This window comes from Hibiscus syriacus, unplaced genomic scaffold (genome assembly GCF_006381635.1).
Source record: "Hibiscus syriacus cultivar Baekdansim isolate YM2019G1 unplaced genomic scaffold, ASM638163v2 tig00110597_pilon, whole genome shotgun sequence".
Classification (NCBI taxonomy): domain Eukaryota; kingdom Viridiplantae; phylum Streptophyta; class Magnoliopsida; order Malvales; family Malvaceae; genus Hibiscus; species Hibiscus syriacus.
In genome coordinates this window covers 129,469-201,557 of record NW_024062795.1, presented here as the reverse complement: position 1 = coordinate 201,557, position 72,089 = coordinate 129,469, and the positions used below count along the sequence as shown (strand labels likewise).

The 72,089-nt window shown below is 34.7% G+C and overlaps 4 protein-coding genes, 1 long non-coding RNA gene and 5 pseudogenes across 5 annotated transcripts in view; 4 read left to right on the top strand and 6 right to left on the bottom strand.

Annotated features, from left to right (window-relative positions):
* LOC120134035 overlaps window positions 1-4,102 on the top strand; it is a 4,333-nt pseudogene extending 231 nt beyond the window's left edge.
* Window positions 1,227-8,930, bottom strand: LOC120134036. The gene is made up of 3 exons (XR_005517145.1): window positions 8,919-8,930; window positions 2,940-2,945; window positions 1,227-1,338 (listed from the first exon to the last, which is right to left on the bottom strand). It is a non-coding gene; the product is annotated as an uncharacterized LOC120134036 (long non-coding RNA).
* A 6,599-nt stretch (window positions 8,931-15,529) lies between these two features.
* On the top strand, window positions 15,530-22,734 carry LOC120134599 (AUGMIN subunit 8-like). The gene is given in 10 exon segments (XM_039151037.1): window positions 15,530-15,711; window positions 17,464-18,170; window positions 18,172-18,952; window positions 19,270-19,372; window positions 19,375-19,388; window positions 20,746-20,862; window positions 20,941-21,030; window positions 21,524-21,631; window positions 22,492-22,525; window positions 22,528-22,734. Coding segments are annotated over 9 exon segments (1,875 nt in total). The 5' UTR covers window positions 15,530-15,711; window positions 17,464-17,610; the 3' UTR covers window positions 22,596-22,734.
* Window positions 22,735-25,076: 2,342 nt separating this feature from the next.
* LOC120134073 lies at window positions 25,077-26,739 on the bottom strand (annotated as a pseudogene).
* A 3,958-nt stretch (window positions 26,740-30,697) lies between these two features.
* Window positions 30,698-32,970, bottom strand: LOC120133932 (annotated as a pseudogene).
* A 1,319-nt stretch (window positions 32,971-34,289) lies between these two features.
* On the top strand, window positions 34,290-37,479 carry LOC120134647. The gene is made up of 3 exons (XM_039151086.1): window positions 34,290-34,453; window positions 36,154-36,385; window positions 37,019-37,479. Exons 1-3 carry the CDS (start codon window positions 34,338-34,340, stop codon window positions 37,313-37,315), a joined length of 645 nt encoding a protein of 214 aa, XP_039007017.1. The 5' UTR covers window positions 34,290-34,337; the 3' UTR covers window positions 37,316-37,479.
* Window positions 37,480-38,416: 937 nt separating this feature from the next.
* LOC120134477 (tRNA (cytosine(38)-C(5))-methyltransferase 2-like) lies at window positions 38,417-41,596 on the top strand. Its single transcript, XM_039150910.1, is given in 12 exon segments — window positions 38,417-38,665; window positions 38,774-38,884; window positions 39,126-39,219; window positions 39,324-39,445; window positions 39,554-39,676; window positions 40,169-40,520; window positions 40,626-40,658; window positions 40,661-40,719; window positions 40,850-40,915; window positions 41,014-41,078; window positions 41,192-41,229; window positions 41,232-41,596. Coding segments are annotated over 12 exon segments (1,176 nt in total). The 5' UTR covers window positions 38,417-38,590; the 3' UTR covers window positions 41,270-41,596.
* Window positions 41,597-44,064: 2,468 nt separating this feature from the next.
* LOC120134475 lies at window positions 44,065-47,595 on the bottom strand (annotated as a pseudogene).
* Window positions 47,596-61,320: 13,725 nt separating this feature from the next.
* LOC120134476 lies at window positions 61,321-64,216 on the bottom strand (annotated as a pseudogene).
* A 5,794-nt stretch (window positions 64,217-70,010) lies between these two features.
* The window catches only part of LOC120134693, a 3,841-nt gene continuing 1,762 nt past the window's right edge, over window positions 70,011-72,089 (bottom strand). The window contains exons 2-3 of the mRNA XM_039151132.1: window positions 71,931-72,089; window positions 70,011-70,508 (exon numbers count right to left, since the gene is read on the bottom strand). The exon at window positions 71,931-72,089 is cut by the window's right edge and continues 36 nt beyond it. Coding sequence (XP_039007063.1) covers window positions 70,092-70,508; window positions 71,931-72,089 — 576 coding nt within the window. The 3' untranslated portion in view covers window positions 70,011-70,091. The remainder of the gene's footprint in view (window positions 70,509-71,930) is intronic.

Sequence of the window (72,089 nt, the reverse complement as noted above, 5' to 3'; positions counted from 1 at the left end):
TTTTTCTTGCCATCTTCTTCTATAAATGGCAATAAATGAAGTTACTGGATTTTTTACTATTTATTTTTGTTAGTTTACATTTGAAAATAACCATTTTCGCAGCTTACTGTTAAATAATCGGAAGCAGGGAATTGACTTCAAAAATAATAACAAAATAAAATGGTACGCCGATGATATCCTTTTCTTTAATTACTTCATTTCTTATTGCATTTGTTAATATATAGTTGTTCCTTTTTTAAATGCATTTGTTAATTACTGTCTTAGTAATTTAATCTGATTGAACATAAGGAAAATGAGATATAAGTTGCAGTTGAACTGTGGAGGATTTGATAGCATATAGTTACCATAAATGATTACTAGAAGGATGGAATTGCTATTAGAAAAAGAAAATAATTTGTAGATCTAAAGTAGCTCTAGGTGTAGTATTTGATTATTGATGACTTGAAGGTTGAGTGGGAGGATATTGAAATAGGGGAAAGGTTCAAAGGGTGGGCTATTTGGTTGTGGGGATCGGGAGATGGCACAGGTGAAGTGGTGAATAATCCAGCACGAGTGTGTTCTATATTTTTTCTAAGTTTTCCTATGTATTTGAAGAATTTTTAGAAGGATATACATCCTTAACTATGTCAAACATGGGTGACAGATACAGGTATGTGTCTATGTTCAATTTTTTGAAAGTTTTTCCAGTGTATTTGGAGGTTTCTGGAGGGTCGTACCCTATATTCACTGGTGTCGGACATGGGTATTTAAAAGAAAAATAAAGAGTGGAACAACATGGTAAAAACTGTTTTTGTTACTCCTTGTTGGGACAATGACAGTTACTGGACTATGTAGAGCCCATCCCAATGTTCTGTCATTTGTTCAGGCATTCGTTTTAAAGAAAGATCTAGTTCCAAGCTGGCTGGTTATTTATGTGAAAGTTCTTTGTGTCATTAGTCTTTGATTTACTAAATTGGATTCTTAGAGGTTTATATCTCCATATCTATTGTCAAGACACGGGTATCAGATACGGGAATGTGTCTAACACCGGTATATTCAACTTTTTAAAAGTTTTTGCAATGTATTTGGTGGATTCTTGGAGGGTCATAACTCATATCCCTATATTCACAAGTGTCAAACACGAGTAATTAAAAGAACAATGAAGAGTCGGAACAACATAGTAAAAAGTAAAACTGGTTTTATTGCTCCTTGTTGGGATAAGGACCATTACTGGACAATGTAGATTCCATCCCAGTGTTCCATCACTTGTTCAGTTGTTCATTTTAAAGAAAGATCTATTTCCAAGCTGGCTGGTTTTGTTATGTGAAAGTTCTTTGTCTAATTGGAGTGTGGGATTTACTAAATTGAGCACTGCTCGGATTCATCTGGTGGTTTGTTCAAATAGCAATTCATCTGTATCTTCTTGTCAAGCAGAGAATATGTCCAAAAGCAAATTTCTTTGGTTGGTGACTACAGATAAGTTTTGTGAGTTTGATCACCTTGCAAACGTAATGATCAGATTATTAGATAATGAGTTCTATTTATGCTGTTGAAAATATAACTCTTATCTACAGTTGAGATTTGAAAAATAGCTTTGTTTAAAAACTTCCATACCTGCATTTTATATATGACAACCAATTCCATCATTTATATTAAGAATCAGGAGTGAGGATCTCTAACAGTTCTACCATGTAAGCATAGGAGCAAATGTAATACAATCAAATGAGATGTAAAACCAAAATAATCAACTATAATTTGTTTTCTCGGGCCAATGTTTTATGTAAGGAATACAGTAATATCGTCAATAGTTTTCTATTTAACTTTTTTTTTCTATTAATAAGCAACTTGAAGCATGTTTCTGGCATATTCATTTATTGCCTGTGAAATTTGGATTGATTGCCACAACTTTTATAGGCTATGTACATCCGTGTGAAGCGTAGCAAGACAACATACTTTATCCAATGTGATCCTACTGAGACTACCCTAGACATTAAGCAAAAGTTGCATACCCTCATTGATCAACCTGTTAATGATCAGCGTTTGATCCTAATGAATACTGGGGAAATATTAGAGGATTCAAAATCTTTGGCAGATCAGAAGGTATAAGTTACATCCTCTCTTTCCTCCTTACATTATGCTGGAAAATCTATCTGGAAGCTGTTTGATTGATATCTTACTCCTGACATTTTTGTATGATTATTTGAATTATTTTTGACATTTAATGTGCTCTGTGCTTTCAGGTTGAAAATGATGCTGTTGTGGCACTGACCTTGAGAAAAGGTTGTTTCTTAGTTTTCTTCTTTTTCAGCTTTCATTTCTTTTAGAAGTTTCTTATTGCACGTCATCCATGTATTAAAATTCTCATTTCTAGGCTTAAGTGATTTGCATCAAAGTAGAGGAATTTTTGCTGGTACAGGATAAGCCATAATATATACACTTTTCAATTTGAGTCTTAGATGATAGGTTAACTTGTGTTTTTATAACGAAATACTAATTCTTTATTTCATTTGGTAGGTTAAAAATGACTGTTTGCGTTAACTATGTTATAAAACAAGTGAAGATGCGTTTACTCTTAGTGTAACCTTGCATATGACAGTCCTCTTGTTGGCTATAAGACATGGAGATTTTCTGCCTTAATATGTATTTCGTGCTGAAAGTTTAAAGGTTAAGATACTAAAAAAACCCCTGAACTATTTCACTGATCTTAATAAGCCCCTCTAATATTGTACCCAAATAAACCTTTTTTCTTTTGATTTGTGCCTAAATTCCTTTATTTCAAATGAGATATTGATTTAAGAATTCATTTAGACATAAACTAAAGGTTATCGGCTTATTAAATGCATGTTGGCTTGTTTGAGTACGAAGTGAAGGTTAACTGCTTATTTGGGTGTCGTAAAAATATAGGCTCTTATCTGAATGAAGTGATAAAGTTTAGCCATTTCAGTATTACTTTCGCCGACTTTAAACTATTGCCTCTCTTGGTATGGGACAAACCTTAAGTTGTGATGCCTTTTTCTCCATTTAAATTGTCAAAATCTAAATAAAGTGGAATTTATTTTATCTAGCCGTAGGAGTTGTACAAACTTTTTAGAAACTTGGTTAAGTACCTTCTTTTACCCCTTTAGATGCATGTTTGTGCATGCATTTATAGGCATCCACATTTATGCGTGCATGGGAATACTCGGGGGCAGTATCTTGTTAAAAATGTGTCAAAACACTTTTCCCCAAGGCCCAAGTGATAGGTGATCATTCACTTTAGCAACTTTGTTATACTTAATTTTATCTTCTCTCTCTCTAACTTCTCCGTCTTAATGTGTTTTATATCTTTTAGTCCGCATCCTCTTGTCTCTGTGTGTTTGTTTTCCTGAAACTGAGAATTTAGCTTATGCATTATGATTTCAACCGCTGCTTACTCCTACATCTATATTTAAAGTGGCTAGTGCTAACTCCGGATGACCATGGCTGCAGTAGTTGAACATTTTCTTTCCTTCATCAGTCTTAACTAGTCATGTTGCAATGTATTTCAAATTATCAAGTGTCGAGATTTGGCAACTCTCACTTCAAAGATGGATTCTGTTATTGTAGTCTTGACTTGAAATGAGTGTATGACCAGCACTGGCCATTGTTTACATGTTCTTTTTCAATATCGAATATCGATTAGTCAAAAATGGATAGTAATGCCTCTCCGGCATTGTTATTATGCAAAGAGAATGAGAACGAGAAGCATCCTACACTGTATCATCCTGTCTTTACCATATGCTTTGTGTCATCCACCCCAACCCAACCAGCGTTTTGACAAGCTTTCATATTTTCTGCATGCAGATGACAACGAGTTTGAGGATGTCAACATTGTAAGCCGAACGATTTCTACCCATCTCGTGACGCAGACAACGGAAATTGGTGAAACCACGAATGAATGTGAAAAGAAGTTGAAGCTGATACACAGAAATGAGATTCAGCAATGGAGACAGTAATTTCTACCCATATCGTAAGCCTTGATGTTTTCATCGTTCCATGGAACAGGTTTAACACAGTAATTTCATGCATTGACTTTCAAAATTAACTATAAAGATGGCAAGTTTTCTGGTAAATAATGTTGTATTGCATTCTTGTTGGTGAAATCCCTGATATCTTACAACTCTCAAAATCTTTATTTTTCGAGGTATAAATTAATGGTGGTAAAAGAAAACAAAAAAAAAACTACCATAACTTGAATAAATTACAACGCCTTTAAATATTGCAGAATTTGAGAGTATGAAACAAAGATGAACCCACATGAAATATCCAATTGTCATATTCATTCATACGTGAAGTTTTCTTCATTATTTATCTCCTATAATATTAAATTCACAGTTTTTTTATTAATATGGGTTAAATACAATGTAATATATGTTTAAAGAATAAATATAACTTTTAACCTCATGACATTGAATATTCACACCCTTAACATCTATGGTGTTCGAACCCAGTCATTAAGAAATAACAACAATTATTTTATCACGAAGGCTACTTGGTTCGTGCCACATTTCAAACTTATAATGATAATCACTTCATGAGGAAAAAAGTATTACCTATTTAGAATTTTTTTTAATCAATTGAAAGATCACATATCTTATAGGTACAGCTGTTCGAACTCATGATTTTTCGAGGAAAACAATATTCTTTTTTACTGCTGAATCCATTTGGATTCTCGTATTTTTAAAATTTGTATAAATTATTCTCAAGAATTTATTATGTACACCGACTATGGTGAGTTTATTAATTGGTAAAGGAAATACCCCATCACATTTCAAGATTTATTGTTGTATTGCGACTTCAATTCATAATTAATATAAATAAAAATATAATATATTTGGAGTGTTTGAAATGATTCAGATTTGAAAAATAAAAGGTATTTTATATTGCATGGAGTGGACCACCGCAATTACAATTGTAACTAAATAAAGTATTATAGCATATGAAAAATAATAATGGAAGTAAAAGAAAACATAAAATGGGACTGAATTAACACGTGTATTTAGTTTACATGGGCCTAAAGTAAATTAAAAAGGCTAGTCTTAATGGAAATTGGAATAATAATAATAATAATAATAATAAAGCAAGGCCCAGGCTAAAGGACATTAGCTGTAAAATTAAAATAATGGGCCGAAAGCAGGGGTCACAAATTACAATGTAATTATGGTGTGATTTTAAACAAAGCCTCTAATTGAGTTTAGGGTTGCATCAATTAATGTAAAATCGAACATGTTTAAATATTTAATATTTTCATTTTAAAAATCTTATATTCGAACGGTTGTTTTTTGTTCGAATTACAATCTCGAATGATCGATTATATTTCAAACTTTAAATTTTATAACCTATATTATAGGGGTAGATTATTGATAATTGATCATCATGACTCATAGTTGGCAAGAGAGTTTTATTTAGATTTTTCTAATTTTTAATTGCACCGTATCTTGATCGTCACTAGTAGTAATACTTACCAAATCATAAATTTAATTTATTCCAAATCTAATCTACACGTATTCATATATAATAAAGTGTGAAATCACTTTTCCTTTGATTCAAAGGCAAAACAAACAATAAATGGAGGAAAAGTGAAACGGCAAATTTATGCACTTCTTTTCCCATCAATATTTTCATAAAGTCTCTCGACGAGTGACCTTCGTAATTAAAGTAATATTATTTATTTTAATATTTTAAATTTAAATAATTATATCTATAAGGTATATATTATTAATAATCAAGTAAAATTATAAACGGATACCACTCTATAATTGCACAAGACTATTTACATATTTAATGTCAACAGTTTATTTACATATTTGAACCCCCCGCCCCGCCCCCAATACAATTAGAGGTATGCTAGTTTTAAAGGTACTCAAAACTTTATGGACTACGGCAGAAAACTTCTTAAGATGAAGTGTAAATTACATCATAAGTCACTCTATTGCTAGAAAGCTTACTGTTGGTTCACTATATCTTCAAACGTTATAAATTAAATCCCTTAATTAATTGATTATGACAATCAGGTCACTCTGCTATTAAATCTCAAAATGTTGTTCGACGTATAATATTTTATTCGTAAAAATTCTCATTCTGTATATAATTTTTAAGATAAATTACATCACATGCTACTATGTTATTTATAAGTTTAAGTTAGGTCATCGTATTACAAAAAGTTATAATTTGAGTATCAATGCCATTGTTAGAGTCGTTTTGGAGACAATGAACTCTAAATTTTTCTATAAGATTCACATTGATCTCCTCATTCAATTCATTGAATTATATTTCGAGAATCTATATCAAGAGTGTTAAAAACAAGAATTAATCAAAAAAATTACTGAAATTCCATTTATTATCAGTGCTGATGTACATGACTTATATAGATTTTTTGTTGCTGAACTAAGAAGCAATCTTCTTAACAAACTTTGACAAATGAAACCGTGTAACAATATCCTAACAGCCTATGGCTCTGATTGCCTGCAACACACCATACATCATCAACAATGAGCTTAACTTCAAGCTTCTTGAATCTTCTCCATGCACACCATGCAGTATGTTACGCACATGAAACTGCAGCTCGATCATTCTTCCAACATTCCTCCTGCTTCTTCTCCTTCTACTCCCTTTTAAGACAAACGTTCACTTGCTCTCGAAACGCTGTAAAGGCTATTTTTGACAAAGGCTTTGTGAATCCGTCCGCAAGTTGATGTGCACCAGGAACATAACTAACATATAATTTGTTTCATGCAAATTTTTTCCTGACAAAATACACATCTAAATCGACATGTTTAGATTGTGCATGTTGGACAGGATTTGCACTTAGCGATATGACACTCGTGTTATCACACCAAACGATTGGCTTTTCCTGCTGTGTTACTCCAATATCATTCAACAATGCATCTATCCAAGTAACCTCTGCAACTGCATCTGCAAGACTGCGATATTCAGCTTCCATGGTGGATCTGGATACAACTTTCTGTTTCTTTGTGCTCCATTACACCAAGTTACCACCAATCAAAACACAATGACCTGACATCGACCTTCGATCATCTACACAACCTCCCCAATCAGCATCCGTGAATGCCACAATTCTTAGTGCTTCCTTTGATGGCTTGAAGAGCATACCATACTAAATTGTGTCAGCTAGGTATCTTAGAATATATTTGGCAACCTGCAGATGACTCCCACGTGGTTCATGCATAAAATGAGCAACCTGGCTCACGCTATACACTATGTCCGGTCTTGTGTGACATGCATAGAGCAATGCACCAACCATACTTCGAAACTCTCGAGCATCTTCAATCGGTTTTCCAACATCTCTTTGAAGTTTATTGGATATGACCATAGGTGTACTGGTAGGGGTTGCCCTTGTCATACATATCATCTCTAGTAAATCAGAAATAAACTTCTTTTGAGATAACATAAGACCACTAGTACTGCACTGAACTTCAATCCCCAATAAGTAATTTAACTCGCCAAGATCCTTCAACGAGAAATTAAGTTTGAGTGACTGAACCACTCGTTCAATTGTAGTAACTGACTAACTAGTGATCACAATATCATCGACATAGACAATTATATAGGTAACTTCCCCTTGAGCAAGTGAAATGAACAAATATGCATCTGCCTTTGACACTTGAAATCCAATCTGTAGCATGCTATCTTTCAGTTTGTTGTTCTAGTTCCTGGGAGCTTGACGCATCCCATACGAAGCCTTATGAAGCTTACATACAAGCTTGGTTCCATCCTCAGCCAACTGTTCAAATCCAGGCGGTTGTTCCATGAAGACTTCCTCATTCAAATCACCATGGAGAAAAGCGTTATTAACATCCACATGTCGTAGTGGCCACTTATTTGTTATAACTATAGATAGAATAACATTTAGGGTTGGAAATTTGACCACGGGACTAAAAGTTTCCTTAAAGTCATGTCCTGGTACTTGCAGAAATCCTTTTGCCACTAACCTGGCTTTGTATCGTTGAACTAAACCATCGGGATTTTTTTCAGTTTAAATAGTCATTTACAGCCAACTGTTGTTCGTCCAATTGGCAATGGAATCAATGTCCAAGTTCTATTTCGTTGTAAAGCAGCAAGTTCATCATGCACAACAGAGGTCCATTGACTCGATTTCATAGCTTGATGAATATCAATAGGTATAATAGTATCTTCCATAACAAGGAACACCTTAGGCTTGAAAATGCCATGCTTACTTCTAGAACCATAGGGTGAGTGTTAGTTAGTGGTACCTGATCAGGAACACTCGCATGCTCGACTGAATTTTAAACTTACTCATTTACTCCTTCAGCACTGACCAAAGGAGGACTACTCATGAGTGAATTTTCAGCCGAGTGATCTGAAAATTCAAGTATATTATCTAGCTCATCATCATGACCTGCTTCATTCTCAACATGGCTTGCTTGAGATGATGCACCAGAATGTTCCAAAATTGGTTCCACTGCAATAGAACATACATTATGTCTTCGAGGAATGACCTCTAACGATGCTGATCGTGGAAATGATACCACATGAGGAACATTATCCTTTTTAATAGCTGCAAATGGAAACACAAGTTCATCAAATTTAACATGTCTGCTAATAAAGATACGACCATTGGCTCCAAGACATTGAAAACCTTGATGTTGAGAGCTATAACCCAGAAATGTACACTCTTGGGATCGAGGCATCAATTTATGAGGTTGAAATTCTCGCAGATGAGGAAAACATCTACAACCAAAGACTCGCATGGTTGTGTAATCGGGTTTCTGTTTAAGTAATTTCTCAAAGGGAGAGATGTTATTCAACTCCTTAGTTGGCAGTCAATTTATCAAGTATGTTGTTGTGGTTACTGCATAGGACCAGAATTTGATTGGAAGAGACGTCTGTGTCAGCAACACAAGTGCCAACTCTATTAGGTGTCTATGCTTACGCTCAACAACTTCATTTTGCTCAGACGAGTGAGGACAAGTGACTCTATGCAAAACTCCTGCATGAGCTAACTCTTCTGTCCAGTTTCTATATTCACCACCCTAATCGATTTGTATAGCTTTGATTGACAGTGAAAATTGAGTCTCACCCATGCATTTGAACAATCTAAAGGCAACTATAGCCTGTGACTTATTCTTCAACAGATATACCACGTATGCCTAATACATGCATCTACAAAATATATGTAATACCGAAAACCAGCTGAGGGCTCAAGCGAGGGTCCCCAAAGATATGTGAAAACAAGTTGAAATGGCTCATCATACACCGTGGTTGAGTCAACAAACGGGAGCTTATGGCTTTTACCCAAACAACAAGCAACACACAACTGATTTGCTTTATTTGAAATATCAATAGCAATGGAATTACAAACCAGTTTTAAAGTTGAAAATGTTAGATGACCTAATCTCCTATGCCAAAGCTCAAACGAGTTACAACGATTATGAACGGCATAAGCTTTAGCATTATTACAAGCACTCAGCTGACTATCCAAGGTAAAATAATAAAGTCCCCCTTTTGCAATCCTCGAAGAAGTACATGGCATGTTACTTCATCTCGCACACAACAGGTATCAGCATGAAACTCGAAGAATAAGTGATTGTCCTTAGCAAGCTTTGACACAAAGAGAAGGTGTTTAGTTATTTCAGTAACATGCAACAAATCAGTAAGTAGTAATGTTTGAGAAGACGATCGTAATACATATCGACCTACTGATTGAACATTAAAAGATGAACCATTTCCAACCACGAGATTACCTGGTCCATCAAGATCAGTGAGATGGTTGATGTGAGCAGCATCTGCATGATGCGTCGCGCCTGAATCTACGATCCACTGTAGAAGGAGCTGCAGCGCCCCGTGTAGCTTCTGAACTGGTTCCTGACTTATTAGCACAATACGTACAAGCAACACTATCAAGATTAACATAGTTAGCACTGCTCGAATCCTCCTTAAATTGTGTTCGAGCATTAGTGGCAAGAACTCCAGCAAAGTCACGGTCAAACCTGTACCAGCATCGATCAACCGAATTACCAACCTTACCATATAACTGACATTGCAGCCGTGCTCGACCTCTACCACCAGCTCGATCATCACGCACTGTTAAGGACTGTTTCTTGAATTCATGAGAGGTTTCAGATCCAGTAGAGCTACCAGGAATTTGTCCATGAGCGACATTAACACTTATAGGGAAATTCTCAGGCTGCGAATCAAAGCCAGCTAATTGTGTCTCTGTATCAACCAGCATAGAGTAACTCGATCAAGGGATAGTGTGTCAGGGCTCGATGTAATGACAGCCATAAACGATATTGGTATTCTCTCAGCAAGCCTTTCAGAATACTAACCACATGCTCCACCTGCAAAACCGGGCTTCCACATGATGTAAGTGCATCACATACTTCTTTGATTCGAGTGAGATACACACACATGGAATCATTGCCATTCCTCAGTGATTGCAGCTTATAGTGCAAGTTCATCACTGTAGTTGTGGATTTGTTAGCAAAAAACTGAACAACGGTATTCCATACAGCTGCTGCAGTTTCAGCTCCAACAAACTGTGGTTGGAGGGGAGCACTAATCGTCGATAAAAGCCATGAGGCGATAGCACTATCTTGTGCCATGTAATCCTCGAACGCCTCATTAACAACCGACGTACCTTCAACACTGACAGTAAACTCAGGTGGAATAGGCATTGTGCCATTGAGGAGCCGCTCCAAACGATGGATGCGCAACGTAAGCAGGACCTGCTGCCTCCACAGCAAGTAGTTCGTCTCGTCTAGCACCACATTAACCTTTTATTGGTAAACATGCGCTCAGCATGAACTAAGAGATTAAGCAGCAACAAACATAGGAGCCCCAGGATCCTTAGCGAAAGATACCATGTTAAAAACAAGAATTAATGAAAAACAATTACTGAAATTCCATTTATTATCAGTGCTGATGTACATGACTTATATAACATTTTTTTGGTTGTTGAACTAAGAATCAATCCTCTTAACAAACTTTGACAAATGAAACTGTGTAACATATTCTAACAGCCTATGGCTCTGATTGCCTACAACACACCATACATCAACAATGAGCTTAACTTCAAGCTTCTTGAATCTTCTCCATGCACACCATGCAGTATGTTACGCACATGAAACTGCAACTCGATCATTCTTCCAACAAAGAGCAAAAAAAAAATCACTCTAAAACTTTGGAAATTCTTATACCCTGATCTATGTTGTTCATCATTAGATGACTAAGATATATTATTCATCTCATTGACAACCTCTTCACCATTTGGATTGTTTAATGGAGTCCCCGGTCTTTAAGAAACACAAATGGCTCCAACAACCATCACGTGTACCAAAAAAATAATTAAATATATATATATATATATATATATATAATGATATCTTTTTATGTTTGTTTGGGATTTAACGACATAATAATATGATTGTTGCAATTGATTGAATGAATGACAAGATAATAACTTTTTGAAATAAAATAACTCAAGGGTAAACTTGTTAATAGCAGAGTGAATTGTGATGTAATTTACCCTAAGGTAAATATATAAATTTTTTGTTAAATTTAGAAAAATATAATTTCATTTTAATTTTTTAATTTTTGATAAAAAAAAAAGAGTTGTTCGATCAATATCTTATTTCAACGAAAGTGTTTCGCTATTTCAATATGAATTTGGTTGACAATTTTGCTTCTTTTCTTTTATACATAAACTTATTTTATGTGTGTCCGTGTTTTGCTTGTTTATGACTTTCTTTTTTGCTTTTCTTGGACATGAACGTCATGCGTGGGCCAATAAAAAATGGCCACGTCACAATGTTGGGCTTGGGAGTTTTTGATTTTTACGTGTTGACTAATTTACACAGTGGTCAGTCCCTGACCATGTAATTAAGTGGGACAATAAAATAAGTTTAAGTGATTAAAATAGAAATGATTAGAAAGTTCAATGACTAAATTAAAATTTTAAAATTTTAATGATTAAAATAGGAGTGAGAAAATAATTTAATGATGAATGATATAATTTACCCTAATTATTTTCATCTTTTTTATTTTACGAATGTATTATAGTCTTTAATTTTTTTAAAAAATAATTTATATTTTTTAATAATCTAGAGTGATTATAAAAGGTTATACATTAAGAATTTTTTTTATTGACAATCCACACACTTTTATACACAATTGCTCGAATTAAGACTTTTAACAAAATTTCTTTAACAATAAGTAGTAGATGGTTCTTAAATTAAATTAGTTATATTAATTAGTAGAATTAATATGAAACTTCTTAAAAGCCTTAATTTTTGTAATTTTAATTATTCAAATAAGATTGAAGAGATAAATAAATACTATTGTATTAACCATGTGGGATAATAATATTAAAACTTTAACCAAAAGCATTTGAAAAGTTTGACTAATAATCATGTTCAACTGTATGGTTATCATTTGGTGACCTTGGAGGCTAACCAACTTTTACTGTACATCTCACCTCCATAAACTAATAATTCAAATGATTTTTTTATCAAATTCAATAGTCCAAAATATATAAACTTGTCGTATATATAAAATATATGATTTCAATTTTAAAAATAACTTTTGGATTCATTTTCGGACAACTTTCTTCTTCTTGTTTTGTCTTGTAATTTAATTTAAACTAATTAAATGACATTACACATGAGAAAAGGAAAAGATGTGTGGGATTTTAATTATAGTTTGAGTTGATTTAATTATATAATTAATATTTATAATGAATTTCTATGATTGTAAATTACACTTAATTGTTGAAAACTATAATATAAAAATAATATATAATGAGGATTGAGATCAATTTGATTTGGATATATATTTTTAATCATTATGATAATACGATTCTCATTCTTTTTTAAAAAATTGAAACCTAATACATTTTTACAAACTTACAAATATAGACCATTCAACGTTATATTTCAGTCAATTATTTTCCAACCCTACATGCAGGATCGAGATAACAGGTGGAGGCAGTCGTCTCTTGAAATTTCAGATTCTTCTATATTTTAAAACTTTATGTGTATTTTTTTATTGATATTCTGTTTTCGTCCCTCTAAGTTGTATAAGTTTACTTTTCCTAAATGTTATAAGTTTGTCTATTCTATTATAAAATCCTGAAACCCATCAAATAATTTAATGATAAAGGGAATATTATTCTCCCTGGAGATATTGCATTCAAGCAAGTACGTCTGTAAAATATATGCATTGTAAATAGGTTAGAAAATTTGAATAGATATTATCTTTTAATTATTCCATACTATTTAAAAAATCATGTGATTCGTCCTTAAAAACATGAGTTAGCCTAAGTGGTTAGATTTGAAACGAGGATGCTTAGCTGCTTATTTTTTGTTTAGTACAAGCTATAAATTAAGTAAACATTTTTGGTAGACTAGTTCAGGGTTACACATATAGGAACCTACCAAGTGTGACATGCTATACTTCATTATTATATTTATCCATGCATAATTAAATTGTAAAATAAATATTAAAGCTCGAGTTTAACCCAAGTACTTCATACCATTGTTTTTATGAGTAGGTATTCAGTAGATTTAGACTTATTTTAGCAAATTTGAAGTTGCAATCTAATATTTGAAAATTTTAAGTTGAATCTTTGAATTCATAACATGAATTATTATATTTACATAATTTTAGTTAATGTAAAATTTGAAACTCAACATATACACCCATTTATCATAAATTTAAAGTTACGTCTTAACATATTCTATATTTTTTAACTCGAAAAAATGTCGTTTATAAAAATAAAAATAAAAAGAAATTAGAAGAAAATCACTGAAGGTTATTGGCATAGGTTTACCAAAGTGGATAGGTAGATACATAATTTATTAAAATCCAAAAAGAACCTAACGAATGAGGGAGACTCACGTCCACCTCACGTAGTGTGAGACGGGCCAAAAGGACAAATTCATCGAGTTAGTCGATCATCCCTTTGATAGAAACCACACGAAATTTTCAGTCCCTTTCAACCCTGTGTCACATCCACACCAAAACCAAAATTTACGTACTAAACATCGTGGGTTAGTTGATACATTCGTTAACCACCCTCTTAAAAATAGTATATACTATCATATTTGATTTTTTTAAATTATTTAATTTATGTGATGATTACAAAAATAATATCTATTCGAAATTCTTCGAATAAATTAACAATAAACACACATTATACAGACGTTATTGTTCAAACATGAAACATCTTGAAGAGCAACATTCTTTTTAACTACATAGATCTTTAATACTTTACTGTTATAATATTCATAAAACATGATTACAAGTTATTATTGTTCAAATACTCTTAATCATTTGACAATGAATACGTATACTCCTACGTATGCGATGCTCAAACTCGAAACTTCAAGGGATTACAACAATCTCTTAATTGCTGAAGTCACTTGGTTCGTCCAATAAAAATCAGTTTAAATGTATTTAAAGCTACACTATTTATTTAATATAAAATTATTTATAAAACGGAGAAAATGTCATAAATTTAGAGAGGGGTGGAACGAAATAGGTGGGAGGAATGAATGCAATTTCAATGTTAATATGAATGCAACTTTAAGTAATGTTTTAAATTAGCAATGGTTTCAAATTTTGTTGGTAGTGACTTCGATGTATGGGTAACATGCAGACCATGGAATTTGGAAATTTACATATATGAGGAAATTGTTTACTTCTTTTAAGGTGCGACAAAATATTAGTTTTTATTAATTTAAAGTAATTTCAGTGGTTGAAATGGACATTTTCCCTTCAAAGTTGGACATAATCTACAGATGAAAATATTCTTACCAATCGGCACCTTTACGGATAAATTGTTTTTTCCTTCAAATTATAAATGGGTAAATGGCTGGTTCTATTAAATTTTAGAGTAAAATACGTAGTTAGTCATTCATATATTTATACGGTTAAAAATAAACAGAATTATTGATATGATTTTTTTTTAAAATTTTCTTTTCAATAATGATATGATATAATCTTATGGTTACACATTAGTATCACCGTTAATTTTTTAACGATAGGTGATCAAAATGTAACATTAAGAATGATTTTAGAAAAAATAGTTAATGACCAAAATGGAATCATGAGAATAGATAAGTAACTAAATACATAGTTTATCCTAAATTTTACATAGGACTCTTTCTTCTCCGTTTGACGAATTCATATTCTGAATTTTATAAGGCAGATTTTAAGCGTCGATGGCTTACTCGGTCATACATATATTTACCGGCCAGATTTTTTTTAGTAAAATTCGAAGAAACAATAAATAAAATGTTGAAAAGAAATGGGAAATTAGCAAAAGAAACCACCCACTTCTCCATCGGGAAAAAGCCCAATAAAGTAGGTGGCGGCAAAACAACTGCCTTGCTCTCCTCTCTCTTTCAACTGAAATTACAGTGTCTTCTTCCCTCAATTTTTTTTAAAAATTAATCCCTCGAATTTATTGCTATCTATTTTATGCCTTTTCTCTTTGTTAAATCTCTCTCCCTTTCTCTCTCGCTCGCAAGAAACCGACAAACTCAATAGCTATTTTCATCCTCCTGCCGGAATATTCGTTCTCCAATCATCCCCGTTATCCGTCCTCGCCTATCCGGCGATCGCTCTTTCTGTTCCTTTTTTCTGTAATTTTTTCGGATTCTGGAATTTCTCAGGGTTGATTTTTCTGTGATTGAGTCGCTTTGGAAGATCTTTTTTCCGATCGATTAAAAGGTAAGACGTGTCTTGTGTAATTTGCAGCTTTCTGCTTTGATTTGTTCTTGCTGTGTAGATCACTCATATTAGTAGAAAACAAAAATAAATTATAAAATTAGTTTAGTTTTTATCTATTTTCTTTTGTTACCATTTTTAGCAGTTGATTTTAAATGAATAATCTCTGCAACTTTGTAACTGGGAGATCTGCATAAACCATTTATTTATTTTTAATATCACCGTATTTCGTCTTCTATTTTGGAGACATAACCCTGCTAAATCCAGGCACTACATGATTGTGGATTCTTTTCATTAAAAAAAATTAATTTCCAGTTAAATTATTGCAATCTTAGTTTTAAACCTTTAATCTTTCCTGTGATTTCCATTGTTTCTGTTCCTCAAACTGGAAAAACAAAACAAACAAAAATGCACAGAGGGCAACTTAGAAAGTAATTTTTTTAAAAGAATAAAAAACGATTTTGTTTCTAGGAATCAATTGCTACTATGTTTCTATCTGTATATTAATGTGTTTTTAATTCATGTAAAAATATTAAACTATTATTTAAAGTTTTTACTGTTAATTCATGGGGATGGACACTGGTCTTCCTTCCACGTGGGACTCCAACTCTCTTCCCATATCGTCACCAACATTAGCACTGCAAAAACATCAGTCTTGTTCTTCTCTCATCCCAATTATTCAATTTCTCAATCCAATACGGATACAAACAAACAATCTTACGTGATTACCTAATTTGTTTAATTGCACTGCATTTTTACGTTTTTAAATTGTTATGTTAATTTTACTGTCACCTAGTAGTTAATCAAACATGTGATCCCAGGTAAAAATCCCATGCGATCAATTTAGTATTTTTATGGAAAGATAGTACATTTTAAAAAAAAGAAAATTTGATCATTTTCATTGAATTCCTATTCATGGAAAGCAGGTGGGAAGGAAGGGAAGATGCCAGGGTGGGCTGTTTATTTATTTCTGGGAGTGAAAATCAGTGAACCTCGTTGTGATTTTTCATTTTTGTTTTTCCACCCCAGCTGACCCGTGACGAAGTGGAGATATTAAGTTATTAACATTACAAAATTAGTGACATTACAGCTAGAAGGTTTTCTTATTCCGCTAGTGTTGGTACGAGTATAGTTTTGAGATAAACATTTAAAAAAAAAATTTCCTTTTATGTATTTGTAGAACTTATACATACATATGTACATATATATATATATATATGTGTGTGTGTGTGTTCTTTCCCTCTCTCCCCTACGCGCCATTCTTTTAGCTGTCTTCTTATCCTACACCCCCACCACCAGGAAACAAAAACCATTGGAGACTTCGACAGTGTAGTTTCTCAAAACTTCACAGTGGACCTCTTAGTGTATTGTATTTGCAATTTTATGTGAGATTTAATTTAACCAAAAGCCATAGTGATGACCGTTAATTTATATTTGGCAGAATTCTACTGAAATTTGTAGAGGACAGCCCCGGACCCCCCCCCCCCCCAAAAAAAAAAAAATTGTACCTGATGCTGTTTTATCACTTCTCAGTCTCATTTTTCTGGCTTGATCTGCTTGGATTTGTGCTTTCTTGATTAATAAGCTATGCCCCTTTCAGTTAGTTTCTTGTAATTCTCTAATTCTTCATCAGTCAGATCTGGGCATCTATAAAGATGTTTCTTTTTTCTTTTTCTCCTATGGTGTTGATAATTGTAACTGTGCTCTCTGCCATTCTGTAAGCATCTAACTTCTGGTTTGTGCATTTGTGGCCAGATTCATTGCAGGGAAAGTATCTTCCTTTTGAGTGCTGGCGTTATTCCAAATATGTGTGATTCATGTAAAAGTTAGGCTGTTTAATGTAATTTAGTGAGTGTTCTTTATGGAAAATCCCATCAATGTGGTCTAATTTGGAAGGTTTGGATGGATATGTGTGAATCAGAGCGACGATTGCAGAAGCTTGCAGCCATTGATACCGCAAGGCGACCCCTTGTTCCTGCTGAAAAAAACAATGCACCTCTCGCAGTTCGGCAGCCTCGAACTAGGGAGATTAGTTCGAGGTATAAATCACCCATTCCTTCAACACCTTTTGGTTCCAGGCGTTGCCCATCTCCAAACCTTACTAGAACAACCTCTACTCCTTCCCAGATGGTGCAAAATAGATCTATATCAGCTGAGAGGAAACGCCCCTCAACACCATCTTCACCTCGAAGTCCATCTACGCCGGTTCAAGATTCATCAGTAGGTGTGCAGATATCATCTAGAAGGCTTTCAAATGGCCGCACACCTGAAGGTTTATGGCCATCTACCATGAGAAGTCTTAGTGTTTCATTTCAGTCGGATACAATTTCAATTCCTGTTAGCAAAAAGGTAAAAGAAAAACCGGTTAGTAATATTTCATTGGATCGTACTTTGAGACCTTCTTCAAATGTGGCACATAGACAACAGTCTGAAAAATCTACTTTATCGCGCAAGCCTACTCCAGAGAAAGAGAAGTCCTCTTAAAGGGAAGAATGCGCCTGATCAATCTGAAAATGCTAAACCAGTTGAAGGTTTGCCTGGCCGAACAATAGATCAGCATCGATGGCCTAGTAGAATTCGTGGGAAACTATCTTCCGATTCATTGAATAGAAGTTTAGATCTGGGTGATAATAAGATTGTTAAAAGTTTATCTACACCAGTTCCTGGAATGGGGTTATCTTCACAGAAGAGAAGGCCAATTTCTGATAGTTTGAGTATCACTCAAAAGAAATCCGCTAGTGAGACTTCCAATTTGTTATCACTTAATGAAATCAGCCGGATAGGACCTGAGGCAATTTCAATTGATGATAAGTCTCTGCGGGTATCTGGACCTGCAAGGCTCCTTTCTGCAAGTTCATTGGACAAAGTGACACTGGCAACTCATGCTTTCAAATCTCAGTCTTTGTCTGCTCCTGGATCACGTCCTCAGACACCAAATAGAACTTCTGTTTCTAGGGGTGCCAGTCCTTCTCGGGAAAGACCTTCCACTCCACCTCCAAGAGGAGCCACTGCAACTCCAAGGGGAGTCAGTCCATCTCGGATGAGGACATCCACCTTATCTAGTCAATCCCATAGCTCAACTTCAGTTCTTAGTTTTATTGCAGACTTTAAGAAGGGAAGAAAAGGTGCAAACTACATAGAGGATGCTCATCAACTGCGGCTTCTTCACAATCGTTATTTGCAGTGGCGATTTGCTAATGCCAGGGCAGAAGCTGTACTGTATTTTCAGAAAATTACTGAGGAGGTAGATTTCTTCTCAAAATGATCAACTTTGCATCAGCAAACATTACTCTATGTTTTAATAAGGGAGACTTTTGATGGTTAGAATAGAAAAGTTATACATTCCTGATGCATTTATGCAGTAATGGAAAAAAATTCTGATTGGTTGCTTGCTTCTTTGAATCACTGTTCACCGGATCAGTTTCGTACTGTGATGAATTTTTTTGACAGTTAGTATCCCATATATGCACTTAGAGCTTTAGGAATGGCATGGATAGTGGATTGCCTCTTCTATAGTATGTTAAATCTTTTATCAAAGAAAATTTTGATCTGCTGTTGCAGGAAACTTTGTACAATGTCTGGAATGCTACTTTGGGTCTGTGGGATGCTGTGATCAAGAAAAAGAACAATCTCCAACAATTGAAGTTAGAGCTCAAGTTGAACTCGGTTTGAATGATCAAGTAATGGTTGCCTCTATTTCTCTTTTCATAGCAAATTTTTATTCTCCTCATACAGGTTCGGTGTTAGAAGTGCTTTATATTTAAGTTTGAGATTATTCTAATAGTTTATGTACATTTTTAGTTGTGCAACTCCTGGTGAAGATACAGGAAGGTTGTCTGTGGATGCTTATGTATCTTCTTTATACCTTCAGGTCTAAATTATTATATTTTAGGGAAATGAGGGTTCAACCTTGAATGCGCCTTTTGGAGGAAAGGTGAAGTCATTAACCTATGGCTTGACCATTCTATAGATCTAAATTTTATAGTAATAGAATATTTGTTTTGAATGGCATGACATTTTGAAGCATCATTTAGATGAATAAAAGGCTTATTTTATAGTTAGATGCTTATAGGTAATAATATAGCATTGTTTTGGGCCTCCAAGCTTCTTAGATTTGGCAGGGGTACTGATTAGAATGAACTTTAGAGGTCTGCTGGAATTTAAATACTAATCTTCTAGTGGTGTTAGCCGTTTAATGGGACAAAGTAAGTCGAATCTCATAGATACTTGGAAAAGCCTTGACTGGAGGCTCATTATACAGCATGTGTTTTTCCCCAAATTTCTGTATTTGAGGATTTAGAGGTTTTCTTCATGTGGATTCATTCCGTATTTTGGTGCTACATATAGGCACTGGTAATTTACTTCTGACATGTAACTCTAGTTTGATGCCACTAAAATATATTTCAAGTTTGAACTTTTCCATCTTGGTTTTAGGAACCTTTTTCAGATTCAAATATATTTCAAATTTCCATTTTTAAAATGCTTACTTATTCAGCAAGTTTCATTGGATATGGCAAACTTTACAATTAAGACCTAAAAAGATTGGGCGTTTCCCTTAAATGTGATGAAATATCATAACATAAAAGGGTATATAAGACGAGGTGTCAAGTGTGTATCAGAGGTATCTTTGGCCAACCTGGTCTGGCCTGACTCATGATACATCTTTCCCGAAGTGGCCTTCACTTGATAACTACTATGTTGTTTTCTAATTATTACTTTTTACGAGTGCATCGGAGTTAAAATTATTAGATTATACCTTTTATCTTAATCAATCTTGAATTGATTGAAGAGAGAATGAGTGATATATTTCGTGTCTTACATTTTGAATAATTGCTTATGATCAACTGCTAATGTCTTCAAAAGTTGATATAAGGTGTTATCTTTAATCCTAAATGGAAATTGCTCATCTAAAAATTGGAAAAATTAAATATTCTGTCTCTCTCATTTCAAGTATTTTTTTTAGTGGTCGGCACATCAATATAGATTCATTCCACTGAATTTTCTTTGTCTAAATACATGCGTATGTAATTCATGCAGATGGGATATCTTAACAATTGGGCATTACTTGAAAGAGATCATGTAAGTTCTTTAGCTGGAGCAGTAGAAGATCTGGAGGCAAGCACTCTGCTTCTTCCTGTAACTGGAGGGGCAAGGGTAAGTTCAATAAAACACTTTGGATTGATATCTGAAAAGAGAAATATTGACATTATTACTGGATTCTGTGCTCATCAGGCAGACATTGAATCATTGAAAGCTGCTATTTCCTCTGCTGTTGACGTGATGCAGGCTATGGGATCCTCCATTTGTTATTTACTCTCAAAGGTGTTTTTCCTTCCCAAGCCTGTTATTTCACATTTCTGAACATAAATGCCTGACATTATACGCTTAAAGAACAAATATCAATGCTGTTGTCTATACTTACTACTGTGGTTATCTGATATTTAAATTTAAGATGCCAACTGCTGGTATTTTACATTTTAAATTTTAATTATGGTTCAAGTAGAAGTTTTATTTCTGTTTATTTTACTTTAAGGTGTAGAGACAAGTGTTTCTCGTAATTTCAGCTTAGATGATGTAGATAATTTTAAAAAGAATTTTTCTTCTTACCCTTATTTCTTTTTCTTTCTAATGCTATGGTGAGAGCATATATCTTTGCTAATGACTCTAAATTCACATCAACCACTTGGATTTTGTGCCATGCTGCTCCAATGGGTGACAGATGGTTGATTCTGATGTTAACTTGCAGTTTTTTTGCTGATATATCTTCATTTCATTCTGGAAGCTTAACTATTTTTCAATATTATACATGCTATAGGTGGAAGGAATAAGCAATTTGGTTTCTGAGCTTGCTGCAATAGCTACGCTAGAGAAAAACATGCTTGACCAATGTGAAGCTCTCATGGCTTCAACAGCGGCTATGCAGGTAAGGACACATTAAATGCTTGCTGAATTTCAAGTTCTTGGATTAAATATGACTATATCTCAACTTGACCAATTCCTCTATGATTCTGTGAATGTTTATTCCTCTGTTGCAATGACCGATACGTATTGTATGTAATGAAAAATCTACAAAGCATGAGGATAGGATTTAAAGCTATTATCCTCTTTAGAAAGAGAAGTTAGGGAGGATTGAATTTGACTTTCAAGTGATGCTTATACTATCCCACATGGAAAATGACATTAACATAGTCCACTCTGTTTAAGCCAAAACCAATCTTCTTGTGGGAGAAAGGCTTTAAGTCAGTATTACGTCATGTCAGTTTAGTTGATTATGCTGAAGCGGAAATTTCTTTCATGTGCTCATGGGGACAGGTAAGAAATTTCAGTATGAAGCTGATGTGTAATAGTTGGAATGCTCTGACGTGCATGCTATATTTGCTTGAAACCTAAGTTACTTAAGACTTTGATGCAAGTGTGTATATAGGTGACACGGTGCGTTTGATTATTTCTAAGCTTTTCTATGTACTTGAGGATTCTTAGATCACATCCGATATGCTCCACACAGATCGGTATGGTTACTTAAAATAAAAAAAATGAAGAGTCATAGCAAGAATGCTTGAAACTGAGTGAACCAATCCATCCCTATCAAACTGGCTGGCCAATGACACTCATTCTATGCATGTGCCAACTGAGCTGGCTAGAATATATTTCTGCAAATTGCAAACTTTTGTTTCTATTTTCTAATGCATGTAGTTACTTCGTCTTATTTCATTATATATACATATACATGTATGTATGTTACACTCAAGACATTTGACAGTTTTTGGTGGTGTTATTGAACAGTTAGAAGAGTACAGTCTTAGGTCTCATCTCATACAAAAAAACAAGCTTTGGAGAGGAATAAGCAGGCAACGATGACGAGCAAAACAGTATTTCCATGGCCATAAACCGGCTGGTAAGCTAATAATAATCTCTACCAACATATTATCCTTTAAAGTGAGAAAATTTTATTACAATATCTGCTCTGCCAACCCCAGAAAAATGTAAATTTTCCCCTTTTTGTTTTTGTTGGTATTTTTTTTCTTTCATTTTTTTTACCCTTTCAGAAGATGGAGTCATTGGCTCTCATCTTTTTCCTACGTGTAATTTTCTCATGAATAGAAAAAGAAAAATTGCAAAGGAAACGAATTATTTGATATTCAAAGTAGAGGCCAAACTTCATTCCATTTAACCTGACTAGTAAATTTCATATTTGTATGATTGTATTATTTTCAAGCTCCCATCTCTGTTTGAAAAAGAAAAAGAGGCAATATTTATGTACCACAAGGATCGGTTTTCAACTAAAATTCAAACATGTGTGGCCGTGGTGTAAGAAATCAAAGTGGTAAACTTTTATATATATATATATATATAGAAAATCAAAGTGCAAACCTTACATCCTAAACATGAGAGCTTGACGTTGCCAATAATCCACTGCCAACTCATGAGAAGCTCATTAAAGATGGGATACACGATCAAGTGCTTGAACCACAGTGAAATGTTCTAAGAGTTGGTAGGTTCTTATCTTAATAATGTACAAAATCAACCCTATGCTTTTGTCCGTAAGCAACAGGGGTCATTTTGGAAGGACTTTGTTTTTCATCACTCAAATTCAATGAAACAAAGAATGATGCATTTTCTTTTTACATCATTTTCCATGAACCTCTTTTAAATATTCTCCCCTTTCAACATCTATGGATGCTTTCTGAGTTCTTTTTCTTGCCTCGCCTTTTTGGATGTCTCGTTAATTGTGTGAACATTTTTATTGTTGGCTCGAAGATCAATTTTGGGTGATCTTTTAACTTTAGCTTTGCCCACCGCTGCAGCTGCCATAATTTAAAAATATATATTATAATATTTCTATAAAAATAAAAATGTTACAATTTTTATTTACCAGACTTCCTTTTAATAATTATCAAACGTAAATAATTTTGAACAAAATATAATCCTGAATTGGGTTTTTACATTAAATTAAAAATACTTGAACATTCAAGTCCAAACTAGTTTAAACAATTAAAAATTAGGGTAAAATACTCAAATGATCCCCCAATTATAGGATAAAATTTTGTTGAATCCTTCGACTATTAAAAGTTATAAAATGATCACTTGACTATTCATTATATTCCAAACTCATAATTTTTCGTTAAATAATTAACGATCATCTGAATTGGACATTAATATGATGACTGAGATATAATACTCGTTTAAGATTATGAGATCAAATTTGATCATATCTCAATCAGCATGTTAACATTTAACTCAGGCTATCATTAACTTTTTACCAAAAAATGGCAAGTTTGGAACATAATGAATAGTCGGATGATCATTTTGTAACTTTTAATAATCGAGGGACTCAATAAAATAATTTTCTATAATTGAAAGACCATTTTATAAGTTTTAATAATCGAGATACTCAACAAAACATCATATAGTCATAAGATCGTTTGTGTACTTTATCCTAAAAGTTAAAACATGCTATATACTTTTAAAACTCTCTATTTTACCTTGTGTTTAGATAAATATTAGTAAGATTTAATATAATAATAAATGTCCAAATTATACCCTTTTTCTAAAGTGATGGCTAAATTTTTTTCTCAATCCAAGCGTCTAATGTTACAAACGTTACCAACCGTTAAAAGAACCTGTTAAGTGACACATGTCCCCCTCATGTAATTTTAAAGAAAAACTTAAAAAAAATCAAAATTAAAAAAATCTTAATTTCTCTCTAATTATAAAAAACCCTATATCTCTAAAAATCCTAAATCTCTAACCCTAACCTTATCTCCTTTGGCAGCCATGGTCGTCGTCGTCGTCAATGTCATCCTTATCATCTCCCTAATCAGATGTCATCATCATTGTCATTAATTGATCGATAGGATCGCAATTTATAACCTTGTTCTTTGTCGGGGTCACGTAATTCGTCGTTCATCTTGTGATTGTTCGTAGGATTATTGATCGTCTAGTGGAGATGAAGTCAAGTGAAAGTTCAACGACGATAAAAGACTACGGCCGATGTGAATTTAAAGATTGAAATAAATATTTTCAAAGTTATACAATTGTTTTAAAATTTCTACAAAGTTTGAGAATTTTTTAAAAATAAATTATATTTTTAAGTTTTTTATTTTGAACATAAAAATTCAAAATTTTCAAAACATGACACGTGGTATTTAACAAAATTTTTAATGATCATTACTACTGAAATACATAAAATGATAACATTTGTAACGTTAAAAGCCTAAATTGACCCAAAAATATATAATTTAAACATTTATTTTTATATCAGTCCTATTAGTATAAGAAAATACATGTTAAAGAAATAAAAGGATATGTTCTATTGATGTTTAGATAGTTGAATTAATAAGCGGAGGAATACCGTGTAAAAGATATGCTGAGATTTATGATAATTTACTTGATTAAGAGAAGAGCCGAAGTTCAATTGCCACGTTTGCATTGCTAAATCTAACCGAGTTTTCTAAAGCATGAATTTTAAGATTTTTTTCTTCTTTCTTTTTCAATCAATTTTTTAGTCTGCCACTCCTTAGAGCGTTCCTTCCGCTACATTTGAACTGCCATTTCCGCCTCTCCTGCTCGCCGTCGTGTTCTTCACTATCTGCACCCACATTTCCATTATTCACTAAACCCCAACTTTATCTAATAATTAACTCTATCATCATCTAATTAAATTAACCCTCAACCTGTATAATTGATAAATAATAGGATAAACTACACCTTTAATATCCGAACCACCAATTTTATTCTATTTTGATCTCCCAACTATTATTTTTGTTTCAAGATTATACCTATAGTTACGTTTCGATTTTATTTCGATCGACCATCGTTAAAAAATTTAAAAAAACTACCAACGATAATCTTTTAAGTTTTTTCAATGATGATATCAAACCTATCAAAATGAAATTAATAGGTAATTTTAGGTATATTTTATAAATAATTAGATAATCAAAATGAAACAAAAATACTTCTAAACTTATAATTTACCCTAAATAATCATAAAAGAAACTGGTACCACAGTTTGACACCTAACCCACCGAACTTTTTCATCAGGCAAATGGAGCAGTGTTCCACGTCATTACTAAATAACCCAATTGCTTATAAAATCCATTATAAGGTGAAAATGATGTAGAGAAAGTGATTTACTTGTCGAAGCATCTGATTCTCGTTGTGCAATGTGGAGAGCCTCTCTTCAAGCTCAGAGTTCTTCTTCTCCAAGTCTCCAACTCTGCTCTCCAGCTCATTCAGGTACGCTTTTTCCTCTCCCTTGCTTGTTGCGCCGATACTCTATTTCTCAACAACCTTTTCCAATTCCCCCAATTTTCAAAATTCAATCAATTACTCAAATGCCACTGCCTTTCACATGCTTTAACAAACGTGGGCAAAACGGTAAATATCACACTCAACACTGATCCAAACGGCAAATATTTACCTCGTTAACCGCTTGTTCTCTTTGTCCGCAGGACTCCTCCCTCTCTTTCTCTGACCGCCGACCCCCGATGGCTGAACCCAGTCCGGTCGGGTAACTGAACCGGCTTCTAGACCGGTGGTCGGAGCTGCTGAAGCTTCCCCTCCTATCTCAGGCACTCTCCGGATCTCTTCGTCACTTTCCATGCCTTAAAAAAACAAAAATATAAATCGGATTTTCAAGGTAATCAATGAAAATGCGGTTATTTTGATGCATTTTGCCGAGAATTTTAAAACGAGTAAATCCCAGAATGCTAAAAACTTTACAAAAACCATTTTCCAGAAACTAAAACTCAGATGGTAAAAAGCTTAGTAACTTTTTTTTTCAAAAAAAGAAGAAGAAAATCATTATGGACCAAAGATAAACCACTTTATCTTGACATTTTAAAAACAGAACTAAATTATAACTTAAAAAAACAAAAACTTACCTTCTTTGACTTCAATTTGAAGGGCGGAGCTTGAAGATCTTTCACTGCTTGAGGGCAAGGAACTAGCTGCAATTGAACTCGTTCCTTGTTCTTGCATTTCTACGTATAGAAAAAATGATTCAGAGATATTTTTCTTTGGGGGGGGGGAGGGGGGGAGGAGTATGGACATAAAATCGGGATATTAATGCAAGTGGAACAAAATTAGAAGAGTGTTGCAGAAAGAATGTGAACCGTTGGATTGGTCCTGAATCCAAGGGATGTAAACGAGTGAGCGTGGACTTATGGCAGCCATGAGGAGTTTCAGTGATCAAAGGCTGATGGGATGTGAGCGTGGAAGGACAGGAGTCGTTGATCGATAATTGATCGGACGGTTGGACAATAATTGAGAGTGGTAATGCAATGAATCGGGATTCGGGACCACATTGTGCTCTGTGAGACCGCTGCCAGAGTTTCCTATGTTACGTGATTAACTGATTAAAGAAATTGAATTATGGTGTTTTGATATGATTATTAATTTTATTATTAGGCTAATTAACTAATTAATTTTCTTGGGTAAAGTAAATTTTCATCTTCAGTTGTAAATTGTTCTTTAGGTATCGAAGTATCAACTCATCAATTGAGATCATAAGTAAGAAAAAAGGGCGAAGAAGATGACTAGTCAACGGCTAAAAAGTAAAAGCTGGATCATAAACGAACTGGTGACAACTTCTATAAAGGGGCACATAAAAAGGACTGGATGTTTTTGTTCATAGAAAGGTCGATGTTTTAGAGGCTAATCAACCCAATTTATGCAATGTTTTAGAGGCTAATCAACCCAATTTATGCAATTTTCACGTGCAAACGAACGAGTTATATTTGGATAGAGACTTGCATGTAATATTGGGCAATGTCACGAAATCTTTCAAATGGAATGACAGTCTGTGGGGGTTTAATCCGAGATGAGGACGGACAGTGGATACAAGGCTTTGCAAAAAGCATCTGTGCTTGTTCGATAATGGATATCGAGCTGTGGGGTGTGAGAAAGGTGCCATTGACGACCGGAAACGATGAACAGCCGGTGGCCTATGGAGAGGAATGAAGCCTTTGATTTATGAAATGCAGTTTTATTTATTAGTCACAGAAAGAATTAGTATATTGAAAGTATTCAAAAGAGTATGTTTAACCCATTACAACTAGTGGACTTATATAGCCCATATCGCTAACCGTCTAACAAATCCATCTAACAGACTAACAGTCAAGACAAATTAATTGTTAATTCTAGTTTATTTCTAACATTCACCCTGCTTCTTCAAGTTTTTGATGATCTTTTTAGTTGATTCTTGAATAAGAGATACAAACGAAGTGTTGCAATGAGTTGCTGGTTCTCAACCAAGAAATGAAAAAGATGGTTCTTGATAGACTTTCTCGTCATTCTCCATTTTGTATTTCTTTCTTCACTCTTTCATCTTAAGTTCCTTAAAAAATCTCTTCCTTTTACTTAGGTGATTTATCTAGAATCGAAAGTGCTATGCTTTCGTTCTACATTATTCATCTTTCTTTTCTTTCTCATTATTTCATTTGAGACTTCTTCATGAATCAAAACTGTTCTTCTTCTCACTTATTCGGACTTTCTTTTTGGTGGAAGCAAGGTGGTTACAAGCTTCCGGGTGCAATCTAAAGCCTCTATTGGGCAAGAAAACACCGTGTTTTGCCTGGTTAAGGAAGGTAAGGTTGTTAAACTCTTAACCCTCCCCAGAGATTTTCTGTCATGAACACTTGGCTGTGAAGCTTTCAAGTCTCATGTTACCTTGTGATAAAAGCAGCAGACCATGAAGAAACTAAAACAAAGAGTATTTGAGAAAACAAACAAGTAATGCAAACCAAGAAGTGAAAAACCCAAATCAAGAACCAGCAGCAACCAATGATTCAACAGTACCGGTGTGAAAGAACTTGGATCAACAACTCAAGACTTTAAAAATGTCCCAATGGAGGATTAAAGCTCAAAATAAACATCTAAATCTTCCCCTACTAACCGAGAATAGTAATCATACTCACCAAGAATCAAACATCTCAATAACCAGCCCACAAACACCAATTAGGAAAAAAAATTATCACGACAAAAATTCAACCATTTGAATGCAACCTTGCACCAAACACCACCAAATCATGAATTATCTTCTCTAAAATAAATTCTCAACAAGATCAACATAGAATTAAACAACTAATTGAAAACCTTACAAATGACCAACAATAACCGAGTGCTTAACTCAACAATTGCTAGGCGCAGGACCGCAGACTACCAGCAATAACAGAAACTCAGCCTTCACCATTAACCAAACAAGCATTGTACTATAATATTCCAGGAACCAGATCCAAACAAAGGACCAAAAGCTGAAGCTATTGTTCAAACATAACCTAATCTAATATAGATCAACAACACCACCATTGCTAAACTTTCAGCACTAGTATGAACTGAGCCACCAGTATCACAAGAGAAGAGTAAAAAATATCGGTGATGAAGCAACCGACAGTAGACAGTGGCCAATGAAAATGGAACAAGCCTTCGATCAGATATGGAAAAAAAACTTCAACCAGATCGAGATCCATAACAAATGGAAGAAAATCGACGCTGAATCAATCACAAATGAAGCAATTGTTGACGTAACAACAAATGAAATCAACGAAGTGGAAGATATATGGCCAACGAATAACTACTTGTCAAGGAAGAACGAAGTCGGTCGGCGAACGGAAAGAGCGATGACAAAATTCGCGATGGTTGAGGATGCATGATTTGGCGAAGGAGGCGTCGGAGGAAACCTCGTTGTGACTGAGGAACCCAATAAAAGAATGGAACAACAGTAGAAGCAAGACGACATCAGACTAGAGACGACGAGTGGCAAAAGAAATAACAACAATCGCGGACGAAGAAGGCAGTGGAGACGATAATTGTGACGGAAGCAATGACGTCAGGATCTTTGGTGAATGATACCATGTGAGAAAGGTACCATGTGAGAAAGGTGCCATTGACGACCGGAAGCGATGAACAGCCGGTGGCCTATGGAGAGGAATGAAGCCTCTGATTTATGAAATGCAGTTTTGTTGTTTATTAGAGTCACAGAAAGAACGAGTATATTGAAAATATTCAAAAGAGTGTGTTTAACCCATTACAACTAGTGGACTTATATAGGCCATATTGCTAACCGTCTAACAAATCCATCCAACAGACTAACAGTCAAAACAAACTAATTGTTAATTCTAGTTTATTTCTAACATGGGGAGTCTATGATGGACTCTAAGCTCACAGCAAGTATGAATCTACAGCAGCTGCAACTTGAAACAGATTGCGAGGTATGATTAATACTAAAACAAGGAAGCAGCATGGATCGGATATCACCTATGAAGGTGCACCTCATTGGCATGATCTAGAGTAATACGTTCATCACGAAGGAAATAGAGTAGCTGATGCAATGACAAAACTGACTTGGGGATAACCTGCCGGCATCAGGACATTTATACAACCGCCGGAGACAGTTGAACTGCTAGTCCAAGAGGAAGGAACTGCAGGCGAAAGGGATACTGCTACCCTATGTTGAGACTATAAGTTTGTTTATTACTCTTTTCACATTCAAAAAACAAATGGTTATTACTTGTGTAGGGGAAATTATGCTTTATAAGCTCCATTCATACATATTTGTGACAGTTTTGTTGAAAGATCCATTTGTTCACATGTGGGGTAGACACCATAATTCTAATTACAATATAAATATGGTATAATTAATTAATTAATACAATACGACATGTTTAAACATTATTTGAATCAAAATTAAAATAAATTTGAATAACACAAAAGTTCTCGTTCGAATCTGATACAAATAGTGAATCTAATATCCAAATCAATATATAATCCAAATTTACCAAAATACACAATTGTTTACCCATTTTTCTTGTTCATTTATGCACTAAATGCCTAAATTACTAATGCAAAACAATAGTTAAAAACTGATATTCGGAATTTTCAAACAGATACTTCATAGGAAGCCTTATCTAATAAAATTCAGGCAACATAGAGCTCTACGGAAAATAAAGATCATTTACATTTCCCAGTGTATGAACATAATCATAATCATAAAGAACTCGCTCAATTTGGGAGGCTTTGCTTTGATAGTGTTGTATTTCAGCTCCTTTTGATGAGCCCAAGAATCACAAATACATAACCACACCATTCTTGGTGCCAAATATACGATGTGTTTCAATCAGACAAAACTGTTTCAGAAATGCCTTCGATATGGCTGGTGATGCTCGGGAACTCCTTCCTCATTGCGCTTATCCTCGAACCATTTTACAACTCTTTTTCGGGGCAAATTTGTCACTTGCACGATGCTGCTAATCATTGTGTTCTGCATTGTTCATATAGAGCATCCAATATGTGAGATCATTGCTTCTAGCAAACAAACTTCAGCTTGAAAAAATAAAAAAATACAGCATTGATTCCCAACAAAATAAGCATATCAATACAAACTTGGGGACAAAACAAACTTGGAAAACCAAGGCTCCACCAAACAGGAAGCAAATATATAAAGAATGAAGTATATATAATGTCATATTACATATAGACATAGTATATGGATGCCTTCTCAAGAGAAGTTGTCTCTCCACTGATTTGGATCTTATTCGTGGAAAGAAATTGTGGAATTACTCATATGTCATGTTAATCCAACTCTTCATTTTTCTTAAGTACCCATATCTACAACATATCCAGACACGTGTATGGGGTAAAATCATCTAAATATACGAAATAACTCAGAGAAAAAGAGCATACCCATGTCGGAAACATACTTCTATTGACATTCAACCACATGTCCAAGTAACATAGCTCAAATGTTTTAGTTTTCTGAACTTCCAAAAGCAATAAATGTAATTCCCCTTGATTCAACAGTACCCTAAACATGGATTTTCAACAATATTGATTCCAAAATCAATTTCAGTCCTTGAATAATCTCTCAATGAAATCACTTGATCTCACTTTCAAAACATAAGGTTTACGATGACTTGCTCAGAGGCTCAGATACTTACTAGCATTGGCATGCATGATCAATCTAAGAACATAGGTAAGTGGTAATAGCATATATGAATGTTCTTAAACTGCACAAACTTTACTTACAGTAGGCCGCTTTGATCTTCTATAAACTTTTCAAGAGTTTCAACATGCACTTTCTTCAATCTCTTTTGGGCAGACCATCTTTGTTGCATCACATGGACTGGCTCCTTCACCTTTGGCTCATGTTTCACACTCTCCATTGTTATCTCAGAAACCTCAGTTTCTATATGTTCGATTTCAGGCACCAGTTCAGGTTCCCTCTTAACTGGTTCATCAGGCAATGTAGCACTCATCATTAGAAGCTCTGGAGGCGGCTCACGGAGCAATTCAAGTACCACAGCCCGATCAAGACATAGCTCTGCAGCAAGAGTTTTAATCTACACAAGCAAGAAAGAGATAAATTTAGCATTACAAAGCAATAAGTTTTCCCAAATATTTAAAGAATGGGATATAGATATCGGACATGAATACTTTAAGGAAAGAAAATGAAGTGTCGAGCAACATAAACAAGTACAATAATCAATGAAACAAGCAGGCAAACTTATCAAACATCATTCTAAAGGTAGCATTCAAACATCGAAATAATGAAAAACAAGAGTTTCTGCCAACCCTAATCAAATTTCAGATAAAAGAAACAATTGATTTAACTAATTTCAAACTATTGGTTCACTTTTTGCAATGATAAATGCAGTAAATATCAAGAACTCACACTAGTTTTACGACGGCCAACTTTGAGAGCAGTAGCCAATCTTCGAAGCTGCCAATTCTTCAGCTTCACGGGGCTTTTCTTTTCTTCATCGTCTTCGTCCTCCACCTCTTCTTCAGCATCATCCGGGGTTGAGGTAAATCCTTCAAAATCGAAATCCCCAAGTGCTTCAGCCAATTCATTTGCAAGCCTCTCAATGTCTTCTTCTTTTATCTCACCCCCTTCATCATCATCATCATCTTCGTCCCTGTCTGAATTATCATTCTTAAGGTCTTCTTCCAGCTGATTGAAAAGAGCTTCAAAAGGGTCTGCTTCAAAATCCTCCTCCTCCACTACTCTTTTCTTCTCTTTCTTCACTCTGTTTTTCTTCGCAGAAGAAGCGCTTACCGGTGGTTTGCTCCGGCGGCGAGCGAAAGCCAGCGTAGACCGGCGACGAGGTTGATGTGCCTGAAGAATACTAAAAGCCCTCGGTTGAATTATGGAAACTCGTCCTCTGCAAGAAGAAGGTAGCAAAAGCCGTACGCACATTGAAGAGTTCAATGACAAAGCAGAAGCCATTAAAGGAAAACTAAAAGAAAAATAAAAAAAATCTGTATCAGAAAAGAGTAGAGAAGAGGGTTTATGGTTTAGGATTTGATATTATCCGTTCGCAATCAAAATGTAAATAGTCACCCGGTTTAATTTGTAGCGGGATTAATTGCAATGTTGGTCCTCTAACTATGATTTAAATTTTAAACTAATTTTTAAACTTTAAAACTAGTTATGTTATTAAATCATCAATATGATCAATTAAGTCATTTCGTCAAATGCCGATGCAAATCTGACATCAAACATCAAATTGACATTCAAAACATCTAAATGGGCAGTTAAACCGACACCCTGATATTGTTAGTACAATACTAAAATTTTAAAAATTCAACTAAAATATTTTAAAGAATGGATTGTACCAGACATCAATAAATTATGCCTAGATTTTATATTATATCTTAAAATTTAAAATATTTTAAAGTAATTACAAACTATCAATATTATTTCAAACACGTTTTTTTTGTTAATTATTAAACTACTTGAACAATAAATGTCAGTTGTGGGTTATTTTGAATTTTTTAAAATTATTGGATCAAGTTTAAAAATATGTACATGTTACATGAATAGTTTGAATTCGTCATGTAAAAGATTAGTTTTCATTATAATTTAAAATGATTATTAACATATCATATTTAAATTATTCATACACTGATTTACAATGTTTAAAATAAAATACACATATTTTAAAATATACTCTCATCGTTTATATGTTGGTTGTTGTATGTGCTGGTATTTAATGCTCAAATAATTTGTCAAACTAACAAAATGATATAAAGTAAGACACAATGTTTAAAGTGAGATACACATAGTTTAAAGATTAATTTAAAACATTTCAAAGTTTTGGGAATAACTTAGAAATTGAGACATAGTTTGGAGTAGTCTGATACAAGGAACTCTATTTTAAAAGTACAATTAACCCAATTAAAATTTATACTTATAGTCACTAAGCTATAGAATATGTTCTATTTTGATCACTTAATTATAATTTTTCAATTAGATAACTAAATTATTAAAATAATTTCAATCAAATCACCTATTGTTAATTCTTAAAGAAAATGTTGATGTGATAATTAAATGAATTTTTATTATTAAACATTTGGTATAATAATATTTAATTAGAATTTATATAAAAATTTATAGATTATGAATGGTGATAAAATTCAAAATTGATTTTATAAAGTCAATTTTTTTATCAACTACATGGGCTAACACTCATTTGGCTCCGATCCAGTACTGCAGATCAAATTTATACGACGCCGTTTCTACGCATTCAAAACGCACCGTCTTTCAACATTTATACTCCAGATCAGATCATCAATCTCCCTGTCGGTTTTTGTTTCTGGGGATCTTAGATTTTTCTCAAAGGTCTCTCTGAATGCAACTCCGTTCATCATCGTCGTCGTCTTCGAGGAGGGGATGGCTCAGCAGCATCTCCTCAATTTCCTCTCGTATTTATTTCTTCCTTATCTTCCTTCAGATCCCACTTTTCAGGTCAAACACTTTTTCCCCCAAGCTTATATCCTAAGCTGTTTCTCAATTGTGTATTCATTCATTTTTACTTTTTTCATGCTTTAGCATCTGGGTTTTGGCTATTTCGACTTTTGGGTTGAATTGTTGCTTACTGCTCTCTCTTGCTAGTTCTTTTTAGCTACGTTTGGGGTCTGTATTTAGTTGTATTCTTTGCCTTTAAGTTCCGTCGTTTTATTTTTAGCAACTTGTTATTTCATAAAGGTGATTGACCTATTTGGATGTTCTCTATCGAGATTTATTTCTTCAAATTGGATTTGATAAACGAACAGTGAATATGAAAGGAAGCGCCAAGGAGAAGCTATGGAGTGTTGAAATTAATCTTCTGTTCAGTGGATCTTGTAATAATGTTGTTTCTATCATAATTTGTTGTGAGGTTGACTTTTGGGGATATATCATTATTAAAAGAATTGGTCGACAGATGAGGGCTTTTAAGGTTATTCGAAAGGTTTCCTAGGTTCAAAGTACCCTGGAATGGAGGAATGTCACTCTGCATTTAAATCCATTGTTATTCACTGCAAATGTGAATTCCAGGAAGAGTTTTTGCTTCAACGGTATGAGAAAATTATTTCCAAAGTTAACAAGATTGGCCCACGTATTAAAGGATTTTGGATTTAGTTGATGGATGACTTGGAATATGAATGATGATGCAATCATCATCGATGATCACATTGAACGTAAACTGAATCAGCTAATGCTAGAAAATATGTTTTACATTTGACTCTTTTAGTAAATCTAGTTGAAAGAGAGCACATGGTTGTGAATTTGTTAACTAAAGCCAGCAATATCTTGAATGTTACTGCTCAACAGAATTAGTGCGTCTAACAATGTCCATGGGTTACAGAACATTGGGTATGGGGAGGTGCACTTAAGGAAATATTGAATGAATGCAAGGGTTCATTTGTTCTGTGAAAAAGTCTTTTGAAAAGTCACTTCTGAAAAATGGACTTATTTTTGGGATTTTTTTTTTTTTATATTTTCTATCGTTTGATGATTTTGCATAAAATATTTTCTGTTGGTTTGCTGTGTTTTCTGGGAAATCTGGTTAATGTAATGGGATTGATCTCTATACTTATGGGCCTTATCCTTCTTTTATTTGCTTCAGCTTCTGTTCTTAAGGGATCAATTTGTTTTTGCTTTGGTGTATGATCTTTCTTTTTGTTCTTTAGTTTTCAAAAAATGTCTTTTATTTTTTGGTTCCTTAATCACCATACAACTTTGTTTTTGTTCCTGTAAACGTGATTCTTGTTTTTATATTCAAGATGTGAAATGGAACAAAGTTGCAAGTTTCTGTTTTATCAGCGTCCTTGTCTAGTGGCTGTAATGTATTCTGCCTGATCAATTGTTCAGTGCGATATAGACTGTTGAATTGTGTTATTTTAAGTTTGCTCTGCTCTCGGAAAAACAGTTCTTCCAATTTTGGATAGGTCTCCTGGTAATGTTGATGCAAACTGAGCTCATTCATTGCGTGCTTTACTTTTGTTGCCTTTACTGGATACATGCACATTTATTCATTGACTGTTTTGGAAATATTTCGGAAATAGATAAAGACATTCCTCTTTTCTTTTTCAATGATCGTATTGATTTATGAACATATAGATGATTAAAATATACTAGAATTTGATTCCGGACTTAGGCTATTTTCAGCTTTTCTCTTTTGGCAGGATATCATGCAGATCTGGAATGTGCTCAACTCCAATTCATGTCACATCTTCCCAGTTGATTGCAAGTGACATCTTTCCTGTACCTGTGATCAAGGCAATCCTCTATCCGGGGGCCATTACTAATGGTCTTGTCAAGAACATGACTATTCCAAGCTGGGACAACCTGTTAAACATCTATAACTTAACCAGTGTAAAGGAATCGTCTCCAGTACCTGATCTCCAGCGCTTAGAGGTTCTTATCCTTGACATTTTTATCTTTCTAATTTTCAGTTTTTAAGCTTTTTTAGCATTTCTATGAAGAAATTTACTGGTCTGTTACTAGTAGAGCTTGTAGAGAAGCATATATGTAATCACAAGGGTCCCCTGTAAGGTATTGCTGACCAAATGTCATTAGAGCTGAGCATGATTTGGATTTGGGCACTGTCTCTAGGACTGTATAGAAGAAACCTATACACGAAGCTACTTGGCCTTGGCTTGAAAACTTGATTCAGATTTGGTCATTGTCGAGCCAAGCATGAGTTTGAGCAGCTTGAGCTAGCCGAGTAGAAATATACAACCTTCCGTCTTGAATAACTTATGAGCCTAATTGAGTTATTTTTTGTTAGTATTGAAAAATTTCCAATTCAATTTTGAATTCAAGAATAGAACCGAGCTCATTTTTTTCTAGCTAAATAACCTTATTTGAGTCTAATCAAGTGAGCTTGAGCAGTTCGATTTTGTTCTCAAATTGAGCTTATTTTCTTCCCTCACTGTATTCACCATACTTGCTACAATTGTTGTCCAAAAATTTATTTCCTTTCATAAGCCCAATCCTGTTGGAAATGCAATCATCTTGTAACCTCTCATATATTGGGTTCTCATACAGGTCCTGGCAGGAAGTTACTTCTGCGTAGCAGGAGCACTTGTGGGACTTCTAAAACCTGGAAGAATGAGCATGTTTGGGACACTTCTTGTAATATGGGGTCTTGTCAAGGAAGGGATCATAGGAAAGCCGGTAAATACTGATCCTACCAAAGCTGTATATGTATATCCGACGATGGTGCTTGCGCTAATTTGTGCCTTGTCATCGATCAAGTATGACGTGAAGAAAGTTATGAGAACTGCCCCTGCACGACCGATTGCAAAGCCTCTGCAGAGCTCTTCCAAATCTAAGTTGAAATGATTGGGAATTTCCCCCCATTTTGATGGAGTGAAAAGCTATTTTAATCATTTCCTTTTATACGAACTCTTGTAACCAATCAGCTGAAGTGTCTTTCCATAGAAGTTCCGAAACCTCATTTTCTGCTTCGAATTAATTAGAGTCATTAGCCGTTGTCTTCTGGAGCTGCATACCATACTTGGAACTAATTTCGATGCCGAGACATAGATTTACTGCATGCAGGGTGAAATAAGGGCAGTAATCCATAGTTTGAAGCCAACAGAATATTATCCGCTAGCACTAGCAGGCATGGCATTGAGTCTCGGAGCTTCAATCAGTTTTCGTATTTAGCGTCGTTCTGGTTTGTTGTGTTTAGTATGTTTTTTCAGCCATGGGCTTTTTGTTCATCCCTTTTGCTTCTGTTTTCAGGTTTCTGAGTTGTGTTTTCTGTTTGAATAAAATGAATAAATTTTCATAATGCTTTGCTTGGCTTCCTTGAAAACTTGACTTTATGCATAGCATTGTGATGATGTTGTTTTCTCTTCTTTTTAAGATTAACAACATAGAAAGAAGGGGGGAAGGAATCTATATAGTTCTACAAAACATGTAGTTTTAAATATCAATATAGTTATGTTAAAATGATGTTGTTTTATTTTTAATGGTCTAGTGTTCAAACATTCAATGATATCTAATATGGTTTATTTCATTTTTTTTAAATTTTTTTTGAATATATCTTTTTTTTAAAAATTTTATATGAACTACATGTATTATTATTGAATTTAGAATAATCTGATTCGTACGTTGAGAAAAAATTAAAATAATTCATTTTATAAAAATAATATTTTATTTTAAAAATGAATTCAGGTGGGGAAGTTTTAGATTTTTATTGAAAATTTGGGTTGAATACTAACTTTTGATTTTTGCTAAAATTATTCTTTTATAACTTCATATAATAAATTTTGATTTTGATATAATTTTTTACTAAAATTATCCGCTTACTTGCCGGTTGAAAAACAAGAAAATTTATTTTCATTTAAATTTAATTATTAAATATATAAATATTGTCATATTTTTTAATAATAAAAGCACTATCGGATTAAGCTTATTAAAAAAAAAAAGACTACCGTACGGCTGACATATCTGCGAGCAAAGAAAAGAGAAAAAGAAAAATTCGAATTTGACCGAAACGACGCTGTTTACCATATTTTGAAAGGCTGGGGTTTCAGCCTTTGCATTAGAGGCTTAAACAAAAGGCCCAGAAGAAAAAGGGCGGCGGCGTTGAGGAAGAAAGGGAAAGAAATGGCGGAAAGAGTTTGTCAAGGGACGAAGGATCCATGGAGAGTCTTAGAATTCTACAGCGGCATTGGCGGCATGGTTGGTATTTGTTAAAACCCCCCAAGTTCATGATTTTCCACTTTTCCCCCCATCGAATTAGTGTTTGATTATTGTAGTGAGTTATTTATTCACATTTCACTGTTTCAGAGGTATTCTCTAATGAAAGCTGGCGTCAAATATCATATAGTAGAAGCCTTCGAAATCAACGATAAAGCTAATGATGTTTATCAGCACAATTTCGGTCATCGCCCTTATCAGGTTCTCTGCAATGGGTTTTCTAGAATGATATTATATGTTTTGGAATTATGATCTTTTTTTTTTAGAATCAGCTCAGTTTATTACTTTAGTTTCTTTTTCCCTTTTTTGTGATATCTGGTTACAGTTAACTATAAATTTTTCGTTTTCAGTTTCTATGCATTGGTCTTAGGCTACTGAAACAATGAAGGTTCTTATTATTTACGTGTTTATGTTTTGTTGAACAATGTGGTGGTGGAGATAGGGAAATATTCAGAATCTAACTGAAATTGATCTCGATATTTATGGAGCAAATGTATGGCTTCTTTCACCTCCTTGCCAGCCATATACTAGACAAGGTGAAGCTTGCTAATGTTTCTTGTTGCACATTGAACAGATTATTTTATTAGTTGATGAATAGCTCTTTGAATATGAGACAACACTTTTTTTTTTCATTTGTTAGGTCTCCAGAAACACTCTGCTGATGCTCGAGCATTTTCATTTCTTAATATTCTTGAACTTATACCACGCATGTCAAAACCTCCAAATATGTTACTTGTAGAAAATGTTGTTGGATTGAGGTATGTTTCTTGAGGATGTTTTTGCAACATGATCTGTATGTGTAACACGAGTTCTTTTACTTCTCATATTTCTAATCTCTTCTCTGTGTGTGTGTGTGTGGAAATGTTTCAGACTTCAGATACTCATGCAAAAATGGTAGAAGTATTGGCAAGATCTGATTTTGTTGTGCAGGAATTTATATTGAGCCCACTTCAATTTGGGGTTCCTTATTCTAGACCACGCTATTTTTGCCTGGTTCTCTCTCTCTCTCCCTCTCTCTCTTAATATTTAGAATGTTCTGTAATTCATTCAATAACTTAGGTTTTCAGCATTGTCGAGCAATAGAATGATTCAACAAATAAATTCAGCTCACCTTGACTAATGTTCAAGTTTTAATGCATTACTTAAGTTATCCAATATTGTGTCAATTTGTTCATAACTTGAATACTCCTTCATATATATATGTGTGTGAGTGCTTAAATATGAGACTAGGGGAAGTAGTTTGGGACTTGGGAGAAGTCTGATATAGTAATAAATTGTGTGATTTGGTGTTAAAGTATTGATAGGTGTCCTCTCTTAATGTTGTGCCAATTTATGGCTGTTAGACAGTTGTATTTTGTATCTTGGAAAACTGTGAAGTACTTTTAGGTTTTCTTTTATGTTTTTTTCTTTCTTTCTATTTTTGGTGTGATAAATTGTTAATTTCATCTTTGAAGAATATAGTATAATTTTGGTTTACTTGTACAGGCAAAACAAAAACATTTATCTTTTCAGTGCCAACTGTTCAATAACCAGCTTCTCTGGTCTCCGAGTCCGTTATTCGGTAATGATGAAAAGACAGTGATTGGTGAAAATGGTCAATCAAAAGAGAACTGGGATAAGTTAATTGATTCATGCCAGCCAATAGAGAAGTTTCTTGAATTTACACCTTCAAGTGATCAAGTAGACATGGAGACCATTTCTTTAGTGAATACAGATGATTCAGCAGATGTCCAGGAAACTTCAGATAAATTTGCTGAAGGAAATGCATGTGATGTTGGTTCTATATATCAGTTCATTGTTCCATTAAGTCTGATTGAGAGGTGGGGAAGTGCCATGGGTATCTTTACATTATTGTTTACTTTTATTGATGCCAATTTCCATTTTAATGCATTTACTGATTGTTTCTGCTTAAAAGTTAGAAGTAATCCTTAATGAAGTTTAGATATTGTTTACCCTGATTCCAAACGGTGCTGTTGTTTACGAAAAGCTATTATCGGTATGTGAAAGGTACTGGCTCCCTTTTGGCAACTGTCCAGGTAGAGTTTCCTTCTTAGGATATTGATATTTATAATGTTATGCTTAAAGTTGAGGCTATTGGTCTAGCTCTTATGCTATAGGCTTTTCCCCATTAATGATATTACATATATATGAACGGTCAATGTGCAGCTAAAGAACAAGGGAAAAACATCTTCCTTGAAGGAGCAGTGCCTTAGATATTTTACTCCTAGGGAGGTATGTGTTTCTCGACATTTACATTGAACCCTGGTTTGGTGTTCTCATTTATGAAGCGATTTTACAAATTCTAAAGAGCTTTCTTTGAGAATGATTAGGTTGCCAATTTGCATTCTTTTCCAAAGGACTTTGAGTTCCCGAAGCACATAAGTCTTAGACAACGGTATGATGCTGCTGTCCTTGAAAACGTTGAACTATTTAAAAAATGTAGCATTAGACAACGTTTCCAATTGTTTGAGCAATACAAAGCTATCTGAATCATCTTTTTTGATGCAGTTATGCAATGCTCGGAAATAGTTTGAGTGTAGCTGTTGTTGCCCTTTACTCCAGTATATGTTTGCCGATCCATCTTGATTTTTAGCTCAAGACTTGCTTTTACCAGATGCAGACCTGTTTTGCTTCTTCAGTCGCATAACCAGTGTTTGAAGTTCTTAAGCAACGGCATCGAGGCTCCACTCGGATCTAGACTGAAAACCTTGGTGGCTGATGATGAAGGGGTTTCTATAGCCAAGTACCCACTCTGATCTGGGAGAGCAAGTTGCACTGCATCATTTGTTGTAGCTTCCCTTTCCCTACAAAAGAAACCAAAGCATATGATGTTAACTTTTGAATTATAGCCTTAGGGTGTAGGGAATGGAAACACCAATAAACTGATATCCTATTGATCAATATCATGATGTATTATATTAGATTGGAATTATTAAGCCTGAAAAATGAGTTGAGTAGCAAAAATGGACTCCAAATTACCATTTGCAAATATCAATAATGAAACAACAAACTACTTAGGATGATAGCTAAGAGTCCTCAAGATAACATAACCATGGCAATCACAGATAGTTAAGAGCCCCTTCAAAATATCCAATTAAGTGCTACTTGTAGTTGTTGACGAAATCCCATCGCTTCTACTCATGCGCTAAGCAAGAACCTTCTATGTACTCAATTCAATGCTTTTTTGTAAACAAACCTTTAATTGCGTTCTTTAGATATGTAATATTTCAGTCAAATTTCTATAATTTTCCTCATTAAATTCAAATAAGTTATATTTAGATCGTTTACATTATCGGTTTATTAAATTTTAGTTACACCTCGATCATTATGTTGTCGATTTATTAAATTTTAATCATTTACGCTAGTGATTGTATATTTTGGTCATTAAGCCGTTAACTTTTGTTGGTTTAACGATGTGACACGTTAGTTAAAAAGGAATTAATTTTTAATTTGATCCTTAAATTTTAGATAGAATAATAATTTGACTACTAACTTTAGATGAAATATCATTTTAATCCCTAAATTTTAGATAAAATATTAGTTTTATTCCTAAATTCAAGTAAATTTTAGGTGTTGTTCATCACTCACCACAATTGTCGGTCGTCATCATGATTGTTGGACTCTAATATTTAAGTTCTCTCCTTTGTTTACTTCTTGAACGCAAATCTGGTATCCGTGTCGTCAAAAAATATCCCGAACTCAAGAAATCTAGCCTAAAATCCTTTGAATTACTATAAAATTAAACCATAATAATAACTTTAATATCTAAGTTCTTTTAAAATTAAAGAAATAAAACCAACAACTAGTTGGTCTAGTGGGATGAGACACTATATCCCTTAAGCAAGGTCAAAGGTTCGAATTCTAGCTTTTGCGAATGAAAAAAATTGGGTTGAGAGTAGGGCTGTAAATGAGACGAGACAAACCGCGAGCTACTCGAGATCGACTCGTTCAAAGCTCGATCAACACTTGAATCGAATGAATTGGACTCGAGCTCAAACTCGACTCAAATTCTTAACGAGCTAAAACGAGCTACTTAATACTCAACTCGAAAAGCTCGCGAGCTACTCGATAAAAATGTTATATTATAATTTTAGATTTTTTAAAATTACATTATTAAAAATATATTAAAAATACATTATTGATAATTATAAATTTTTAAAAATATATTTTTAAATGTAATATAAGATTTTTGTAGGTTCAAATTCGAGCTTCAATCGAGCTTTTGAATTTTTTTTGAGTTCGAGCCTTTTCGAGTTCGAGTCGAGTTTCAATTTTATATTTCGAGTTCGAGCTGAGCTTGATAATTTTTAGCTTCGCGAGTTTTCGAGTCGAACCTAATTTTAAACTTTTCGAGTTCGAGTCAAGCTCAGCAATACTCGAGCTCGACTCGGCTCGTTTACAACCCTAGTTGAGAGGGTCACCCTCGCCTCTATAGTACTCAATCCGAATTAATCGATCGATAGATTAAATATCAGTAATTATACCCAAAAAAAAAGTTTAAATCTACATCATAATCAAATATATGTTTGTCATACCCCATCAACGTAACACATTTTTCACAACTCTGATATTGCAGCCACACCCAAATGATTTTGCACTACAAACCCTTTGAAATCTTCGACTCTAAAAAAAAATTCTTCATTGAAAAAAAAAACTTTTTACTTTCTCACAAACCCTAAATCAGCTTCATTAAAATAAAGAGTTCCTCAAACTATTTGGTTTATGTAATCTAACCATTTAATTTTCCTAAACCCTAAACTAAAATATTATCAAAATTTTAAGAGCTGAAGTCTTGATTAAATCACTCTTTGTTGCCGAGAAATTTTAGGGTTTTTTTTTTCAAATTAATGTTTTTTTCATCTTTCTTCTTATGTATGTTTTACATATTAAAAAATTTATTTAATTCAGTCAATTCATAAAGTCGTTACAAATTAACGGTAGAGTGATAAAAAAAATCAATGTCTAAATTTCAGTATTTAAATTAAGAAAAATTTAAACTTCAATGACTGAAATAGGAATGAAAAAAGTTCAATAAAAAATATGTAATTTATCCATTGTATTTTTTTATTTGAAGTCAAATTTTTAAAATAAAACTTGATGGAGTATTCACAAAACTTCAAGTCACAGATGGAGATCAAGAAATTGATGATACAATGGTAAAGTGCAGTGGAATAGAAGCAAGGAAAGAATTAAGCATTAAAATTAAAACATGAAAAGAAGCACATCTGCAATATATAATGAAAAGAGCCCCACCTCTCCTCTTTCCCTCATTCCTCCCTTAGGCTTTAGCCATAACAATTTGATTGAAACATATTCGATCTTCACATTTAATGCTCTATCACCATATATGCCTACTTTTTATCTTCCTTCTTTTCTTTTCTCTCTCTTTATTTTGTCAGCTTTGCTCTCAGCCAGTTCTGGGATTTTCTGGATGAACCTGTTAAACCATAACAATCAATGAATCGTAACTTCGGAAACATGCATGCTATATCCTACTTATGTTCGAATATGAGTCGGAAATGTTAAAGATATACCTGATATAACCTATCTTCCTTGTAGCTTCTACTTCTAAGCTTAAGCTCTCCTCTGCTGGTTGTCATCTCATCCAATACTTCGGCATCATGGAAGTCATCATCGGTGCCTTCACCGCCGGTAGATGGTTCTCCTTCCTGTATGCATATCATTCATGTTTGAATCAAATTGCATATCATCTATGGTACAACACAATTGTTTTGAAAGATGTACCTGGAGTGATGCTCTTCTTGGGGTACCGATGATTTCTTCGTACTCGGAAGCATCAAGTTCCTGAAGATGTTCGGGATGGAATAACTTGGGAAGGACGTGCTGTCTGATGCCGATGAGAAGGATGAAAGGTACTGGAAACAGTATTCCAGCTAGAGGTATCCATGTGACCCCGAAACATATCAGAAGATATACAATTTGGAAGGCTGTAAATAACAGAATGGCATTGAAAGGTACCGACTCCAGGTATGATGCATGAAGAGTTTCCAGGACTCTGTTCAACCAAATGTTACACATTAGAAATTAGCTTGGTTTTCGACATTATTTAAAGGTGTTATATGGGTACGATCGACGTACTTGTAACGCCTGCTGGGGGCGATGAAGATCAGCAATATTCTTTCCCAGAACTGGCAACCTGGGAGGCTGTCAATGGCCATATAGGCAAAATAGCCCCAAAGTACTGATGTAGGGATCATCCTTATTAGAGGTATAATACACAATGAAAGTCCCGTAAGGACTGACTGCAACAGGTTGCTCATTCTTTGCTCATTCACTCTAACAGGTAAATAAGCATCGATATTTCTCGGGATCGAATTTTTCTTTTCCGTTCTTCCCATCGTTGTCTTTCATCATACCCTCTTTCAAGTTCTTCAACTCTTTATCTGCTGAATCACACTGCAACTACATTCCATGTTATGTTGCAATGAGTCTCGCAATCTAACATGTCCCGATCTATAGAAGCTGTAGGAGTCTAGAGTACTTACAGACGGAGATGCGTCCAATTCTATAAACACAGCTTCCATTCTTCCATAGATTTCTGATTGGCTTGCTTGTTGCTTCATGCCCTCCTTGACACTTTTCACCATTTTTCTCCGAATCATCTGCATTCACCGGATTATATAGTCTAAGAACCGACATTAAACAGAGCGATATTTAAAGTAAGAGAATAGCTTCCAAGAGTTAGTGGCAACATACCCGCTTCTTGAGAACTGCAAGGCTCTTTGTGTGCATGGGAGATTGCGGTAGGACGCCATTTGAAGGAGGGAGTCCCAAAAACCCACAGATCAAAGTCTGAAATCATGATTGTGAAGAAGCATTGTAAGAGTAAAAATTAGCATGAAACAGATTTCAAAACAAAACTTGTAGGGGAATGATCAGTTATGTACCGTAATTCCGAGAATCAAGACATCATAATGGTAAGCAGAGGGCTTTTTAAGGTTGAACTCCTTTTGCTGTGCCATCTGCGAAGCGACGCTGTGATAGAAGAAGTATAGACCTGCTATCATTAGTGCTGGTATAATGGCAGCAAAGATGTACAGTACTGGTACCCTTCCCATATCCTATAAAAGAGATATGATTAAGTCAAGATTTATATTTGATTATAATCTATACAACTTATATACCTTCATCACTGTCCATTGATACATTGATTCACGTTCCCAAAGAAGTGGACTTAAAAGCCTCCTAGGAACTCCAGAGACGACTTTTCGGGGTATGGCGTATGACAATGCTGTCCAACATAGGACCATTAAGGGAACACCATAGTCTGCGATGAAACCTCGAAACCAACCTGAAACCAGAGTCGATAAATACATTGATTGGACAGAAAAAAAAACCCAACAATCTTGTACTAAATGTCTAACGTGAAACAATTATAGGTTGATCCTAGTTCGGCTGGTTGATGCACCTGTTCCGTAACGCCATGATCTTGCCTTTCGTGTCTTTAGGGAGGTTAATAGAACCCCAAATGAGAAAATGATTCCCAGCAATCCATTTGTGTATAGCCATTGGAACTGATACTTCTCCTCTTTAGGATTTTCACCTTCGGGCACATTGAATTCACTGACCACTCCCTAATGATAAAACAAAAGTATCATTATCAGGGTCAAAACAACATGATTTTAGTCATCATAAACATTGCTCCTAAGTTATTGAATACCCTAATAGCCTGTTGAAGGAAAAGAACGGTTATCAACATGCCAAAAAGCTCGCCTGCAATTCTGGTAAATCTGTTGATTATGGTGGCTACATTGAATACAGCAAGGAGAACGAGCATCACGGCGGTCCATATACAGACCCTGGGGAAGGAAAACAAAAGAAACAAACTTAGACATAAAGCACATTTTCTGCAGAATCAAGCATAGGAAACTATAACCATTACCATGAAGTCCAAGCCAAATAGAGTTCCTTGCCCAACTCTGGCCTTTCCATGCTGAAACGGTACAGGTAAGTGTACATTATAATGGTTGGCTCTGCAACACCTATTATCAACATAGGCTGCCCACCAATAACGGAGTGAATGATCCCGCAAATAGCGGTAGAAGCCAACGTTTCGACCGTGCTCAGAGAGCCATCTAAACTCGAGCAAAAGAGAATGTATAACTGAGTTTCATTACTTTGATGTTCATTATGTACGACGCTTTGCATTGGAGCAACTTGTTATAATACCTGAATCTCGACTCAACTGCTCTCCAAAGGCAATAACAGGAAGAGCAGATGCAAAGAAGATATAGGTGGTAGGAGCTAATATCCTGATAGAAATACGAAACAAAAAATGAAATCTCATGTTGAAATCTCTTCCCACAGGAACATAAAAGATGGTAACACAAGTGCATCAAATTTATGAAGACGTACCGAAAGCCAGAGCAAAGTGCACTGACCCAATCGTGCTTATAGCACGCCCTTCTTCCGTTGAAGTCTCTGATTATCCCCGAGAACGGATGTTCGAAGTCCATAACTGATTTGATTAAAAACAAACAAGTTTTGCATTCATATATGTTAAATGGATTCAGAGAGGAGAGTTTTATGATACGAGTGTACTTAACATTCAAACATAAGTGTTGAACTCGGACACTTCAGCAAACATAAGGAGAACAAATAGTATAGATTACCTATACACCTTTACCCTAACACCCTCTTATCCTCACAACAATCACATGAATAACATAACAAAGAAGGGAAACTTGTATGTATGTATGCACTATGCATAATGCATGCATGTATGTGGATGTGAAGGCAAAAAATAGTAGTGATGGCATGGAATCATGTTACAATTGCGTGAGTAGAAAAGGGAAAAAAGAAAAGAAAGTTACGAGTTTTGGAGTTTCCTCTTCAGTGGCAAAGTTTCCGATGTAGTCGGAGATTTCACGGCGGAGGTTCTGAAAACGAAAAGCCTCACTCCTTTCGGCTCTTTGCCAGACACCTTTAAGATATTTGTGTGTGTATATATATACACACACATATAAAGGTAAAAGTTTCTAAAAAATTGCAGTAATTAAGTTACAGCGTTAGTTTACTGTGTCTTTGGGTGTATTGGTTCAAACACTGAGCGGCTTTCCCGGGTTCAACTTCCATTTGCGAGCCCTCAAGTATCGGGACGTTCCTCACGTGGTTCTATCATCCAAGTCTTATGCTTCCCGGTTCCAATAATAACAATAATTGTTTTGTTTTTCACCCAATATAAAAGTTCTAACATTTAATAGCAGTGAAAATAAATATTATTATTATAGTTGATGGAGTTTATTTTGATTTGTATTGTTGTTGGTAGATTACATAGGAGGATATAAGATTAAACATTTTTAAGCACTTTATATCTTCTGAATTATGGGTTGACAGGTATCTACACTGTACCAAAAATTGTCTTTTTTAAAAAATAATATTATTTTAAGTATAATTAGTACATTAATATATCGATGACAACTATTAAAGTAAGATAAATGTAGGGTGAGTATAATATTAATCTGTTGTCATATTTAAATATGTTGTAAAAAAATCGATCAATAGGAACATATCTTATAATAATATTGATCATCTGATTTTAATAAAAAAGTAAATGATATGTAAATTTTTTTAGATTTTATTTTTATTTAGTTTAATCCTTACAAAATATTTAATAAAAATCAATCCTATTTATTTCTAATTTTTATAATTTAATCTAATATTTTTTATATTTAATATACTAATCTTTCTAATAAGAATATGACACATGTCATCATATTATAGAAATAATAATAATAATAATAATAATAATAATAATAATAATAATAATAATGCAAACCTAGGGAATTAAACCTAAGTCTATTAAAAGAATAACCCAACACCCCAAAAAAACCTAAAATTATTATAAAATAGACAAATTTAATATTTAGATTAAATTAAAATTGAAACTGATTATATTCAATATTCTTAAATCATTGTTAATTAATTTTAAATTAATATTTTTATTAAAAATAATTTTAAAATAATTTAAATTAATATTCTTATAATACTTATTAGAGAAAATAACCTCAGTGACCAAAAATCCCATATAATATACGATTTTAACCAACTTTTTTCGGATTTGCCAAAATGACCAACAAAATTGTAATGCGATCGCTAATTTGCAACGCGATCTCCATTATCGCAAATTCGCGTTGTATTTTCGCAATGCGATATTTGAAAATCGCGTTGCGATGGTCTACAGTATCGTTGCGATTTTCCCAATTCGCAATGCGAATAAGTAAATCGCAACGCGAATTGGGAAAATCGCAATGCGAATAAGTAAATCGCAACGCGAATTGGGAAAATCGCAATGCGATACTTACTATCGCAATGCGATAATACAAAATCGCAACGAGATACTTACTTTCGCAACGCGATACTGACTTTCGCAACGCGATTTACATAATCGCAATGCGATTTTCAAAGCGCCATTAGTATCCTGGCCAAGTATTTTATTTTTAAATTCCAAACATGAATATTAATATATTGGAACACTGAACTGTCCACAGTATATCCCGTAATCGCAACTCATAACCTAAAACCTAAAATCACAACTCAGTCCCATCTCCATCTCTCACTCTCTCACCCATCTCCGACGAAATCCGTCCCCATCTCCGGCGAAATCCGTCTATCTAAATCTCTCAGAGCCACCCTCACAATCAGAAATGGAAAATCAACCAAATCAACCAACGAGGGTTAGTTTTTTTAATTATTTTCTTTTTGAAATTTTTGCATTATTATTAGGTTTTTCATATTGAAATTGATGATAAGTTTACTGGTAATTTCAATAATAGATTAACCATTTCACTTAGATTGCTTATTAAATCAACCAAGAATCGCAACGCGAAATGCAAATCGCAACGCGATTTTAGTTTCGCGTTGCGATTCTCTCGTTGCGATAGTCATTTTCGTGTTGCGATTACTTCACAGTGTTGCATATTTAAGTTTGAAGAATAAACTACTACTATTTATGTTTATTATTGTTTTGGTATATCTTCACAGTGTAGTTTTGGTATATCTAATTTAGTATGTTTATTGTTTTTGTAGAACTTTTATTCGGCTCAATTGACCTTGAGAAATAAAGTCAGCCTGGCCAAAACAATTGCGTCGAAGCTTTCACCTGCACAAAGAAAAATGTTTGAGGATACATGCTTCGGGCCATGGCTGAAAGTACAACATCCCGGTGGAGATGCGATGTTGACACACCTGTTTCTTCAAACCATGACTAGAGATCTACCAGAGACTATACAACGTCGTGATGAAGAGATATGGTTTGATTTTCCACCGGCGTATACGTGTTTTGGGCGGGAGGAGTTTTGCTTAATCACCGGTCTACGCTTCGGACACGATGATGTAGGTCGGTACACTAGACACATTACCCGCCCATCATGGCTATCCCGGGTTTTTCCTGAGCTGGAGAGGCTGAGTCTACACGTAGAAGACCTGACAAGATTTTTGAATAATAAAGATGGTTTTACTCGGATGGATGACGTCGACGTTGTCCGAGTATGCCTTCTAATTCTTTTGCATGCCGGCTTTTTAGGCAGAGAGGCCAAACAACCTATTCCAAATGATCTAATCAAATTGGTAGAAGACCTAATTCTGTTTCCGTGGGGCTCGTATTTATGGAAAGCTACATGGAATAAGTTATCGTCTGCCTTGGATGATCGAAAAAGTTTGCATGGCGATGGTTCCAAATACACTTTGACAGGCTTTATTTGGGCCTTTAAGGTAAGAATTTTTATATAATGTTTCCAAAATTATAAGTAATTATTTAACAATTACTAATGTTTGTTATTATATTGTTTGTAGATTTGGATATTTGAGGCCTTTCCCGCCATGAAGACATATGCAATAAAAACTTCAAATAATATTCCCAGGGCTATTTCCTGGAAGAGGAAACGAACCTTGCAATGGGAAGATTTACTACGGTATACGACAATAAATAATGTAAGTTAACATAAATACTACCATATGTTTATAAACAAGTTATTACTAGTACACATTTAACTTTGTTTGAGCTTTTATATTGTTAGGAGGCCAACACTTCTCTACAGAGGCTGACACCCACGGAAGCTGAGCTTGCCACTGATTGGTGGCAAGCTAGTAAGCGTTTTTTTGATGGAACGGTTGATGAGCAGCCTCCACTTCGGGAGCCATCACCTCGCCCAGAGCTATCACCCCACCCAGAGCCATCATCTGATCGACCCGGCTATACACCTCCACAACGACAGCCATCACCTATTCTGTCACATCATCGAGCCTCTTCTCCACCATCACCGCAAGATAGGCGACCGGCAAAGATGCCACGACGTTTATCTCCCTGTTCTCCACCTCCACCTCAACGGGATGAGTTAGGGGAGTTACGTGATGAGGTCAATGCCTTGCGTGAGGAGGTCGGTACTTTACGCAAAGACGATGGTGCATGGCGTGTTGAGGTGTCTACATTACGCGGTGAGGTAGCCGCTCTACGTGAGATGGTAGCATCGTTGCAGAATGAGGTTCATACTCTACGCAACGAGGTAAGTTTAAGATTTTTCATACTCGTAATTCATTCGGTTGCTGCCAATATGTTTTGTTAGTATTTGTTTTGGTTTTGTTTTTGTCTTTTGGTTGAAGTAATGCAATCCATTCAAGTTTCAATTTGCAGAAGAAGAATAGTTTACTTTCGCAACACGAAATGACTATCGCAACGCGGAAATGGCTATCGCAATGCGAAATGAAAATCGCAACGACAAAATCGCAACGCGAAATGAAATCGCAACGACAAAATCGCAACGCGAAATGAAAATCGCAATGCGATTTGTGTTTCGCGTTGCGATTTTGTCGTTGCGATTTCATTTCGCGTTGCGATTTTGTCGTTGCGATTTTCATTTCGCATTGCGATAGCCATTTCCGCGTTGCGATAGTCATTTCGCGTTGCGATTTAAGTTTCGTGTTGCGAAAGTAAACTATTCTTCTTCTGGAATGTTTATATATGTTGTCCTTTTAAATGTTTATATAAGTGCTTACTTCTGGAATGTTATCTGAGCATTTTGTGAACTATGATAGAATAATGATTTGGGTGAATACAATGCTAGTTTGAAACATATTTGTCTTTGTTTAATATCATGTCTGTTTATTTACTGATTTATGTATTAATTTTTTTAGCGGCCCGATAAGGTGGATGTTTTACGTCGGGTTTTCCTTGCACGACGGAGTTCACGCATCAGACGGCGTGGACGTGTTATTACGTCTCCGTTCACCCCAATGGTGCGAAGACTCCGCAAGAAGAAGCCCGACTCACCGGTCATCCCTCAAGAGTCCCCTCCAATCGTTCAAGAGGCCCCTATTCTCACTCAAGATTCCCCCCACCGTTCAAGAGGCCACTGTCATCGTTGAAGAGGTCCCTCCCACCATTCCAGAGCCCGATTCACATGGGGTAATATATCGAAGTATTGAGAAACCCCCACTGGTTCCGGACATGATGGATGAGAGTTGGCTCTCGTATGAGTTATCGGCTAGTACCCTTCCGGTATCTGAAGTGGAGAAGAGACAACTACCGGAAACAATTGTGGATAATACCCTTTGGGCTAAGACCGCAGTTGATTTTTATCTACATGAGCGGAGCCAAGGGTGTTACACTGACATCAGCAAACTCAACGATGAAATGTTTTTGTTGCTTGATCGGTCTTGGTGGGGTGTGCTATTAGGGGTTGAAGACAGTGGCTATTTGGATGGGGAGGTAAGACTATATTTGTCTTATATATGATTTTGATTAATTTGTTTAAAAATTAATGTAATTCACTAATATATGTATTTTTTTTGTAAAACAGCATATCGATGCGTGGGTGTCACGTCTACTAATAATAAGGAAGCTTAGGAAAAATAAAAAAAATTCGCTATATACAATAATGCCGACGGCTTTTCACGCAGTTCACTTGAAGAATCAACGAGATGAATCATTTTTGTTGGGCAATGGACAAGCTAAACTTTATCCTGCATGGTGGGAGGTCGATAAGGTTAGTGTTTATTTTTTAAATTTTTTAAAGGTGTTAATAAATAAGTGCGCAAATAAATGAATTATTACTTATGATCGCAGGTGTTTATCCCTGTTTTGGAACGTCGTCACTGGCTTCTCGTCCAACTTCAGCTCCCATCCCTGAAGATAATAGTGTATGACAGCATGATCAATTACATATCACTGTCTGATTTGAGAGATATTTTCAAGGGATGGAGCTCTCATTTGGCTAAATTCTTGGATGGGATTAAGTATTGGAGTCATTCTGGACACAAGAAGCCAAAGAAGTTCAATGTCACAGTTGTCAGAGACGAGACCGCGCCACAGCAATCGCCGGGAGCCAGAGGGGATTGTGGTCCTCTCGTATGCCTTTGCTTGGCGCGTTTGACGACGGGAAGCACAGAGTTTTTACCTCCCACCGATAGAGATAAAGCTGCAGTAGGCTTGTGGTTTCGGCATTATATGGCTAGAGCAATATATTCGAGACGCTGCCTACCTGCATCCTCGTTATGAAAGTGTCCATTGTTAATTGGTAAGTCAAATGCAAGTTTTGTTAACATATACTCCTTTTGGTTTGAAAATGTTTGGTTAAGTACCTAGAATTCAATAATTTGTTGTTTGTAGGTTTTAGATGTGTAGGAAGTCTTGTTTGAGCAAATGTTTGGTTTCTGCAGGTTAATCCTTAAGTGAGCTGCGTGAAATGGATGTACGGGGTCACAAAGTTGTTGATTCATTGATTCAATAATTGATGAAGAAATAAGAATAATTATTATTTTTTGATTGTTTAATTGATTTGTAAAAGATGATTTGTAAATCTTGATTTGTTTAATTGATGTGTACATAATTTGTGTTGAAATGTAATAGTTGATTTGTTGATTTTCAATCTGCTTTATGTTGAAGGCAAAACAGACTATCGCAACGCGAAATGGAAATCGTAATGCGAAATGAAAATCGCAATGCGAAATGAAAATCGCAATGCGAAATGAAAATCGCAATGCGAAATGAAATCGCAACGAGAAAATCGCAATGCGATTTTCATTTCGCATTGCGATTTTCTCGTTGCGATAACCATTTTCGCGTTGCGATAGTCATTTTCGCGTTGCGATAGTCAAATGAATGTCTAATAAGTGATGACAACTGAACAGATCATAGCAATGTTCAAACTCAAGTTACTAATACATGCCTAACTGAAAATGTTAAAAGTGCACACATATAATACACATAATGCAAGTTTTGTTAACATATATACTCCTTTTGGTTTGAAAATGTTTGGTTAAGTACCTAGAATTCAATAATAATTGTTAAAAGTTTATGCATGTTAATCCTCGTTGCCTTTTTCATTTCACATTGCGATTCTATCGTTGCGATTTGCATTTCGCATTGCGATGGTCAAATGATTGCCTTTCGCAACGCGATTCTGACTCGCAATGCGAGTTTCAAAGTTCGCAACAGGTTTTAGTTTCGCAAGCCAAATTTTGAGTGTATATATATACGCAGCAGCAACAACTCATAACCTAAATCCCTAAATCGCAACTCATTCCATCTCCATCTATCACTCTCTCCGGCGACATTCGTTCAAATATCCAACGACATCCTTCCCCATCCGGCAACAGGTCTTAGTTTCGCATCTCGTTTGTTTAGTTACAACCATAAAATCATCTAATGTATTAGTAACTTGAGTTTGAACATTGCTATGATCTGTTCAGTTGTCATCACTTATTAGACATTCATTTGACTATCGCAACGCGAAAATGACTATCGCAACGCGAAAATGGTTATCGCAACGAGAAAATCATTTTCAGTTAGGCATGTATTAGTAACTTGAGTTTGAACATTGCTATGATCTGTTCAGTTGTCATCACTTATTAGACATTCATTTGACTATCGCAACGCGAAAATGGTTATCGCAACGAGAAAATCGCAATGCGAAATGAAAATCGCATTGCGATTTTCTCGTTGCGATTTTCATTTCGCATTACGATTTTCATTTCGCATTGCGATTTCCATTTCGCGTTGCGATAGTCTATTTTGCCTTCAACATAAAGCAGATTGAAAATCAACAAATCAACTATTACATTTCAACACAAATTATGTACACATCAATTAAACAAATCAAGATTTACAAATCATCTTTTACAAATCAATTAAACAATCAAAAAATAATAATTATTCTTATTTCTTCATCAATTATTGAATCAATGAATCAACAACTTTGTGACCCCGTACATCCATTTCACGCAGCTCACTTAAGGATTAACCTGCATAAACCAAACATTTGCTCAAACAACACTTTCTACACATCTAAAACCTACAAACAGCAAATTATTGAATTCTAGGTACTTAACCAAACATTTTCAAACCACAAGCCTATAAACATACCAATTATTTATGGACATTTTTATAACGCGGATGCAGGTAGGCAGCGTCTCGTATATATCGATCTAGCCATATAATGTCGAAACCACAAGCCTACTGCAGCTCTATCTATATCGGTGGGAGGTAGATACTTTATACTTCCTGTGATCAAACGGTCTAACGCCAAGCATACGAGAGGACCACAATCCCCTCTGGGTCCTTTCGTTTGTTGTAGAGCGGTCTCGTCTCTGCTAACTGTAATATTGAGCTTCTTTGGCTTCTTGTTTCCAGAACGAGTCCAATAATTTATCGCATCCAAGTATTTAGCCAAATAAGAGCTCCATCCCTTAATAATATCTCTTAAATCAACCAATGATATGTAATTTATCATGCTGTCATATACTATTGCCTTAAGGGATGGGATCTGAAGCTCGACGAGAAGCCAATGGTTACGTTCCAAAACAGGGATAAACACCTGCAATCATAAGTAATAATTCATTCATTTGCGCACTTATTTATGAATACCTTTAAACTCAATCTAAAATAAACACTAACCTTATCGACCTCCCACCATGCAGGATAAAGTTTAGCTTGTCCATTGCCCAACGCAAATGATTCATCTCGTTGATTCTTCAAGTGAACTGCGTTAAAAGCCGTCGGCATTATTGTATACCGTGTATTTCTTTTATTTTCCTTAAGTTTCCTAATTATTAGTAGACGTGACACCCACGCATCGATATCTGTTTTACAAAAAAATACATATTAGTGAATTACATTAATTTTTAAACAAATTAATCAAATGAAAATATAAGAAAAATATAAGACTTACCCCTCCATCGAAATAGCCATTGTCTTCGACCCCTAATAATACGCCCCACCAAGACCGATCAGCAACAAATAGATATCATCATTGAGCTTGCATATGTCAGTGAAACACCCCTGGCTTCGCTCATGTAGATAAAAATCAACTGCGGTCTTAGCCCAAAGGGTGTTATCCAGAATTGTGTCCGGTAGTTGTTTCCTCTCCTCTTCAGATACCGGTATGGTACTGGCCGGTAACTCATACGAGAGCCAACTTGAATCCATCATGTCCGGCACGTCAGAGGGTTTCTCAAGAATCCTATATATGACGCCATGTGAATCGGGCTCTTGAATGGTGGGAGGGACCTCTTCAACGATGACAGTGGCCTCTTGAACGGTGGGAGGGACTCTCGAGGAATGATAGGGCCTCTTCAACGATATGAGTGGACTCTTGAGGGATGATAGGCGAGTCGGGCTTCTTCTTGCGGTGTCTTCGCACTATTGGGGTATACGGAGACTTAATAGCACGTGCACGTCGTCTGATGTGTGAACTCTGTCGTGCAAGAAAAACCCGACGTAAAGCATCCACCTTATCGGTCCGCTAAATAAAAATACAAATATCAGTAAATAAATAGACATGATATTTAAACAGTGAAAACAAAGATAAATATATTTCAAACTTTCAACCAAAAGACAAAACAAAGACAAATACTAACTTCACAGTGTTAAAGTAAAAAGTTTAGCAGTTTTGGCAGCAACCGAATAAATTTACTAAGCAATCTAAGTGAAATGGTTAATTTAAGTGAAATTACGAGTAAATTTATCATCAAGTTAAATATGGAAAATCTTAAACTTACCTCGTTGCGTAGAGTATGAACCTCATTCTGCAACGATACTACCATCACACGTAGAGCGGCAACCTCACCACGTAAAGTAGACACCTCCACACGCCATGCACCATCGTTATCGCGTAGAGTACCGATCTCCTCACGCAAGGCATTGACCTCATCACGTAACTCCCTTGGCTCATCCCGTGGAGGTGGAGAACAGGGAGATAGAAGTCGTGGCATCTTTGTCGGTCGCCTATCATGAGGTGATGGTGGAGAAGAGACTCGATGATGTGACGGATAGGTGATGGCTCTCGTTGTAGAGGTGTATAGTCGGGTCGATCAGGTGATGGCTCTGGGTGAGGTGATGGCTCTCGAAGTGGAGGAAGTGGAGGCTGCTCATCATTCGTGCCATCAAAAAACGCTGACTAGCTTGCCACCAATCAGTGGCAAGCTCAGCCTCCGTGGGTGTCAGTCTCATTAATGGAGTGTTGGCCTCCTAAAAATATAATAAAAACTAAACAAAGTTAAACGTCTACTATTAATAACTTGTTTATATATGATAGTATTTGTGTTAACTTACATTATTTATTGTCGCATATGGTATTAAGTCTTCCCAATCCAACATACGTTTCCTCTTCCAGGAAATAGCCCTAGGAATATCATCTGAGGATTTTAATGCATATGTCCGCATGCTGGGGAAAGCCTCGAATATCCAAATCTACAACCAATATAATAACAAACATTAGTAATTGTTAAATGATTAATTATAATTTTGAAAACATTATATAGAAATTCTTACCTTAAAGGCCCAAACAAAGCCTGACAAAGTGTATTTCGACCCATCGCCCCGCAAACTTTTGCGGTCATCAAAGGCAGACGACAACTTAGTCCAGGTAGCTTTCCATATATACGAACCCCACGGAAACAGATTCCATGCATTTAGGTCCTCTACCAATAATATTAGCTCCTGAGGAATAGGTTGTCTGGCCTCTCTGCCTAGAAAGCCGGCATACAAAAGTAGTAGAAGGCATACTCGGACAACATCGACGTCATTCATCCGAGTAAAACCATCTTTCTTATTAAACAATTTCTTCATGTCGTCGACGTGTAAGTTCGGCTTCTCTATTGACTCATCAGGAAAAACCCTGGATAACCATGATGGGCGGGTGATATGACGAGTGTACCGGCCTACATCATCGTGTCCGAATCGTAGACCAGTGATTAAGCAGAACTCCTTCCGCCCAAAACAAGTATACGCCGGTGGAAAATGAAACCATATCTCTTCCTCACCACGTTGTATACTGTCGGGTAGATCGCTAGTCATAGTCTGAAGCCACAAATGGGTCAACTAGCATCTCCACCCGGATGCTGTACTCTCAGCCATGGCCCGAAGCAGGTTTCTTCAAACAATTTTCTTTGTGCAGGTGAAAGCTTCGAAGCAATTGTAGTGGCTAGGCTAACTTTATTCCTTAATGTCAATGAAGCCGAAAAAAATTTCTACAAAAAAACATAAACATACCAAGTTAGATATACCAAAAATTACACTGTCAAGATATACCAAAAACAAAACAATAAACATAAATAGTAGTTTATTCTTGAAACTAAAATTTGCAACACTGTTTTTGTCTTTTGGTTGAAATGAAAATCGCAACGAGATAATGAGAATCGCAACGCGAAATGACTATCGCGACCAGACAATCGCAACGCGAAATGAAAATCGCAACCGCGAATAAAAATCGCAACGCGAAATGAAAATCGCAACGCGAAATGAAAATCGCAATGCGATTTTGGTTTCGCGTTGCGATAGTTATTTCCGCGTTGCGATTTTCATTCTCGAAACTATTCTTCTTCTGCATTACTTCAACCAAAAGACAAAGCAAAGACAAATACTAACTTCACAGGCTAAACAGTTTAGCAGTATTGGCAGCAATCGAATGAATTTAATAAGAAATCTAAGTGAAATGGTTAATCTATTATTGAAATTACCAGTAAACTTATCATCAATCTCAATATGAAAAACCTAAAATAATGCAAAAATTTCAAATTAAAAATAAAAAAAACTAACCCTCGTAGGTTGATTTTCCATTTCTGAATGATTGTGAGGGATTTTTGACTGTGAATGGTTGTGAGGGATTTCGCCGGCGATGGAGACGGAAATCTTCGGAGATGGGTACGGATTTCGCCGTAGAGAGTGAGAGATGGAGATGAGACTGAGTGTTGTGCTTTTGGGTTTGAGGTTATGAGTTGCGATTACTGTGGACGGTTCATTTTCCGATTTATTAAGAAAAAATACGTGTTTGGAATTTGAAAAAAAAATACGCGTTAATACGAATGGCGATTATGTAAATCGCGTTGCGAAAGTCAGTATCGCGTTGCGAAAGTAAGTATCTCGTTGCGATTTTGTATTATCGCATTGCGATTTTCCCAATTCGCGTTGCGATTTACTTATTCGCATTGCGATTTTCCCAATTCGCGTTGCGATTTACTTATTCGCATTGCGAATTGGGAAAATCGCAACGATTATGTAGACCATCGCAACGAGATTTTCAACTATCGCATTGCGAAAATGCAACGCGAATTTGCGATAATGGAGATCGCGTTGCGAATTAGCGATCGCATTGCGAATTAGCGATCGCATTGCGATTTTGTTGGTCATTTTGACAAATCCAAAAAAAGTTGGTTAAAATCGTATATTATATAGGATTTTTGGTCACTGAAGTTATTTTCTCTACTTATTATTAATATTGTTCTAATATTATTTTAGTGCCACCAAGTAACACGAATACAGCATGGTGGTAGACAATTCAGTCGATCCAGCATGGCTCATGAAAATTACGCCGCCGTTTCTGTTTGTCTATGGCTATACCAGGAACAGTAAATGCAACTAAGAAATAATTGGACTTAGGGACGGACGTATGATTTTATACAAAGATGAACGTATTTTTAAAATTTTGGAAGAGTCGAATTTATAAAATGTTGGAGGAAAAAAATAAATTATCAATTAAAATTACAAAAAAAAAAGAATATCTAAAATATATACTAGTTTGTTCTATGAATTTTTAGTGATGAATTGTGTATATTCTAGATATTCTTTTTATGATTTTTACTGATGAATTGCGTTGATTTTGAATCAAAGTGGGCTCAATTAAAGTAAGAAGGAAATTCAAGGACTAAATTAAATATTGAACAAGCTATAAGTTATTTGGACATGTAGAGAATGTGGAATCTAAATGGTTAGTCATGGGATAGAGTGCACTCACTTCTGCAAGTTTCAAATTCAAGTTAGTACTTTGTGTTCTTAACACTTATGTGCTCCTATTACAAGTACAATATAACATTTTGAAGGACTCACATTTTTGAAGCCACGTTTTGGAAGCGTTTAGAATTAATTTTCTGCGTAGGATTTCAATACTTCAAGAATAAGTTTTGATACTCTCTAAACAAGAAATATTGTAATTTTTCATTAGTTCGATTTAATATTGATACTGATTGAGAGTGTCGATATTATCCATGTGAGTATCGATATTGCCTTAAGATTATCAACACTCTTCCTTGAAAATGAGAATTTTTTAAAGTGATTTTTAAATACAAATATTTATTTAAAATTTCCTCCAAATTTAAATAGTCCATATTTTGGTCCCTATATTTAAACTAATTCATAAATTGCAGGTTATTTATTAATGAATAAATTTTAAATTTTCTGATACAATGATGTGACAATTCCGGTCGGATTTTATCACCGAAATGGGCAGGAGATGTTACACTTATGGTATCAATGTATAGTTAATCGGTTCTACGATTAAATCAAGTTATTATGAAGTATATTAAATTTAAATACGCACATGCCATTAGGGGTTGTGGAATATGGGTTGATTAGCTATGTGACTCTAATATGGCTTCTCTGTTTATTGTTTAAGTTATAGAATGTCTGACAAGATTCCACAGGTTGATTATCCAGTTTGGGGTGCTCCTACTGATGAACAGGTAAACTTGGTGTGAATTCTTCAAGCGGCCTTCTCAACTTAAAGCCGCCAAAAAGTCTGCGATATTGTTTATCTCACGATGAACATAACAGATCATCACCTCTCAGGATTGATTCAACAGAGATCTCATTGCATCCGCGATGACATTCCCTTCAAGTGTTAATGGTTCATGAACTAAGGCATTAAAAACGTCGACACAGTCCGTTTCAATTTCGATTTCGATCTTATTAAAACTTAGGCTCTATGCATGCTTTAAAGCATCATGAACGAAGGCTTTAAAAAATTAAGACAAAAATGAAAATGGTTCGAAATGATAAAACTATGCAGATGAATGTTGAAAATGAGTCCTTTAAAAAAACAGAACTACCAGACAGAACCTTATATATCACTGCATGGCCCATCCCATAACTTTACAAGGGAGCAAAACACACACACACACACACACATTGACAGTATTCATTTCCATATATTTCTAACCGTAATAAAGTCGACAAATAAAGGAGAGAAAAAAAAAGGTCAGAGTATAAAGTAAACTTGTAAAGATTGTATTACTCTGACTTCCCAACACACATTTAGAAATGAATACGGAGATATGACTTTCCAACGACCTCATACATACATGAAAACACTTTGAAAAGTTGAACAGAGACGTATTCATATCCGACCATCACACGCGAGTTCATATAACATGAGTTCAAGAATACATACATGAAAACACTTTGAAAAGTTGAACAGAGACGTATTCATATCCGACCATCACACGCGAGTTCATATAACATGAGTTCAAGAAATCAGTTTAGGAGGAGATTGAGGTAGCCAAAGGAGTTACCATGTCATTAGTATTTCGAGTTATTGGCCGGAGATTAGCTGCATTTTCTATCCGCCGCCATGTTTTTTCCCGTTTCTCGGCGGATTCGCTTAGCTTTGCCTCTTCATCCTTAAACTGAATATGGCAAGACATGAAAAACATACGATCCATATCCATGAACATCCTCCTGACATTTAAAGTTAAGTTCAGGATTGACGGATTCCAATGGTTGTGGGCATTCTTTTCCAAGGCTGGAAGTATGATGGGAAAAATCACATGCCGGTTGTGCCCAATTAGGTTAACGATTTGATCTTTACTCCAAAGGAGAAGTACCCTTTCAGCCACCTGAAAACAAATAGATTTTTCCATGTCTCAGATTGATTCTAGCAATCAAGCGAGAAGACTGGAATCTTATGAAACAAGGCCTCCCCGTTAAGATAGTTCGACAGAAGACTTCTCTTCTGACCGATTACTGCCCGGACGGTTGCATTTTATAGGCAACTCTTTTGCAGTAAAAAAACAAATAACTCATAGCTTGTGAAAGATAAGGTATACTGGTTATCATATTGGATAATTATAAGTTGTGATTTAGGGGTAGTAGCTGAAAAGTTTGACAGCAGAACCATTACATATTCCAAACCCTCATTTTAAGACATCAGCAGACGTCACGCCCCGAGTTGGCCGGAGTATTTCAGGTCAAAATAGAGATGTAGATAAGCTCAACTTTATTAAAACCAAACAAGAGGTTAGCAACCCTAAGTATGGACATTATGTAACTCATGAAATCAGAGCATAGCCACAGGTTTTCTTGAGTCATGCTCACTTCTGGTCAAACATGATGATGGATGATAAATTAGTGTCAAATCACAATACATTTCATTCAACACGAAGATCTGAATGGTCGTTACATTTCTTAACATCTTAATAGATATGTATTGTAACAAGTTTGAAGGTGAAAAGCGTGAAATAGAAGGTACAGAGCATAATTCAAAATTCGTCCGAAAAAGATCATTCAAGTCAATGCACCTCCTCGAGGAAAACAAAGTTGAGAACATACTAAGCATGAGATCAAAACTAGATCTAATGCCAGTAAACGAGACATAAAGAGAGCATCAAGGTACGGAAAAAATACCTGGAAGTGCAAACTGTTAATGCAACGGCCAATTCGCCCAAACAACGGGACCATAACCTTTTGGAATTCCACCATGTTAGTTTCTTCCAAAATATCTTTCAACTCGTCAAGAAACATCACCTCCTTCTGGCTGTTCGTTATTGGCCAACACTTCAATAAACCCTTTATCACTACACTGGACAAGCTTGGGTCCTTATCGATGAACTGAGTAACACAATAAGACAATTGATTAAAGTAAACTCCCAAACTTTTTGGCTTATGCAGTGGAATCAAAACCCTCTGCAAGAAGATCTTATGCTCCTCCTTTAAGGGCAGAGCGAATCCGCTGATTATACTACCGAAAATCTCCAATAACTCGCTGATTCCATTGTGTCTCTCCGTCTCGAAAATAATCGATAGAATATATTGCTTATATCCTTTCGAATAAGCGGCCTATGAGCCATAAACTTTCCATAAACCCTATGCAATGTAGTCTTCAAACACTCCCTTTCTCTTGGATCCTCAGAATCAAACAAGTCGAGCAATTTCAAAATAAAGGAATGGTCTATATACTTTTTAGCTATTTTTGGATCGAGGCACGGAGAAGTGATGAACTTGAGCAGCAAATCATATACAATTTGCAAATGTGGCCAAGCAGAACAAAATACTGGATCATCATCGTCATGTTCACCGCTACTAATTGCAATAGATCGATAATTAGGAGGTAAAACTCTAAACAAATTCGTAGAACACATCCTACACATGGCTAAAATCGCAGGTTCGCTAAATCTAATTGACCCAGAATTCACGAAATCTAACAACTCAAGCAATATTTGCCTTTTTACATCTTTTTCGATTGGATTTTTAGTCGCGTCACTGAAATCGAATGTCACACAACAAAGGCTGACCTTACTCACAAAAAGGTTCATCTTTTCTGAATTTGGAGCGCTTTTGAATGGCAACAAAGGTTCGATTCCCGCCACAACGCTCGCCGGGAAAATGGCTGAGGATGTTCGTTTTGTGGTGCAGGGACGACCAATGCCCGGGCTGAAACTGGTGGATCGGTGAATGTGTGACCCGGCTGTTATGTACGAGTGTGACCCGGCTGTCTCGGGCGAGTCGGAATTCCCAGAATTCCGTGGGATTTTACTGAGGAATTGCCTTAACATTGTAAAAATTAAAGAGGGATTCAATGAAAAGAATGAAATTAAATTGAGATCCAGAGGAATCTTAAATTAAAAACAGCTACATTATCCGGTGATGGATCGGATAAATGAACAAAACAATGTTAGAAAGAAAGAAAAAACAGTAATCCCGGATTTTGCTTATAAAAACGGATCCTAAAGGAGAAACCTTTTTCAATGGGAAACATTTTGGAAAAAGTGATGAAGAATTTGAGATGCATCATTCCATAGAGAAAGTGTGTGTTTGGATAGAAAGAAAACAAGAAATCTGTTGAAAGCGAGAAGGGGAGAGAATGTTGTTGTTTTTCTTATTATTATTTACGGTGGAGAAAATCTATCTAACAATAAGGTTGAGTTTCTTACAATGTTTGTTGTTGTTGGATTGGAAGAAAAAAAGGTAAGATAACTATACAATTGTTCGCTTCATGAGAAAATAGAATTATCCCTTTTTTTAAATTGTAAATAATACAATATTAAAATTATTATATAATAAAAAAAATAGGTATTTATTTTTCCATCTAAATGACCTAAGTCCAAGTCTCGTCACCTATATTTTCCAATTTCTCAATCCTTTTCGTGAGATGATGATACGTTGGATGAAATTAACTTAATAAAAATAAAAAATATTAATTTATTAAATAAAAATATTTTTATTTTTATTGACATGACATATCACGTCATCACTTTTAAATTTATGGTATATGTCATGTTATCGCTTATGTACATATGACATGTGTGTGTCACGTTATCACTTTAGACACATAATATTTTGTTATTATTTTTATACATGTGGCAGTACAACATCAATACTTTGAACATATAAAACATACTACATCAACGACAAACGTTGATCGTTAGTCAGTTAACGGTTTCTAATTAACCAAAGACCATTTTAATCTAAAATAAAATGTTGATGATTAAAGTATTCCAAGAAAAAAAATGACCAAAACGAGTATTCATTTTTGAACAAGTCGACATGTTTTCCTTGAGATTTATTCTTTCTTAATTTCTTAAAGTTCATCACCTTCTAATTTCGGGGCTTAGATCTCTTCTTCAAATGCAATCACTTTTGAACTTGTTAGATCTAGAACTAGTTTCCGAAGATGAACTTTTAAGGGGATGTTTGGTTCAAGGATTGTGGGATTTTCATGGGATGGGATGGGAATCCCACATTCTCATGTTTGGTTGGCCGGGAATCTCATTCCCGATAATATTTTATTACCAATAGTAGATTTTTTGGGGTATATTACCGGGAATATCATTATCTCCCTTCCCTTAGGTATTGTAACATTACCGACGTTTTGGACTAAAATGCCCTTAAATTTTTATTTTTTTTCAAAAATATCCTTATTATGTCATTGAATAATAAAAATTCTACGAAGGTTAAATTACAAATTTATCCTTAAATTATTTTAGATTTACAAAAAAAAATCTATAATTAAAATTTTATATGAAGTTCAGGGGTTAAAATTTTTTTTACCCTTTCATTAAACCTTTTTTATATTTTTAATTTTGTAAAAAAATTATATAAATATTATGAATTTAATTTTTTAAAGAAAATATATAAATATTTTATAATTTGTAATATTATACAAATATATATAATAAGGACAATTTGGTCAAATATACATTCCAATAATCTTTTATTCCTTTAACCAAACACGATAATCTTACATTCCTGCTAAACCAACCAAACACAAAAATACAACATTCCCAGTAATCCTATTCCCTTGTAATCTTTTATTCTCACTGGTAATCTTACATTCCGTGAACCAAACGCACTCTAAAGGGAATTGAGAAGAGGTTATGGAAGCTTTATTTTTGAGACATTCCGTTTTCTTTACCTTCGTGCATGGTTTTCAGAATCGGACTGGTTAGCGAACCGGTCATACTATCGGTTCACTGGTTCAACCGGTCGAACCGGTCGAAAGAATCGGATGACGTCATAATTATTTAAAAAATTAAATAAAAATATCAAAAATATTTAATAAAAATACCAAAAATATTTAATAAAAAATAATTTTTTATATCACAAGTCATATTCAAAGCAAGTCATAACATATATATAAGTTAAAAACCATAAAATCAAGTGAAACAAAATGATTCAAATTAACTACAACATAATATTTAAGGTAAAACATATTAAATAATAAATATAATTATATAACTATAATTAAAAAATAAATTTGGGGTTAAAAAAATCATAACAAAATGATATTGTTTGGTTTAATTTTTTTTTTAAAACAATCACACATGGCTAAGAAACATAGAAGAACATTCCAAAAGTCTAAAGAATAAAAATATGAGAACAAAATAATCTCACATTGCTAAGAAACATAGAAGCTCATCACAACTAACTTCTATAAATAATAGAGGTAATTTGACATTCAAAATCATGGAGCCTTTTGGTGAGCATTGAGTGAACTATTCTTTCACTTCAATTAAGCTCGAATTTTAGGCTTCAATCGAGCTTCTATTTTTTTTTTGAGTTCAAGTTTCAATATTATATTTCGAGTTTGAGTTGAACTTGATAATTTTTATCTTGTGAATTTGAGTTGAGTTGAGCTTACTTTTAAAGTTTTCAAGTTCGAGTTGAGCTCAGCAATACTCGAGTTCGACTTGGCTCGTTTAACAAACGACGTTGTTTGGTTTAATTTTTTTTTATTTAAAAAAAAATCCCAGTTTTTAGCCGGTCTGGTTCGAATGGTTCATCGGTTCTAACCGGTTCACTAATAGCGGTTCAACCGGTTTAGATTGAACCGGACTAAGCAACGGTTCCCGATTGAACCGGCCAGTCTGGTATGGTTTTCAAAACAGAGCCTTCTGTGACCGATCAATTCTTCAAAATATGTCTTTTTTCTTATGCTTTAGAAGGTTATAACATTCTAATCATGATTTTGATAACTTTTTAATGAGGACTTTCTCTTGGAACATCTCACATTTTCATTCCCTTAACAAGAATATAAAAAATAAGTTATAAATTTACTCTTATTTTATCAAATTTCATCTTCGTTTATTTGTTAAAAGAATAATTGTTCATTTCGTTATGTATTAGTTTTAGATACGTTCATTAGTACTTACGTAGTTAATTTCATTATTGTTGTTTTCTCGTTTTTAAAATTTATTTATTTGCATTAATGGAAGATTGTTAGATAATGCAAATAAAAAAAGATAAATTATTATAAGATTTTTAAATAAGATTTTATTTTTATTTTAAGTAGATTTTAGAGACAACTGAGAATTTTATGATAAATACTTTCGTCTTATTTATTAATTTACCTTCACTTTTACCCTTATAAATATAAAACTCTAATTCAATATTTTACGTACCAAAATTATTTATTTCTCTATAATTTTCATTTTCTTGTTTTGTCTTTGAAAAGAATAATACCAAGCGAGTTACATTTCTTCACTTCGGGTGTACAACGTTTGAAATACTATGTTAATCTTTGTGGACAACATTTACATCTAGAATTACACCAATCCAAATGAAATTACTTCTGATGCACTAAATTTTATCACGACACAATAGTTATATTATCTTTTATTATTATTATTATTATTGATAATCAGTGCTAACGTCTTTAATTTGTAACCATATTTATTAACAAAAGACACATAATTACCATTAATCTATCTGCAACAACGATGCTCGTGTGGGATTCCATAACCTCTTGTATCATAAATGTATTTTAGTCCGTATACAGTCATATATTTATTATGATATTCCGCTGTGGAGTTTGCAATATCGGAGAACTTTCTCAGTTTCTTAATGTTTAAACCGAGACGAGGATGAATATGATAGATTTTAAAGCTTATTCCTACACTGTAAAGAATAAATTTTCATGAAGCATTGATAAATATCTCTTGGTTGATTGTACCTACTGTTACAAGTGATTCATGTTGTTTGCAAGGATGGATTGAAGGAGAGCGAGCGTCAGAGCCTGGATGAGGTTAGAAAATATACGAACACTGAACAAAGAAATATGATAGTTAATAGTCTCCTTTACTTTTGTTCTTGGTCACTCATTTGATGGTTTAACTTGGAATCCCTTAGTGCAGGCGGCTGATTCGCTTATTTCGGACAGGAGAGTTGGTTTTGCCGAGCCTGCTTCCAATGCAACAGTGGAATGATAATGACGATGCCGATGATAATAACGGAATGGAAGCTTCAAACGTCCCAACAGCAGGCATTACAAGCCATGCATGTTCAGGGTCAACAAGATGCTGCTCAGCTATGGCAACAAGGAACTTGGCAAAATGTAGGGACTACTCCGCCTGGTTGGCCAGAGAAATCATGGCTTCTTCTTAAAAGTGTGTCCTTCGATCATACTTAATTTGGATTTTCAAAATCAAATGGCAGATTTAAAGGCTCTAACCTGTCATGACTGCAGCTGATATTAAATCTGGGAACTAATTAAGAGACGGTTAAAGCTGATGACACTCTTTAAATGTACTTCTATTATTGTCTTCATTGTTTGATCCTTGTGGACAAGGATCATCTGATGGAAGAGGAAATGTTATAACAATGAGAGAAGCCATCACTAAGAGGCATCAAAGTACATGTAGAAATCAAAATGTTTGGTACAATTACAACTAATTGCTCACACGAAGATTGTAGCTTAGGAGTGGCTAATTATAACATGAAGAGTAGAGAATAATGAAGAAGAATCAACAAATCTACTATAATGTGATTTTCGAGATTATTCAAATTTCAGTTCTCATTTTCTAGTTGATCCTTGACAAAGATCCTTTGCAGGAGAGGGTATATCATGACTAGCTGATATTGAATAGATGGAAACTAATGAAGAGCCGATTAAAGCTGATGACAAGCTGAGTAAGGTGAAACAAAAGCTGACTAAAACAAGCTCATGGACTGGGAGCTGATATGAAGAATGAAGGATGACAATTGGAGCCAAGGGTAGAGAAAAGAAGAGTTTGCAGTAACGACTAATTAGTTGTCAAATCCTAAGGAATGAACAGGTGTCAGTAAACAATGGTATTGTTGTAGAAATTGTACGAAATGAATGAGAGAATGAATATATATATATACAGAAACTACATGTAAAAGCTGCAATTATTATGAAACGAGAATATTATTAAGTCGAGATTCATTAATTGGTCGAATAGTTAAAGATATTTAGATTATCTTATTTAGGTTTGAATCCCCACATTTACTTTGAATGTAATATCTCTTTATTTAATAAAAATATATCATTAAGTCAGTCTTAATCTAATAAATGCTCTTTACCAACTGTCAACAACTTGGGTTTGTAACATAAGATTTAGCATATATAGTGTAAGATGTCTATAAAATATTAAAAATTTAAATTACCCTAAGATTTGGCATATATATTGTATGATGTCTATTCTAAACCAAGTAATTGTCTTGACTCAATAGTGGTGCTTCTTCTTTACAACCAGTGGCGGATTCAGAAATTTAAGAATGAGATCCAAAATTTTAATTTTTTTTTAATAATGGGTATGCAAAAATTGTATTTTTTTTCTTTTTTCCTTAACACATTAAGCTAAATTTAACCACTTTTCCAAAATAATAGGATGCACTTGGCCCCTATGGAAGCTTAGTGCATCCGCCACTGTTTACAACCCATCGAGACTAGGTTTGAGCCTCCTTGTTTCCCTGTTTTAACATTGTTTGACACATATCACCATTCGATTGAAGATTAACTTTATTTTAATTTATTAAACTTAAGACCAAATTAATAAAATATGTATGTAATTATATCAAAATTTTTAATTATCACATAATCTCTTCCGTTAAATATTAATGATAAGAGATTTGATTGAAGCCTTTAAATAATTAAATGGTCTAAAATCAAAACATCGGTGGTCAAAGTGAAAAGGGACAATAGTTGAGTGATCATACAAGAACTTTACCCAAAAAATATTAGTAAAATACCCCTCCCCTCTCCTCTCCTTATACGAGTTATTTAGCTAACCTAACGTTTAACAGCATAATTGATCAAACTCGAGCTCCAGTCTTTGCAGCTCTTGGAAGGTGCATTAAGAATACAGATTACCATATCTGTAATATCCAACATATCTTGTCTATTCCAAAAAATCTAGTTATGCATATGTAATACACAAATTTTGTTCAATTGTTGTCTAATGAACTTTGCAAACAGCACTGCCAAAACAATTGGTTCCATGATAAATGAGCAACAATAAGATCTGAAAACCAATAAAAGATAAAACTTTCGCTATGTCACAACTCAAATACAACTAAACAGTCAACTGTTTATTTCGAATTTTTATATGAACAACGAGAAATACATGTTCATATATATATCTCCGTCAAACAAAAATGGGGCTTTTACCGTACTGGCTGTTGGTTGTACCGGCTCTTATCTTTCTTCTTTGCAGCAGCAAGCTTCGCACTCCTTGCAGCAGCCTCTTCTGCTGCAGCTTTTGCAGCAGCATCTATCTCTTTACTAGATTTTTTCTTCTTCATAGATGTCACCTTCTTTAGCCGCTCATTCACATCAACAGCAGCTGCATCCTCCTCAGTCTGCTCATTCCCAGCAGCAACATCAGGCCCATTGGTGGCATCTGCACTACTAGGCTGATCCTGAATCTCTTTTCCCTCCTTTGATTTATCTTTCTTTTTCTTCTTCTTGGCAGTTTTAGACTCTCCGGGAGGATTTTTGTCTTTTCTCCCTCTCCTTTCTTTTCTTGTGGTACATCTGTAGGTATAAGAGATGAAGACCCAGATTAGAAGAAACTTTTTCCACTATCGATGTTTAGGAGAAGGAATTTTTTTTTACTAGAATGACATTGTCTCTAGGGTACAGTTCTTTTTTTTAGCTAAGCAGCAACATATAAACCTTAAAAGGTTGCATGCACGCGCTTAAGAGAGAATTTCATATTTTCAAAGTTAGAACAAGAGAACTAAATTGCAAGAAGCAACTTAGAACTAGAGAGAATTAAAATATAATCAGAGTATCTGGAAATTAAAGACTAAGAATAAATAACATGTCAAAACTGAACTGCAGGAATGACGATACATCAATGTTCAACCAGTTATTCCCCCTTCTCATTGGTGGGATTACTAAAGCACATTTTCCTATCAGTTCAATTGAGAAAGAAAAGCAAAGATGAATCCACCCTACATGATAAAGGCAGGAGCATGAAAACAGATCATAATCTTCTGGAAAAAGGTCTCCAAAACAAAAACATCTAGATTATACAAGCTTACAACAGTGTGACCCTCAACAGCCGGGAACCCTATAATACTAATAATGGATTTTAAAACTTAACTCGAATAAATATAAAGACAAAGTAAAACCAAGAAACACCACCATTGATCTCTATGATATCATTATGAGAGAGAAAACAAAACACTTCATCCACAGAGACAGACCAATATGCATATAAGTTTCTTACATTCTTTTCCCAATTTCTGTTCAAAGCATGGTTCCTGGATGAACAATTATAATGGTAGCAACTTTCATAGAATCATAGTACACTAATCAGGATAATTAGAATTCAAGGCGTAAACTATATCCACATATCAACATGAACTTGCACACTACTCCAGATGACAAAAGCTATGAATAGCATATATCACAAATTTTAATTAGAAAAACCATGCCCGTTATTCCATTCCTTAGCCTATGTAGCATTTAACTAGCTCCTTGGAAGAGTTTGGAGTTCCCATAAATATAAATCACGTTCTAGCGACTCATGCTAGAACCTTTTCAAAAAAAAAATTTACTAAAAACCTTTTTCTATCAACATGAATGAGGTATAAATAGAGGCATTATCAATTGTCATTGCTACCACTACAAATACTAAAGAGTTAAGACCCAAAATAGCTCTAAACTTGAGCTCAAATTGAGAACAGGTAGAACACAATAAATTCAATCTAGGATTTATAGGAGAACTCAAATCAGCATCTCCACCTAAAACCAAATTCCATTAACAACTATGCATGGGCTTCAGCTAGCAAACCACTTGCTTGTAAAAGCTCATTTCAAATAATAACTTCCAACTTCCATGGCAAAATTTCCAATCACATAATCATCCACAATCATTCAAATAATAACAAAAAAATCCAACTAGAAATTAAAAGTATATTTTCTTTAAAAAATAAACTAAAAGATTCAGAAGAGAAAAAAAGAGGCAAATGATTGTTTAACCAAAATCTATTCACCTCTACATTAGCTGTCTTTCCTTCATTACTTTGAGAAGGTTCAGAGGACCCCCAGACGGACTGAGTCGGAGCGGTCGTAGCATAATAATCATCGTGGTCTTCATCATCGACATCGGCCCAAGACTTGACTGTGAGAGGTGCCGGAGCCCAAAAGACCTG

Bases quoted from the DNA above. Each gene is read 5' to 3' on its own strand.
- LOC120134647 (XM_039151086.1), top strand. From the start codon at position 34,338: ATGCAACTCCGTTCATCATCGTCGTCGTCTTCGAGGAGGGGATGGCTC. The intron at 34,454-36,153 runs GTCAAACACTTT...CTCTTTTGGCAG, and splicing joins CTTCAGATCCCACTTTTCAG to GATATCATGCAGATCTGGAA. The intron at 36,386-37,018 runs GTTCTTATCCTT...GTTCTCATACAG, and splicing joins CTGATCTCCAGCGCTTAGAG to GTCCTGGCAGGAAGTTACTT.